The 72,089-nt window shown below is 39.9% G+C and overlaps 1 non-coding gene and 1 pseudogene across 1 annotated transcript; both read right to left on the bottom strand.

The window, feature by feature from the left end:
• Window positions 1-4,323: 4,323 nt before the first annotated feature.
• Window positions 4,324-4,777, bottom strand: LOC104655347 (annotated as a pseudogene).
• A 40,585-nt stretch (window positions 4,778-45,362) lies between these two features.
• Window positions 45,363-45,469, bottom strand: LOC115898844. Its single transcript, XR_004058508.1, has one exon. It is a non-coding gene; the product is annotated as a U6 spliceosomal RNA (small nuclear RNA).
• Between the last annotated feature and the right edge of the window lie 26,620 nt (window positions 45,470-72,089).

Here is a 72,089-nt window from a genome sequence, read left to right as displayed (position 1 = left end):
TGAAACTCCAAAGAAAACAGAACTCCCCAAAAGGGGTGAGTGGCACCTTTGTTCTGATTTATTTAAAGGGGTTCAACTCATTAGAAGCCTTCTCTAGATTTTTTGGTACTGAGGATGGCAAAGGCGGAAGGCGGTATAGGGTGGAAGAAAAGTAAACGAAAGAACATTTGTTGGTTTTTAAGACAGGAAGCAAATACAGAAACTAAGTGCATTTTTTCCCCCTCTTTTGCAGCTGCAAGGAGTTTTAGCCAAATTAGAGAGGATTTGTTACTCATAATTTGGAATTCTCACTCGGATTTGACCAAGTCAGGTAGAGTTAGTCAAATTTGATGGAAGAAAGACCGGAACAAACAACAAAAAAACCCCCAACAGTATGATCACTGAGCGCTCTAATGGTAAGGGGAAATTAAGACCAGCTGGTTGTTAAACTTTAGCCAAGACAAAACCCCAATTCTGCTACTTACCTAGGGATGGGTCTCAGTCTAAAGGCTGCTTTCTACCATCCTAGAAGCAGGAAAAAAAACCTCAAACTCGTCCTTCCTGCTAGGAGCAAGCTCAAACTCCATAAAGGAGTTACCTGCCTGCCATCATTATGGAAGTTGAAAAACTTGCCTTTCTTGTTGGAAGCAAGTAAAAGTCCAAAAAAAAGGGAGTTGTACAGCAAAATAAAATTTTGATTTCAACCAAATTTTGGGAGATCAGGGATTTTCTGGAGTAAGTGCTCCCAGACTTCAGCAAATTGTCCTATTGGTTTGAGCCATAAAGTTAGCTCATGCTGGTACTCAGCACTGATAGCAGATTTGTCAAAGGTCAGGGGCACCTCCACTCAGAATCCCCCCATGGTTACCCAAATGTGAAACCCGAATATCTGAGACAGGTCTCAGTTAATTTAGAAAGTGTATTTTGTCAAGGTTGAGGACATGCTCCTGTGACACAGCCGCAGAAGGTCCTGACGACATGTCCAAGGTGGTCAGAGCACAGTTTTGTTTCATACATTTTAGGGAGACATGAGACATCAGTCAACATATGTAAGATGAACATCAGTTCGGTCTGGAAGGGCGGGACAATTCTAAGCAAACGGGGGAACAACTCAAAGTGGGGAGGGAGCTTCCTGGCCATAGGTAGACAAGAGACAAATGGTTGCATTCTTTTGAGCTTCTGATTAGCCTCTTCAAAGGAGGCAATTAGATATGCATTTATAATAAAATGGGAGACAGGTTTTTCCCAGGTCCCAGCTTAACTTTTTCCTTTAGCATAGTGATTTTGGGGCCCCAAGATTTATTTTCCTTTCGCAATATGATTAGGTTAATAGTGATTTGTCTTATAACCTTTCAGGAACTCCTTTACTGAAAATGAGGATATTGTGAATAAATTATCATTTACATACCCCCATTGTGGAATGTGATCATAATTTTAGCAAAAGGCTTGCTGATTACTGGACTGAGAATCACCAAAGAAGTGAGATAGCATATGTGGAAGGGTTTGGAAGGCCTCTGCAAAGAGCAGGGAGAAGGGAGTGGGGAAAGATAAGGCAAAAGCACACAGAAATGAAAAAGATTATACAGTAGGTCCTCTGTACCTGAAGGTTCCATGTCAGCAGATTCAACCCACTGCAGATCAAAAGTATTTGAAAAAAATAATGAGAAATAAAAATAAAATCCTAAGACCCCCAACTGACTGAACAGACCTCCTCTTGGCTAAGGGGAACCCCAGAGAAACCTGAAAAGTGGAGTTCCTGGCCATGAAAGGATAAGAAGTAAGACATGCCTCAATAGGCCTTTTTCTTATTAATTTTTAACCCGAATTCTTTCCTAAGAAGTAAGCAGAAATCAGTAGTGGAAAATCAGAAATGGACGACTCATTCCTTTATCATCCTTAGCCAAGTATCTGGGGCGGTGACCAAATTCTCCTTCCCATTTGTGGTTTCAACACAGCAACTGACCAGCATTCCTTCCTGATAAGAGGCCACTAGTCATGGAGTGGTTCTGGCCGGTCTACATAGGATGTACAGTAAGGGTTTTCACGTCCTCTGCTTCACCTTTTGACATCAGAAGGCTAAGAACTCCACCCTCTGATCATGCTAACACACCATTTTTTGTACATGTGACCCATGAAGAGGCATGAAACTCAACTGGATATATGCATGCTTCTTTCATAAATATTCGTAAATCCTCCTATAGCTTATTAAATGTGTATACTTACACAACCCATCCAGCACAAATTCCTGTCTTATCCTTCCCTCCCTCAAAGTGCTTGCTCTCAGCTTTCACTGGAAGCTATGCATCCCAGCCTGTGGGAGGCCAGCCAGTAGGCTGCAACCCTTTATGAGAAATACAGTTCTCCTTTCCAAATTTATAAACCTTGTGCTTCTTCAGTTGACAATAACAATACAACAATAAAAAATAATCCAAATAAAAATATAGTATAACAATTATTTACATAGCATTTATATTGTATTAAGTGTTATAAGTAATCTAGAGATAATTCAAACTATATGGGAGGATGTGTGTAAGTTATATGTAAATATTGCACCATTTTATATAGAAGACTTGAGCATCCACAGATTTTGGTATTCTCTTGGAGTGCTGGAACCAATCCCCTGTGGAAATGGAGGGATGGGCAACTATATTATGAAGTGTGGGTATGACTGAGAACCAAATGACATTGCCTTAGTATCACTGGTCAGTTGCCTGAAGAGTTTTGGGCCCCTCAAGCTGAGCCAGTGGGAAGACCCATTTTCTGGGGCCTATGCCTGTTAAAACTGCTCTTTCCGACTAGATGGTTCTAGCAGAATCTTAGAGGCCCCAGCCTGTTTGGAAATGCCTGGAACTTTTTCAACAAAAGCAGAGACTCTTCCTTGATGGTAGAGAAGCACAAAGGGGAACCAGGAAAAAGCACACATCTTGCTCAAGAAGACTTTAGAGAAACAAAAACTGTAGAGAGAAAGTAAATGAACACTATAGAATCAAAACAAAAACAAAATCACTATTTATGAAGAAAAATTGGAAGGAAATAACAGTTAATACGGTGATGGGATTTGAGCTATCCTTTCTTTATTCCAAATTTTCTGTGATGTGATTATATTGTAAGTTTTTCATTCTAAGAGAAAGTAACTCCGGCAGTTAGCTGTGTGTGTGTGTGTGTGTGTGTGTGTGTGTGTGTGTGTGTGTGTAATGGGGTAGGGAGTGGTGACTACAAGTCCTGGACTTGTAGTCAGGGGCTATAGGTTAAACTTTAGCTCTGTTACCAGCTGCTCATTTCTGAGCTAGTTATTTAACCCCTCTCTGCCTTGGTTTCCTTATGTTGAAAGCTGAAATAACATAAATTCCTGTTCCTGTGTTTAACAATACTGAGACCAGGCATATGTTCCTGTTCTCATGTTAAAAAATACTGAGAGCAAACAAAAATAACTTAAGCTACTTGCTCTAGGAAATAATAGTTCCTAGAAGATAAGACTGTTAACTAACTAGAATAACTCACCTACGAAGACTAACAGCTTACTCATAAAGACTCGTTCAAGTCTTTTGCTGTGCCCACTGATCCAAAGCTAGTATGTCATAAACTCGGCCCAATCCTAGTTTTGCACCTTGTAAAACCCACCTTAAAATCACCCAGCTCAGGTCCTAAAACTGTATAAAGATACTTCCAACTTACCCCTTCTGAGACACTACTAAGACTGTCAAGATGGTGTTCTTCCTTACCGCAGTGAGTCTGATCAGGACACCCCTCAACTGCTTTGCATGGTACTGTAACAGGTTCTCCTGGCAGGTTTTTTGAGGACTTGACAATATGTAAAAGAGGATGGTTGGACTCTACACTCTCAGAAGTCCCTTGTGTTTCTCACTTTCTCAGATTCATGTTGGTGACATTTTCTTCTTCTTGGCTGTCTTTCTGACATGCATTCAGTCACTTTTACAAACTTTTTTTTCAGGCTTTATTGTTTTTCTTTTTCCTTCCTTAATTTGAAAGTGCAATCTAAGCTGGGCATTCCAGAGGAACAGCCACTGGTAGGTTCTAGCTGCAATTAAGAAGCTGAAAGATGGATAGTGGTGATGGTTGTGCAACAATGTGAATGTATTTAATGCTACAGAACTGTACAATTAAAATGGCAAAAATGAAAATTTTTATGGTATGTATATTTTACCATAATTTTTTTCTTGTTAACATAGTACTTATTTGTCTTTTCTCTCTCAATCTGTGGATGCTCAAGTCAAACCCTGAGCCAACCATGTTCCCCAGGCTGCCTGAGGAGGTTTAGGAAAAGGAACACACAGGGCCGACCAGACATGGGAGAAAGAACTATGGGAGGTGGAGATGGCTCCTTCACATGGCAAAGAGGATGAGAAAGGTTACCATCAAGCAAAAGCGCTCCATGGCCTCCCAGAGGGCAAAGCCCAGAATGGCGTAGGAGAAGAGCTGTTGCTTCAGAGAAGGGTTCCTGGCATAACCAATGATGAGGCTCCCAAATACAGTCCCAATCTCAGCCCCAGAGCCAGGCACCCCAACTGTGCCAGCCCTAGCTCCAATGAACTTGGCTGTTGTGTTGATGTCCCTTGAAATGGTGCTGGTTTGGAAGCTGTGGCTAGAGACAAGTGGGGTAAGGGGACGTGAGACTGCCAAGCTGCTGAGGCTCTCATCTGTCAGCATCTCTGGTTGTTACTGCAGCTAGAGGACGGCTCAGCAGCTGTGAGGTGCTCTTGACCAGCGAGGGAGAGGAGATGAACTTGGAGCAGGCGAACATTTTCAGGGGATGAGGGGCTGTGGCAGGAGAGCTGCTCCCACTGCGGAGGAGACAGTGCCAGAATTTTTTTTAAAAGAAGAAGCTAAAGGTAATTTCCTCTTTCCAATATTTATACTGGCACCATAGGATGCCAGCAAAGGGCTGCTGGAAACTGTTCCTCTTCTAGGTTAAAAGACATATACATGAAATGTACAGGTCTAGAGCTTGTTAGAGTAAGGAGGTGCTCAGTGTCCAGCCTTCTCCTCTTCCTCCTCCTTCTCCTCCTCTTCCTTTCTCCTTCTTCTTCTCCAGGGAAGAGTAGAAGAGGCAACACTTTCCTTCTTATTCCTATTTAGCTGGATTTCAAACCTAACAGTATAAAGACAGAGTAGGTAAATACCCGGAACCTGGTTCAGGAACATCTTGTTCAGTATACCCTTCTATTCTGACCCAATTTTTGCACTGGTGGATTGGGGTACAATGACAGGAAGGGTAACGTTATAGTTAGACCAATGTTAAGTTTAGGGAGAAGGTGGATGTAACTTGAGGAGAGGCAAATGTGGTCAGAAATGGCAGACACAAGCAGTATATTTGAGTATCAATTTTTCTTTGGCAGTGAAAGCATAAGGAATACACAGGTTATTTTATATACATATAAGCTCGATAAATCTGGCATTTCTAGCTCTCACCAAAAGGTCCATCCAGTGTCAGCTATATAATTTGTGGGGCCCAGTGCAAAATGAAAATGCAAGGTCCTTTGTTCAAAAAGCAGTGAAAAAAAATGCTGTTAAAGATACTTAAAATATAAAACTTTTCCCTTTCGTCCATGGTCTCGCCCTTTGGACTTCCATGGTGTTTTCTATCTGCTATTTAATGTAGTTCCAAGTGAAGAAAAATTAAACATTTAAATTACTAGCATGCATTTTACCATTCATTTTTGTGTGCAATGACAGTTTTAAATGCAAATATAAGAGTACTTAAGTCATACGTGGAATAATCAAATACGCGATTTGTCTTCTGTAGTTTGTACGTGTGTATGTGTTTCATTCTTATCAGAACAGTGGGAATGCTGCAGAAAAGGAACCATTTTTATTCTACTTCTTGATGCACACACATTCTACCAACACTCTCTACCTTCAGCTTACTGATGAATAAGGAAGAGTTGAAAGGAAAGGAAAAGGTTTGCAAAGATAGGGCAACCCTTTTCCTTTCCTTCTATGTTATCATTTTCTGTGGAAGTGGTTGGTTAACATGGAGAAGTAATATGAGTAAGAAAGTATATGATAGAGTTCCTTGGTCATTCGTGTTTCTGAGGATGTCCCTGCTTTCTTTCTGCGTTCAGAGCAAATTCTAGTTTGTATGGAAAACATGATCTCTCAGGACTGTCAGCAATCACACTTATTTACTCATGGATGTAACACACTTACCTTGTACTTGCTGTGGGTCTCAGTGAACTCTCATGCATTGCAGGCCCATTGGAATTCTGTGCTTATGGAGCATGACAAAAGCTATATCTGAATGGGGTGGCAAGAAATGGTGGACGCACATACAGTGTGTATTTCCTCTGCTCATGCTCCATTGAAATCCCATTGGACATCTACAAAACATAACCTCAAAGATAAAACGATTAAGAATTTCAAGATGGTGATAGCTGAGTATTAAACCAAACCTGTGGTCTTTCTGACTGTGGGGCTTGGTGGGACTGCACAGGTTTTGTGTTCACGAAGTGGGCCCTGGACCCATCAGAGTATATTACATCTGAAAAAAATACTAATCTGACTCCAAAAATATCCGTGAAAATCAACCTTGTTTTTACTGAAATTTTCTTGAGATTACTGAGGAGAGGGTGTCAAAGTACACCACCAGGTAAAATTTCCCACAAATCCTTTTAAGTTTCTCTCTCACCAAAGAGAGCTCTTTGAGGCAGCTGTTATGTTGGCAGTCTCTGGCCCCTGGAGTTCCAGGCATTGGGATGAATGTGGGGGAAGATGGCCTGGATTGGTTTATAGCTGGCCCCCCTTATTGACCATAAGCACTTGCTTCCCTAAAGAAGCCAGCTGTCTAAGGAGAACCAGTTGGGATGGATTGAAGGATTTATTTCTCTTTACTTTATCAGAATGGCTAGTCCATGGACATATAAGGCAACTGAATTAATTTTTGTAAGTTTTGAGATAAAAGGGTGGGGTGAGAAGGAAAACAAATTAATAATTCTTTAGTGCATGATGGACATGGCAGTTCATTAGTGGCTCAAAGTAAGTGCCTCCACTGGGATTTGAAACCGGCTCTCTCTGCCTCTAAAGCTGGGCTCTTTCCACTTGATTGTGCTGGGTCCCACAAAAGGGAAGGCAACTCTTGAGCACCCACTGTATGCCAGCCATGTGGAAGATGTTTTATGTGACAACTATGTGATGGAGGTATTGTGAGTTCCCATTTTCCTGATGAGGAGACTGAGGCTTGGTGAGACTAAGCACCTTGTCCAAGGTCACAGAGCAAGTAAGCGACAATGCCAACACCCTTGTCATTTCTGAGCCCAAAACTCAGGTTTCCTCAGTTTGCACGAGGCTAGGGAAGAACCTAGCTCTCCTAGCATCCCCTTCATTAGTCTGTTCAGAATATCAGGCTGCTTCCATCATTAAATCATTTTTGTGATTGATTGATAGACTCTAAAGGGCTGTACTTTGTCCAGGGGTATAGGACTTGATGTGGAGAAAGGAAGAGGGATTCCACCAATCACCTCTTTGATTTGATTTTTCAATGGTCAAGCCCCTTCTCCAGGGCCTGTTAATTTTCTCCACTTTGGTCCTTCCCAGAACAGTTTCTAGGTTAGTGGGGCATGGGGGAGGGGTGGGGTAAGGGTGGTCAGGAATGAAGAAAGCAGAGGACCATATTTATTCCTTTCCTTTTTGTCCTGCCCCAAGCCCTGTTGGGATATTTCTTCAAACATGTTCAGTGACCCACCACAGGGATTTGTTGAGTTAGTTCAGTGGAAAGAGTTTGAACTTACATGAGATTTTAATTTTGGCTTCTGACACTTTAACCCAGGCAGGTTAGAATTGCAGTGCTTGTAGCCAAAGGCTATCAAAAAACTTCTGGAACAAAAATCAGTTACTTTTTTTCAGAATACATTGTGAGATAAAAACAATGTACCACTTCTGGTTTTCAAATATAATTTGTAGCTAATGTTCAATGATCTGTAAATGATTTGTGGGACGTCTACCTTTCTTTCTTCATGTCTGGAGGAATGAATGAAGTGAGGGTGAGGAGATCTGTGAGGTGGCAGCATTCCTGGACCTCAGCCTCTGAGATTTGTCTGAGCATTTTGTGTTTTGTATTGATGGGTGACTCTCAACTGACTAGATTGGGAAGTTTCTCCCAAATAACATCCCACTGAAAGAAAAGGTAGTCATGGTGGTAGGGGCAATGGAGAGAGGGAAAATCAACCCTGAATGTTCTCTTCTAGACTCTTGGGCCTCTGAGGCATAAGGGCAGGAAAGAGCTTCTGTGCAATGTAAGAAAGCTTGGTCTCTCAGGTTCTTTGGGTTTATGGATCCCCAGTGACCATTCTGTGCTGTCTGAATTCCTGGGCATAGCCAGTGGCCTGCTGACTTTTAAATATGAGCACCTGTGAAATCTGCCTACAGGCTTTCTCTGGCTGCTGGTGCAAGCCAAAAATGCCAGAGAGTTAATTCCCCATGCTCTCCTTTTCCTCGGTAGCCCTCCACAATGACTGAAGTGAGTTGGTGGAGAAATTCCCCAGCTTCCTAGTCCCTTGGCAGGAGAAACTTCAAGATGTGTCCTGTCCAGTCTCATGGAGTTCTCTAACAGGATTGGGCTCCATTTATTGGCTGCCTTTCCTTCCCTGACTCATCCCCCCCTCCTTTACTGGTGTTTTCTGGGATCACCTCCCAAATAAACTTGAAGTCTTGTCCTGTTTCTGTGGGAGCCTAGCATAAAACAGACCCTGTGTAGCCAAAATGGCTTTCCTCTAAAGTGACAAGAAAGCTGCAGACACTACCCCATCTGCTGGGGTCAGTATGGGAATGCTTCTTTTTTGTTGAGCAGCTTAGAAAAAGCCAGTTGAATGGTATTGCCTACGTTTTCTTCTAGGGTTTTTATAGTTTTGGGTTCTACATTTAAGTATTTAGTCCATCTTGAGTTAATTTTTGTATAAGGTGTGAGGAAGGGGTCCAGTTTCAATTTTCTGCCTATGGATAGTCATTTCTGCACATGAATAGCCCAAAAGCAATTGCAACAAAATCAAAAATTGACAAATGGGATCTAATTAAACTAAACAGCTCTGCACAGCAAAAGCAACTATCATCAGAATGAATAAGCAACCTATGAAGTGGAAGAAAATTTTTGTAACCTGTCCATCTAACAAAGGTCTAATATCCAGAATCTACAAGGAACTCAGACAAATTTACAAGAAAGAAACCAAACAACCCCATTAAAAAGTGGGCAAAGGACATGAACAGACACTTCTCAAAAGAAAACATTCATGTAGCCAACAAACATATGAAAATAAGCTCAACATCACTGATCACTAGAGAAATGCAAATCAAAACCACAATGAGATACCATCTCATGCCAGTCAGATGGTGATTATTAAAAAGTCAAGAAACAGCAGATGCTGGCCAGGTTGTGGAGAAATAAGAATGCTTTTACACTGTTTGTGGGAATGTAAATTACTTCAACTATTGTGGAAGACAGTGTGGCAATTCCTCAAATACATAGAACCAGAAATACCATTTGACCCAGCAATCCCATCACTGGGTATATACCCAAAGGAATATAAATCATTCTATTATAAAGATACATGCACATGTATGTTCACAGAAGCACTCTTCACAATAGCAAAGACATGGAATCAACCCAAATGCCCATTAGTAATAGACTGGATAAAGAGAATGTGGTAAATGTACATCATGGAATACTATGCAGCCATAAAAAGGAACAGTATCATGTCCTTTGCAGGGACATGGATAGAGCTGGAAGTCGTTATCCTCAGCAAACTAATACAGGAACAGAAAATCAAACACTGCATGTTCTCACGTATAACTGGGAGCTGAACAATGAGAACACAGGGACACAGGGAGGGGAACAACACACTCCACCTGTCGGGGGGTGAGGTGAGGGGAGGGAGAGCATTAGGAAAAATAGCTAATGCATGCTGGGCTTAATACCTAGGTGATGGGTTGAAAGGCACAGCAAACCACCATGGCACACGTTTACCCTATCTAACAAACCTGCACATCCTGCACATGTACCCCAGAACTGAAAATTAAAATTAAAATAAAAAAAAAAAGAAAAAGCCAGTTGAATGAATGACTCACAGTTGGAGGGTATCTTGGTGTTCCAGGTGTGATGGAGCACTTGGGGTCTCAGCGCAGCCACAAGGAAATCAGCTCTCCTCAGCAGGGAGCTCTGGCAGGGCTATTTTCTGTCTGGGTTGGCCAAGTAAAAGGCAGAGCTGTTTGGAGTCTAGGGGAGTCCCCGGGTGCCTGAAGTTCTGTAAGCTTTCAGTGGTGCTTTCAATTTTAGCCCGAGGTCTTATGAGAGATACAAAGACAGCAGGTCTCAGCTATACCTTCTAGTAGTTTATAATCCCAAGGGGTAGGATGAGGCAGGTGTTCAAACACTTCCTATCCACGGTGGAAGGGAACAGGAGAAACAAGACTTTTCTGTAATGAATGTTGACAATCATGGATTTCGTCATGCATCTGAGCTGTTAACTTGAGGCAACTGGAAATAAACAGGGACACAAATTGCTTTCACTATATGGCACTGTTATAGGAAAAGCAACTTATCAATCATAGAAAATAATGAAGCCACAAAGGTTCATATCTAGAAGACCCACATAAAATTGCTGATAATGACTGAGTGGCAGAAAATGTAGATTGAGAAATACATCTTTTAATATAATATTCAAAAGGAGCTAATTTATTTTAGATGAGTAGGTCAAAGAAAGCTGTATTATTTTTAATTATTATATTATTCATAGCAATATTTTGAATTTGTCTAGCACCTTTCTTTTGAGGAGCTTGAGGCATTTCACATATATTATCTCATTTATCTTTTATAACATCCCAGTGGAAATATGTATTATTAACTCTCTATTGCCATTGGACTACATTTTTGCAAATTCTCTTTCCTGGGAATGAATGAAGCTGCATCATTACAGAAGCAGATGCTGGCTGGAAGTCACCTACAACTTGCTACTGAATGCAAGTTAATTATAATAGCTAAATATTCTGATTTTTCTTTGGGAAGCCATTTTGCCTCTCTCCACCTCAGTTTATAGGAAAACGAAGGAGCCTAGTTAATGAGAATAGTTATGAAATCAGCCCATAACCTTTGAAAAGAAAAAACCCTCATGCATAGTAGAAAAACGTCATGCAGAGTTAATTATTACATATGTAATTTGCTAGTTACAGCTAAATATTGATATAACATTTCAATAGAAAAAAGGTTATATAATGAACTTTTTCTGCCACCCACTTTTAAGTGGGGAAAACTCTACTTAACAGAAAGTGCCTGGTTTTGGTCCTAACTGAAAGGTAAATTTCTTTGTCAAGTTAGGGAACACTCTGTCCAATCATTACTGAATAACAGTGTTTAAATCCCACTTCTGCTATGCCCAAGAGGAAAATTTAGATACGGTTTTTCTCATTAACTTGAAGCACTACAAAGTTCATCCATGACTTCCTCTCTATAAATTACTCTCTAGTAAGGTTTGCCAGAAAAATTTTAAAAAAAATTATTTTTCCAAGTCATAACTAAGGAGTAGCGGGAGGTCTGTGAGCTGCTTTGTAGAACTCTGGGAGTCATTGTCATATCTGGGCTTGAGGATATGGATGCTAAAAATGGGCCACCTATGTTGTCTGGGGAGGAGGATTGCCCCTTCCTTTCCCCATGGTCTGCATGGCTTTCTGGCTTCAATCTGTGTTGAGGCCTTCAAGATATGGGTAAACACCTCATTAAACATACAAAAAAGAGGCTCTCATTCAAACGTTGTCAAAAATCTGGGTCAAGAGAAGTCTTTTAACCCTGAAATATTGTCAAGTTTTACAGTCTGAATTTAGGGTAATCCTTTTAAGAATTTAATTTTTGTATTTCTACTCTGCAGAAAGTTCCATAGGATTTACAAATCCCCCTTCTGTTGGAAAGGCATGCCAAGAGAACAGAAATGGTCACCCTGTGACACACAGCAGAGGAAGCTCTGCTCCCCCAGGGAAGCTCACAATTGCTCCATAGCCTGTTTGAACTGAATGAGGTCCTTTTGCTGATTTCAGCTCAGTTTCTTCCATGTCTGATTAATAGAGGTGCCCCACTTCCAATCTCCTGCCAGGGTTCATCCTACACGTGGTTAGAAAATTCTCCAGTGGTCATACTAGACCTCTTGGTAGGCTTTAAATAGATAACTTGATAAGCTTTTTATATTTTCTTTTCAGTAACCTCATAGTCATCTATAAGAACGATTACGCAAATCTGGCTTCTTTTAGTTCTTTTGATTCAACAGAGCTGTCTCCTGTTTATAAATCCCTTTCTGTAATCAAATCCTTCTGGCCATTCCTTGTAGTCTCTAGACTCCAAACAGCTACCAAAACTGTAAATAAAGGGCCGCTGGATACTTAAACAATCCCTTTCTGCTGTCAAGAAACATGTGCTTTATACAAACCATGAAAATGGAGAGTAAGAAGTAGGTGAAGTAGAAAGTAAGAGGGATTGATATGTCAGTGCTTGGAACATAGTAGGAATGCTCCAAATATGTAGTGATTGCAACCAAAATTAAAAATAGAGTCTTCCACATTGGTCAGGCGTTTTTTTAGTCCCCTGCTGTCAGAAGTAGAGGTTATAATATACTCAGGATGGTGGCAAATGGATCAGAAGTTCTAGTGACAATTTGTCGGCTGGTATGTTTTGGCAGCTTAAGTTTTCACGTGTGGTAAGAATTTTATTTATTTATTTATTATTTATTTAGTTTTATTTCTTCAGTTTTCACAACATCCCTGACAGCCCCAAGAGCTGCTTGGGTGCACATTGTGTACAGTGTGTGGCACACATTGCAGTGGGATCATGGGCAAGATATAGGACACAGGTATTATCCACCTGAAAGAGACACAGTATCATTTAATGGGATGGATTCACATTGTGAATCCTCATACCATTTCATTAGTATAATTATTTTTGAATAATGGGAAAAAGTAGGGGAGGCAGCAAGTCATTTGGAAATTATAAGCATTATCACTTGTTTACAGGTCTAAGAATTGTGACAGAAGTAAGCACACAGTGCTATGCAAACACAGAAAAGGGGAACTTGGTCCAGCCTAAAGATTTAGAGAAGGCTTCCTGGAGGATAAGATAGTCTAAGCTAGGTCTTGAAGGATGCACTGGAGTTAGCCACGCTCAGAAAGAGGGTGAGAGCAATATGGACAGGAAATTGAACATGAATAAACACACAAAGGTCTTCGCACGAGGAAATCTTGGTCTTTCAGTTTTACTAAAGAGTGGGAGGTGAGGTTGGAGAGCAGTCATAGAAGGCCTTAATTTATTCATTTACTTACTCATTCATTATTCAACAAATATTTGCTGAGTTTCTGCAAGGTGGCAGGCAGTGTTCTAGGAATTTTGGCTACAGAAATGAACAAGATAGACAAGGCCTGGTTCACAAGGAACTTACATTCTGGTGTCGGGAGGGGCTTGTAGGTTTCATGAAGTAACTAGGTCTTTATGCAACAGAATAGGCATCAGAGAACCACTGAAGAGTTTTAAGCAGCGAAATGACATGGTCAGATCTGTGTTTTAGACAGATTGCTTTAGTCTAGATAGATATAAGTGTGACTCTAGTACTTGGTGACTGTAATCGGAGTAGTTAAACCAATGCTGCCAGGAAAATTTTTGATGATTTGCCTATTTCAGAACAAAGGACATTTGGGTTTACATAAGAAAGAATTTATTGATGCTAAAACATTGAAATATGGAAGGGCTTATCATTCAAACTCAAGAATTATTCACGAAGAGAATGTCTGTACTTTATGAAGAAACAATGAACAAAATGTCTTGAATGGGTCAATTGTTCTCTTAAGTTAAGCAAGAAGGTTGAAAGGTTTAACAGATGCCCTTTTGGAGTTTCTTACGGCTTTATTACTTTGTGATTTATGAAGTGAAAATAACTACAGTATAAACTGTGTACTTAAAACTGGGAGTAAGGATGTGATCAAAGTTCTGGGGGCCTGGTCAGGGTAGGAGGTTTAATTTTTTTTCCCCCAATTTTACAGAGAAGTCATTTATAGAGAACTTCTCACAGAGTAGCTGGAACATGGAAGCCCTTGATATATTATATGATTTTTAGTTATCTCCTCTTCCTCACTATCCTTTTCCTCCTTCTTCAATCCCACTGTTTTCATTTGTCCTAGAGAGTTGAGATTCCTTTTACCATATTATTGTGTATGTTTTAGTTGAGTGAGTTTATTAGAAATGCCTGCTAAATGGACTTCATTTTTATTTACTGTGGATGACTGTAACATTGTTCCCAATAACGCAAGCTTGCCTTCCCTATAAGAAAATTATGTATCCTCACCTGTTTCCATGTAAACTTGCCATGGCTCCTTGAGGAGGACTGTATTTCCCTATCCTATTGTCAGTCTTGACTGTGTGATTTGCTTTGGCTAATGAAATATGAGCATAAGCTTTATGTGCATTTGCCGACTCTTATTCATTGTAAGGTCCCAGATAGGACCCAGGATAAAGGAGCAGACCCTAAAATGAAAACAGAGAGCTGGTGTCAACCCACAGCAGACAAAAATTTCTAAGTAAGAAATACCCTTTGTTGTTGTAAGCTACTAAGATTTTGAGATTATTTCGTACTGCAACACAATGTGGCAAAAACTGCCTGATACATATAATCAACAGATGTTAAATTCTATTACAGTGAAAGATAGTGGCATTGAAAGTACCTTTACTTTTAGATTTCCAAAGCTTGCACTAAACAATGTTTATGCAATGAAAGTTCAGTTTCTTACAACGTCAAAATTAGACCATTCCTTAGTATTCACTTGTTGAACCTTAAACTACGGTCCTTATTGGCATAACAAAGCCTGTCCTACTAAAGGATTTGAGGTTGTTAACTGGTACTGTGTTTTAATAAAAAAATGAACACTGAATTCTGTTGGAATGTGAGCTAGTGGTCCATAGTACTAATCTGAATTTCCTGTCACGTTTAGAAATGAAGTAGGAGTTGCAAAATGTTGTTTCAGCTCCTTATGTAACCCAAGACCAAGACATTCACTTGATTTAATAGTCTTCTGGCTTCTAAATTTTTTGACTTGTGAATGTGTCTATTTGTTGAAGCTGAAGATGTTTGACTAAGTTTTATTTTGTTTCTTTGTTTTAGCTAACTGAACTCCCTACTTTCATAGTGTGGCACTATTAGGACACTCTGGTGGGACTTTCTGTCTGCTTCTTCCTGTGCTGGCTTTCTGAAAGGGCCACTTTTTCACTTTGATCAGCTTCTCCTCCTGTTTTCTCTTCTACCTGATGGTACTTTAAACCCACTTGGTTTCTTTTTATTATCTTATGAGCTATCTATGCTGAACAAGCATTAGAGATTCTTTGATGAGAGCAAATATATACAAAGGTAAAACCTTCTCTTTTTATCCTATTAAAAATTGTGAATGAATATTGAACTGTCTCAATGAATGAGTGATATGATTGTCCTCAGGGATTTGAGTGGTGTAATAGAATTGGCTGCCAGAATAAAGAATACATTTGTGAGGAGGAACCCTATCCTTACCTTCATCCTAATTCAGTGTATCCAAGCGGACCCTATCATAGGCCACAAACCTTGCAGTCTACTCACTACTATTAGTTATAAGAGACAGAAGTTGACTTCAAGCTATACATATATATGTGTGCGTGTATATGTATATATGTTTATATGTACACATACACACATACATATCACATATATATGTACACATACATTATATAATATATAAAATGACTGCTTGCTATCTATATATTGTGGGAGAAAAACTTTTCCTTTACCAACTTATGTTCAAGTGGTGGGGGCCTGTGAATTATTTGACAACAAATACAATATGAGAAAAGTTTATTCCACATGCATGTGGGGACACTCAATAAAAGTTGGCATGCTGAACAGCCAGTGCTAAGGATTCATATACCGGCTTAACAAAAAAGGGGTTGTAGGGCTTCAATGGGAAGTTATGGAAGGTTCTATTGGGCTTATTCATCCCAAAGCTAACTGACAGTCTCCTTCCAGGTGGAACGCCCATCCCCTATCCCCCTGGGACAGGGGAAAGGAATTTGTGGCAGCTGAATTCATACCTCCTGGTGCTAAGGGTAAGTAATCTCCAGAACAGGAAACTCCCTTAGGGTTAATGGCAGCTGTATTTTCAGGAAGCTCTGCCTAAATTTAGATAAGGCTTCCTTCTGTGGCTGCTGTTTGTTCAGAGGTTTTCAGTTTAAAGTAATCTTCATGCCACTCTGTTGATCCCTTCTCTCTCTCTCTCTCTATCACACACACACACACACACACACACACACACACACCCCTATTTAAAATCTATTTAAAACATCTCTTTAAAATCAGAGGTAGAATAACCTGAGGGCACAGGGACTGAAAAGAGGTCATCAGGGTTTACCCTATCTTCCTTTCCGTCTTTCTGTCAGGCTCCCTTCATGTGGGAGGTTTAGTGGCTGACCACGACCAGCCCCAAGCTCATATCCTACCAGCTAGGCAGCTCCAGCAAAGAGAGCACCTTCCCATCATTGCTCTGGCAGCAAAGCTCCAGAGAGGATGCCACTTTACCTGATTGATTTCATGTGACCATTTTTGACTCAACTGTGGTCAAATGGAAGGGGTCCTCTGGGGTGCATGCTGTCTTATAGGCATGAGACCACATGGAATGGGTATTCCACAGAGTTCTGTTTCGAGAAGAGAGGAGACTCCAGGCAGGAAAAAACACACGTTCTCCCTCTACTATTCTGCCTGTCTCCTTTGCCCTTGAATCTCTACCTCTATTTTAAAGAACTCTAGTAAAATAACTAAATGTTTCTAAGGGAAATGGCATAAAATCAGTGAGATGGAATAACATCTGAAATCATGTTTAATGATTTGTTTTCCCCAAACCTAGTGATTCTTGTGTAAGTCTAAATCTTCTCTCTTGAGTTTTGTGCTGAGCTTTTGATTTTGATTTGATGCGGAGACATACGATAAGCCACTTCACCTTTCTACCTGCTAATTACACACCCTTAAATTAAGACAGTGATAACTTCACAGTGGTGTATGAGGTCTAATTAACGAAGGCCTGTAAAGTTCTTAAAGATCCTTGAATCGAAAGCACTTTACGAAAATACAAAATGGTAATATTATGGGTGAAGCTCATGACAATAAGCTTCAGAGTTTTTGGTTGTATTGAAATAGGTATCAAGTATCATTTGAAATATACAAGCTGGAACTAGGAAACCCATTTAGTATACAGAGAATATGTTGTATCATGATATATGAGTCTGTTCTCACACTGCTATAAAGAATACCACCTGAGACTGGGTAATTTATGAAGAAAAGAGGTTTAATTGACTCACAGTTCTGCATGGTGGGGAGGCCTCAGGAAACTTACATTCATGGTAGAAGGTAAAGAGGAGGCAAGGCACGTCTTTTTTTTTTTTTTTTTTTTTTAACTGAGAAAAATCATGGTTTAACTAAAGCACTGAAAAAAGCCCATAGGAGACTCAACAAATTGCTGTTGGTTAGTGTGACTAAATTCGTAGATAGAAAAATTCTATAGGCACAGTGTGTTTGGATTTTAGCAAGTCACCAGTCAAAGCATGTGAGAAAGAATGAAGGATAACAATGAAACAGTAGTAGAGAATGGATGGGTTCAAAAGTGGTAGGTGGACCATATCCATACCGTTGACTAGTGGGTTGACACAAATCCGAACCACTAACATTGCTTTGTGGTCACATCCCATACATACTTCTGCATTGTTCCAATTAGCAGAGTACTAATCTTAGATGTATAAGTTGGATTTGCATTATGAATCTTATAAGATTACAAGATTCATAATGCATCCATAAGATTACAAGATTAATAATGCAAATCCAACTTATAGGTAGAGATTATTCTGTTCTTTTTTTTTTTTAAATACTTTAAGTTTTGGGATACATGTGCAGAACGTGCAGGTTTGTTACATAGGTATACATGTGCCATAGTGGTTTGCTGCACCCATCAACTTATTATCTACATTAGGTATTTGTCCTAATGCTATCCCTCCACTAGCCCCCCCACCCTCCGACAGGCCCCAGTGTGTGATGCTCCCCTCCCTGTGTCCATGTGTTCTCATTGTTCAACTCCCACTTATGAGTGAGAATATGCGGTGTTTAGTTTTCTGTTCCTACGTTAGTTTGCGGAGTATGATGGTTTCCAGCTTCATCTATGTCCCTGCAAAGGACATGAACTCATTGGCAAGGCATGTCTTACATGGTGACAGCAGTGAGAGAGCAAGAGAGCATGAGGAAGTACCACACTTTTAAACCATCAAGATCTCGTGAGAACTACCTCACTATCACAAGAACAGCACAGGGAAAACCGCCTCCATGATCCAATCACCTCCCACCAGTTCTCTCCCTTGACATGTGGGGATTACAGTTCAAGATGAGATTTGGGTGGGGACACAGCCAAACCATATCATTCCGGCCCCAGCCCCTCCCAAATCTCATGTCCTCACATTTCAAAACACAATCATGCCTTCCTAACAGTCCCCCAAAATCTTAACTAATTCCAGCATTCACCCAAAAGTCCAAGTCTAAAGTCTCAGCTGAGACAATGCAAGTCCCTCCACCTGTGAACCTGTAAAATAAAAAATAATTTAGTTACTTTCAAGACATAATGAGGGTACAGGCATTGGGTAGATGTTCCCATTTCAAATGGGAGAAATTGGCCAAAACAAAGGGTTTACACCGTCCCATGCAAGTCCAAAACCCAGCAGGGCAGCCATTAAATCTTAAAACTCCAAAATGATCTCCTTTGACTCCATGTCTCACATCCAGGGCATGCTGATGCAAGGGGTGGGCTCCCGTGGTTTGGCAGCTCCAGCCCTGTGCCTTTGTGGGTACGCTCCCGCAGCTGCTTTCACAGGCTGGTGTTGAGTGCCTGTGGCTTTTCCAGGTGCTCGATGCAAGCTGTCAGTGGATCTACAGTTCTGGGGTCTGGAGGACAGTGGCCCTCTCTCAGAACTCCACTAGGCAGTACCCCAGTGGGGACTCTGTGTGGGGGCTCCAACCCCACATTTACCCTCTGCATTGCCATAGTAGAGGTTTTCCATGTGGGTTGTGCCCCTGCAGCAGACTTTTGCCTGAACATCCAGATGTTTCCATATATCCTCTGAAATCTAGGCAGAAGTTACTAAAGCTCAACTCTTGTCTTCTGTGCACCTGAAGACTCAACACCACATGGAAGCTGCCAAGGCTTAGAGATTGCACCCTCTGAAGCAACAGCCCAAGCTGTCTGTACCTTGGCGCCTTTTAGCCAAGGCTGGAGCTGGAGTGTCTGGGACACAGGACACCAAGTCCTGAGGTTGCACAGAGCATCAGCGCCCTGGACCTGGCCCATGAAACCATTTTTCCTTCCTGGGGCCTCTGGGACTTGTGATGGGAGGGGCTGCCTTGAAGATCTCTGACATGCCCCTGGAGACATTTTCCCCGTTGTCTTGGCTATTAACATTTGGCTCCTCATTAGTTATGAAAATTTCTGCAGCCAGCTTGTATTTCTCCCCAGAAAATATGTTTTTCTTTTATACCTCATGGTCAGGCTGCAAATTTTCCAAACTTTTATGCTCTACTTCCCTTTAAAATATAAGTTCCAATTTCCAATCATCTGTCAATGCATGTAACTGTACACTTTCAGGAAAAGCCAGATCACCTCTTGAATGCTTTGCTGCTTAGAAATTTCTTCTGCCAGATTCCCTAAATCATCTCTCCCAAGTTCAAAGTTCCACACATCTCTAGGGCAGTGGCAAAAGGCTGCCAGTCTCTTTGCTAAAGCATGAATAGCATGAATGACCTTTGCTCCAGTTCCCAATAAGTTCCTTATCTTCATCTGAGAACACCTCAGCCTGGACTTCATTGTCCATATTACTATCAGCATTTTGGTCAAAAACCATTCAACAAGTCTCTAGGGAGTTCCAAAACTTCCCACATCTTCTTGTCTTCTTTTGAGTCCTCCATGCTCTTCCAACCTCTGTCTGTTACCCAGTTCCAAAGTCACTTTCACATTTTTGGGTTATCTTTATAGCAGTGACCCAAACTCCCGGTACCAATTCTCTATATTAGTCCATTTTCACACTGCTATAAAGATACTACCTGAGACTGGGTAGTTTTTAAACAAAAGACGTTTAATTGACTCACAGTTCTGGCTGTCTTGGGAAGCCTCAGGAAACTTACAATTATAGTGGAAGTCAAAGGGGAAGCAGGCACCTTCTTCACAAGGTGGCAGGAGAGAGAGAAGAGAGATCAGATGAGGAAGTGCCACACTTTAAAACCACCAGCTGTTGTGAGAACTCACTCACTATCACGAGAACAGCATGGGGGAACCACTCCCCATGATCCAATCACCTCCCACCAGGTCCCTCCCTGGACACCTGGGGATTATAATTCAAAATAAGATTTAGGTGGGGATACAGAGCAAAACCACATCATATGGTTTGATTTGTATCAGTCTCCAAATAGTCGTGAAGTTCTCTTTGACAGGTGAACAACTGAGGTGGGCTACCTAATTTAACTGAAAATTAACATTGGCAGCTGTTCCTGCTAAAAAGATAATCTGTCTTTCAAATTGAGTAGAGCAGTGCTGACCCCTTTCCAGCTTCTTTCCCGTAATTGTGGACAAATGACAGTTTCCCTCCTGCAAACTCTAAACTCAGAGACATGCCGGGCCCTTTGTTCTAGGTCATGTCAAATGGGATCCATAGCTGCCCTCTATAGTAACAGCCACTGATAGCAGTCCTTGCCTCTGTTTAACGCTGTTTTCACCGTGGTACTCACTGAATGAGATAGATCAACACTGGCCTCTTATTTAGTCTTAATACCATCGAAAATCCTTCTGAAAATCTTTACTCCCAATGTAAAAAATTCTATTCACTCATGTTTGGAGTGCATGAATTCAGTTATATTTTTGGATTTTGGGAATTTTGGAAAATACCTTGGATAGTTTCCCTGAAAGCAGACACTGAGATGGAGACTTGCATGCAGGAGGTTTATTGAGTGGGGTGAGTGATGAGGGAATCAGCATTAGATAGAGGGAGATGCTGGGCTACAATGTAGTTGTAACAGCGGCCTCAGTGATGCCATTGGGAGCTCTGGAGTTAGGCTGGCCCCTCAGAGATGTCTCACATTAAGGAAAATGGGACAAACTAAAGGAAGTTGGATCCCTATATTGACTAGTGATTGCTTGAGGGTTGTCCCCAGGGAAGGGGAGTAACTTTGGATGGGACTGTTCTTTTCAGCAGAGAGCAAGACCTAAAGAGGCACTCAGCTGTGAGCCATCAGCAGCCAATACTCTCAGCAGTTAGGATAACATGTGCCTTGTCCTATAGAGAGATACAGGTGGTGCACTGAAGGTCATTACAATCCCAGAAAATACAGTGATGCCAAGAACTATTTCCCCTACACCGTTTTACCCAGAATAACCTCTGGTGACATTTTGACACATTTGAGTCCTGTCTTTCATCTATGTATATATTTAAAGATTACTCGAGTAGTATATGAGTGTAATCTCCTAAGAATTAGAATATTACAAATAAAGTTCCTTGGACTACCTCCTCTATCCTTGTTCCATCCCTGTAGCTCTGGTAGAACCAAAACTAGCATAAGGCAAGTGAAGCACTCGTCTCAGGTGCAAAATTTAAGAAAGCACCAAAACATTCAAGAATCAAGATACATGGTATCTGGGGAGATCATTATGTTAGTTGAGATAAGCCAGACACAGAAAGACAAATATCGCATGCTCTCACTCATATGTGGGAACTAAAAAATGTGGATCTCATGCAGATAGAGAGTAGATTGGTGGTTACCAGAGGCAGGGGTTGGGGGATGAAAAGAAATTGATTAATGAGTACAAATATACAGTTTTACAGAAGGAGTAAGACCTAGTGTTCAAAAGATCAGTAGGGTGTCTATAGTTTACAATAATTTATTGTTCATCTCAAAATGGCTAGAAGAGAATGATTTGAATGTTTCTAGCATCAGCAAAGGATGAATTTTTAAGGTGATGAATATCCCAAGTACACTGATTTAATCTTTACAATTTATATGAATGTATTCAGTTATCGCATGTACCCTGAAGGTAGGTACATCTACTATGCATCAATAAAAAATAAAAAAAGTTACATAGTATTTAATATAATATTTTAAAAAATCAAAATTGGTACAAAAATTCCTCAATGAACAAAATATCAAAACGTTAAATACAGGGTCAGCAACTGTGAGCCTGAGGCAAAATGAAAAATCAGCCATAGTGATATTGTCTTTATTTAACGTTTTGATATTTTGTCATACACTTTTTCATTAATTTTGATTTTAGAAATAATAATGCATTAACATATTATCTGTCTTGATAACTGAATATTTTGGCACCCTGTTAACTTCTGTGCCTGAGTTGAGTGCCTCACTTGCCTCACTCTGGCCCCAACCCAGAGATGTCGCTGCTCAGGGCATATACTTCTGACCATTCCATGCTTCTTTGCATAGATGTACACATAGTCATCAGAATCCTGTTGACTTTATTTCTAAGACAGATTTCCCGGTCCTTCTACATCTCTGCATCCCACCACTACCATCTCAGACCAAGTCACAATATTCTCTCACTGGAGATAATTGCATTAGCCTCCTAACATTTAAATTTTAATGAAATTCAAATTAATGAGTTTCTGTTATCTAAGTCATTGCAATACCCACACACCCAACATCGTCTAGAACTTCCCCTGTTATCTTCTAATAGTTTTATAGTTTTGCATTTGGTATCTAGGTCTATGGTCTATTTTCAGTTAACTTTTGTGAATCTTTTTAAAAAGCACTGTTCTCCTAACTTTTTTACTCAACCATGAATTTTTGAGATCTCACTCTCTCCCCTGACCCCCTGTGGATATATATATATATAGTTTCACATATGTCACCACTCTATTGTTTTCTATCACATGTATATGTCACTTTCTACTGACATGGTATATTAAGTGATAGGCATTTGGAGATTTTGCTTTTTTTTTTTTGAGACAGAGTCTCGCTCTGTCATCCAGGCTGGAGTGCAGTGGTGCAATCTCGGCTCACTGCAAGCTCCGCTTCCTGGGTTCACGCCATTCTCCTGCCTCAGCCTCCCGAGTAGCTGGGATTACAGGTGACTGCCACCACGCCCGGCTAATTTTTTGTATTTTTTTTAGTAGAGACGGGATTTCACCGTGTTGGCCAGGATGGTCTCGATCTCCTGACCTCGTGATCTGCCCGCCTTGGCCTCCCAAAGTGCTGGGATTACAGGCGTGAGCCACTGCGCCCAGCCAATTTTTTCCTTTTTCTGACAGTACAAGCAATGCTGCATCCTTGTCTACATCTTCTTGTGCATGCGTACAGGTGTTTCTCTAAGAGAGATGCGTGGAAGTGAAACTGCTGCTTCAGAGTGGATGCGCATTTTCAGTTTCAATAGATCCTGGCAGAGTACGGTCCAAAATGACTGAGCCAACTTGCTACCACAAGCAGAGGATAGAGTATGTATCTGTTTCCCCACAACCCAGTCAACATTTGATGTTATCTAACTTTGCCAATCTTAAGGTTGAAAAAAATGGTATCTCATAAAAATTATTTTCCCCTAATTATCAGTGAGAATGAACATATTTTTACATGTGTGTTGATTTTTTAAATATTTTATCTCCTGTTAAATAATCATTTCCTATTTTTTGGCCATTTTTTTCTATTGGGATGTTTTTCTTCTGGTGAATTTGAAGGAGTTCTTTACACTGCATATCAATATTTGACTGTAACATTTATTGCAAATACTTTCCCCCAGTCTCTTGTTGTATTTTAAAGTTGTTTATGGTATGTTTTGCCATACTCAAGTTTCCAATTCACCTGTAGGCAAATATGTTGATTTTATTCCCCTTATTGTTTTTTTTTTTTTTTTTTTTTTGAGACAAAGTCTCGCTCTTGTCCCCCAGGCTGGAGTGCAGTGCAGTGGCATGGTCTCGGCTCACTTGGCTCACTGCAACCTCCGCCTTCTGGGTTCAAGCGATTCTCCTGCCTCAGCCCCCCGAGTAGCTGGGATTACAGGTGCCTGCTGCCCGGCTAGTTTTGGTATTTTTAGTAGAGATGGGGGTTTCACCATGTTGGCCAGGCTGGTCTCAAACTCCTGATCTCAGGTGATCCACCCGCCTCGGCCTCCCAAAATGCTGGGATTACAGGCGCGAGCCACTGTGCCTTGCCTGTTTCCGTTTTTTAGGTCTTGCTTAAGATAACTTTTCTTACCTCTAGATTACAAAGTTATCACACTACATTTCCTAATAATAATTTTAAATATATATTTGCTTGTTGATTGATTTGTAGGTCTTTTGTTGACTTGGAATCTGTACTTCTGTATGATGTGAAGAATATAATTTTATTTTTTAAAATAATGAATTTCTAATTATTTGCTTATACTTCACACATCAACTTGTTTCTGTATGGAGTTTATCTTTGTGGGCTGTATCTTGGTGGGTATGAGGAGACAAGCATGGTATCTACAGAGTCTGATCTATTCCTTTCTGCAAACTATAAATACTTAGATTCTTAGTAGTCATTGGCTAATGAAAAGGATTCTACATCACTAAATGGTCAGGATGGGACCATCCACCATATCAGTGCAGGCTACCCAATGCCAGACAAATGTCCCTAGATCTAGATTGGAGAAAATATTCCTCAAAGTTCCTTAAGGGAGACAATGTAGTATATTGTTTTTGCAATCACCCAGAGCTGGGTTTGAATCTCAACTCTGCCATTTCCATCTGTGTGGCCCAGGGCAAGTTTGCTCATCTCTAAGACTCAGTTTCCTTATCCCTAAAAAGGAAATAATAATTCTTGTTTTGTGGGTTCATTGTGAAGATCTGAGACAATACAAAGTACTTGGCACAAGTTTAGTGTTCAGTCATGTTAACCATTGTTACTTCTGCTTATGATAATGACTTCTGCAAAGATGTGACTATTGGGGGCATGGGGTGCACAGAGGAGGAGTAAAAATTGAGAAATCACCACTGTTCTTGAAGAGCTGAGTGGGGAGATGTGTGAGGTTGTTGGTATCCCCAGAAAAGCCCAGGAGAGACATTGGAGCCAGCACCAAAACTGTCTAGTACTTGTGCTAGGCCAGCAGAAAAGCCCCCAGGGATCTAGACTCTCGCCTTGTTAAACAAAACCATGAGTCATGACCTCGGGAAAGAGTGTGGAAACCCAGAGAAACAATGTTTGAACAGATGGTCTATTGTTTGAGAGCAAATAAACTAGGGATATCTTCAGACAGGGGTAGAACAAGTTATCACGTGGCAATGACTTAATAGGTTCCAATAGAAAGCTGGCTAGGGCCAAAGCCAGAGTAACAAAGAGGAACTCAAAGGGATGCCGAAGCAGAGCATACCTGGAGAATCATTGAATTATATTATAATATATTATAATATAATTCAAAGATTATAACTATTATAACTATGTAATAGTTACAATGTTATTGCTATATAGTTATAATATTATAAGCCTCATTGGTTGGCACTGGGAAGCCCTGCACCATTCTCAAGGTAGGGCACAGTGGTTCTCATCTTGCTGGGGAGCTTGGGCTAAAGCAGTTCAGATGTGGTAGATGAAGACAAAGAGAAAGGAATGGGTTATGAAGAACGTGGTCATAGAGCAAGCCTTGGTTACCTGTTGGGAGCAGAGCTGTATAGACCCTTTGTACTCAAGGCAGAGTCCATAAACCAGTAGCATAGGCCTCATCTGGAAACTTATTAGAAATACAGACCCTTGGGTTCCACCCCAGACCCACTGAATTAGAATCTGTGTTTTATCAAATCCCCAGGTGATTTGAATACATTCTAAAGTTTGGAGAAGTGCACATCTAGGCCTGGGATAAAATAGGTTCAAGTGGAAGGAGGATTTCCTGGAAGATTTGTTTATTCACTTCTCAAAGTCAAAATGTTCAGCATAAAACATTTTTTAACCCAAGGATTTCAAATAATTCTATTCCAAATGTGTTGCATCTACTACTTGGGTCAGGTAAAAAATACTTTATTTTGGCATAATTATTAATACTCAAATAATAAAACCATTTTCTTACTTTAGATAAGATAGAAATACTACTTCAATTTTTCCACAGGGCAAAAGGCTTATCAGTATTAACAAGTACTATACTATCTTTAATTCTGTTCTTTGTCTCCAATGAGAATCATGCTTAATTATTGAACTGCTGAGTAAGAAAAAACAATGCCTATTAGATATTAACCGAGATAATTAAATCTACTCAATTGAAGAATTTTGCTCAACTGGGATCACCTCAAACATTAAACAGCCTTTGGAGTTTTATCTTCATCTTGGTGATTCCAGGGGAAGGTGCGTGGGTAAAAATTCATTTTGTTCCACTTGTCACACTTTTGAGTAAAATCAAAACATTACTTAGCTCATTACCTTCTAAGAAAGCATTTCCAAAGTGTAGTCCCTGGACCAGCATTATCAGTATCACCTGGGAACTTGTCAGAGATGCACATTCTCTGGCGCCACCCACGACATACTGAACCAGGGTCTCTGGGGGTGAGGCTCAGCAATCTATATTTTTAACAAACCTTCCAGGTGATTCTCATTCATGCTAATGTTTGAGAATACGTGTTCTAAGTCATGTGGTCCAGGAGACAAAAAGTCAAGTGCATAAACAATGGAAAGAATGTGGAAGTTGATCCAGAAGCTGTGGATTCCAGTCCCATCTGTGAAACTTTGTTGTGTGACCTTGGATAAAGCATCACGCTACTCTGGGCTTCAATTTCCTCATTTTTAAAATGGAAGAGTTGGAATCGATGATACTCAAGGTTCCTTAAGTTTCTAAGAGATTAGATGTGGCTACTGGAACAGAGTGAGTTTTCACTCAGGCACTTTCTCCTGGAATTACCAAAATAAAACGAAAAATCTAGGAAGATCTTTAATGTTAAGTAAAATGTAGATTTTGAGGTGACCCCAATTGAGAAAATTTCTTTTGAGTAAATTTAATAATTTCCCATTCATGTATCCAATGTCTGTTAGTGATAGATCATATTGCTAGTTATCTATCATATGGATATGTTTTGCTACAAGTTAAGCATGATACCTGATTCCTTGTATGGTAAACACTTATAAATTCTAACTTAAGAGAACTTATTTTCCTTCTGGAAATATTTCAGCTTTCACTTTGGAATTATACTAAATATATCCCCATGGGTATATAGTAGTCAGTGTAGTCAAGCCTATTTAATTTTTTTAGCACTTGATTATGTGGTTTTCTTGCACTTGAGTGATTAGAAGTACCTAACTCTATGGTGATACTGTCAACAAGAAGGGACTGCATTCTGGTATCAGAAAAAAGAGTGATGTCCTGCTGCACTGGCTTCCTTGCTGTCCCTTGAGTTCCTTCCCTAAGCAGACTTCCATCTTAGAACCTGTGCATTTGCTGTCCCATCTGCCTGGGAAACAGGTCGACACAGGTGTCATTGTGCCTAATTAAAATTGGCATTTGAAGATTGCTCACTGGAAGAGTTTTATTTACATGTATGCTCTGATTATCTTGAAGTCACAAGCAAAGCCATAAAGTTATTATTTGTGCACAACCTTCTTATGTAAACAGACATTCTCTGTATGGAAGTCAAAATACAGAAATAGATGAAATATAGAATTAAAGTGAAGGCCACATCTTTCTACTATTAAATTCGATAATGGTGATTTAGTTTTAGCAAAGCAACATAATCCATCATATTAAATTATGATGGATTAATGCTGATCATCTGAATTTATTGGCTCTGTAATTTTGTTTGCATTTAATTTATTAATTAGTTGTATAGTTGCATAAAGAGTGATAAGCATGAGGAGCTTATTTTTAGTGTGTGACTATTTAAGTAATATTATGATAGAAATAATGAGACAACACTGGAGTCTGCAAGCATAAGTCAAATTGGAAAAATACATTTTAGGTGATTACGTGATGATTGTCACAATAAAATTCTTCATAAGAGAGAAAACAAGGGGGAACGTGTGATAGGCTTAAGTATTTCAGACCAAAGTTAAAAAACAAGAAAAGCCTTGGCAGTACATTTAGCCAGTAATAAAGAGAACTACAGAAAAAAAAAAAAAAAAAAAAAACTGGTGAAACTGAAAAAAAAAATTATACTTCTTGGCTAAGGAATTATTAAACATTTAGAGCCAGGAAAGAAGTTTATATTAATTTTCCAGACACTTTCTACTTTCCATTCCTCCATTCCATTAGACACGCCCCAAAGAGAAAAAAAACAGAGACCTGAAGATGAAATTAAATAGCACAGAAAATATTGAGAGACTTTTTTCCCTAAAATAAAGCTAGATGTATTTGTGCCTTTTTGGCGTTGCAGGAAGCGGCTTTCATAAAGGGACATTTGAAAAGTTGGTGCCATTGTATCTGGTGTCTGTGAGACAAAACAAAAACACAAACACAAAGCACCTCTAAACTTAGTCTTCATTTAAAAAGGGAGATTTGGAAGGAATTTTGAAAATTTCCAGAGTTTCCTCATGATTTCACTCCCCTCAAATCTCTGACAGAATGAACAAGCTTTCTAAAACACAGTTAAAAATCATTGAACAGTTAGTTAAATTAGCTGTTTGGCATTATGGAGAAAGAAATCGCAGTAGGTAGGATTCTAAGATTCCCGCCCTACCTGGTATACCTGTACTTTCTCCCAGTTATTCCTCAAACACTAACCTAGGTGACACTGTGAAGGGATTTCGCAGATGCCATTAAAGTCCCAAATCATCTGACTTTAGGATTATCTGGATAGGCTTTGCCTAATCATGTGAACCCTTTAGAAGCAGAGAGTTTTCTTCCACTGATCACAGAAAAGAATCTTAGAGAGACACTTTGGCTAGCCCGGAAGAAAGCAAACACCCTAGTGAATTGCCTTTGGGCAGCTTCTGGAAGCTGAGAGTAGTCCCCAGTTAACAACAGGACAATGGGGACCTCAGTCTGACAATTACAAGGAACTGAATTCTGCCAAATACCCGTGAACCTGGAAGAGGACTCCAATCCTGAGAAAAGAACCACAGCCCTGGCTGACCTTTTGATGCCAGCCCAGTGAGAATGCTGAGCAGAGAATCCAGGCACTCTGTGCCCAGACTAACACCTACAGAACTGTGACATAATAAACATGTGTTGTTTTAAGTCAGTAAGTTTGTGGTAATTTATATAGCAATAGAAAACAAATACAGAAATACAGAAATTTCTCTTTTCAACCAATTGTAATCATATAGAAACTGTCAATGTTGCCTGTTGGAGCAAGGAAGGGTAGAATTAAAAATAGCTATTTATATTTACTCCATTGCCTTAAATGTAATTAAGTTAGGACTATGTCCTAAAAGTCTTCAGAATGTCAAAGAATAAAGAATAAATAATCAAAACCCAACAACAACAAGGGAAACGCAGGGTATAACATGGGGTGTTGAGTTCTTTCCACTACAGCCATGGACAACCAGCTGTGAGTCTTGACTTAGTCTTGAGGAACCTGTGATATGATGTATAGAATTACAGGTATATGCTCATTTCACAACGCCCCCAGGGATAAAGCTCATTACATAAAAGGAAGTCAGTTTTCAATGACAAAAACTGTGATAAATCAACACTATAAACTCTGCATACGAGGCAGACACTGGGCACCATGAAGGCAAAATTGTTGGCATATTCTCCTTGGTGGCAAAAAATACCTCTGAGCAATTAAATGTCTAAGGGTGTCTCTTCTCTTGCAGATTTATTCAGGCTGTCTACACCAGGAGCTGGCAAAGTTTTTCTGGAAAGGAGCAGATTTGAGGCTTTGCAGGCTGTTACAGTCTCTGTTGCAACCACTCAACTCTGCTGCTATGGTGTGAAATCAGCCATAGACAATATGCAAATTAATGAGCACAGCTTATTCCATAAAACTTTACTTACAAACATAGGTGGAGGGCTGAATTTGGTTCAAGGGCTGTGGTTTGCTAACCCTGATCCAGACAGATGAGGAGGGCCTGAATTGGTGGTGGCACCTGGGGGAATAGAAAGGAGAGTACAAATCTGAGAGGCATTGTGGAAACTGAGATCACAGGACCTGACAACTAATGGGCTTTGAGGGGAAAGAGAAGATTGAGAAGATGACTTCTTGACTTCAGACTTTCTAGTCTTGGAGGACATAGCACCATTATCTGAGTTGGGAACAAAGGTGGAAGAGACGGGGTGTGTGTGTGTGTGTGTGTGTGTGTGTGTGTGCACATGCGTTGGGAGGGTTCTGGGGAAAATGAATTGAGTGTTGAAGTAATGAATTTGAGATGTCTTAAGAATATTTATGTGGAAAGGTTTAGGAGGCAGTTAGAAGTCGAGAGAGAGAGAGAGGGAGAGAGAGATTTGTTGGGCAACTTGGGAGTTATCTCCATGCAGGTCATATGTCTTGAAGTCATGGATGTAGGTGAACTCATACATAGAAGGCTTGTAGAATGTGAGCTAATATATAGAAAAGTGCTCTTTAAACTGTGAGGCATTATACAAATGTAAAATATTCCTATTATTAAATGTGACAAACAGAAACATAAAAGGCAGTAACAACCGTTTTATGTCTCAGAATCCCTACTAGCTCCCAATTATTGTGTTTTCATCTTGTGACGGCCTTTGAACAACTCTTTTCTTTCCTCCCTCTGCGTACATCCTGACATTATAATGCATTAAACATTATTCATGTGACGGCATAATGCCTTTTTTCTTCCCCAAACACATACTCTCAAACCTCTTTTGGTAGACACAAATTTCTAAGAAGGCTGAGACAAAGACAGAGATGCCACTTTGATATTAGGGTCCAATGCTTGGAGTTTTATTTACATGAGGAATGAGGCAGCAGGTGTAGGGGTATCAATGTTTAATCGCTTAGATAGGACAAGAGAAACAGAATATAGGGGTGGAGTAGACCTAAGAGAAATTATCAACTTAGAATTGAGGTGACCTGAACCTTTGAAAAGTCTTTTCCATGGAGAATTGCTCTTTTTCCTAATTCAAGGAGAGCAGTGCTATCTCTTAAGTAGGCTTGACCTGAATTTCCAGGTGTTTTAGTTATCTATTTCTGCTGAACAGAAGATTCCCAAACATAGTAGCTTAAAACAACAACCATGTTGTTATATTTCATGATTTTGTGAATATGAAATTTGGATACAGTTTGGCTACATGATTCTTCTGTTCCTTTCAGTGTCAACGGAGGTCACTTGCTAGTATTTATCTGGTGGACGAACAGGTCTGACAGGTCTGAGATGGCTTCATTCACATGTTGTCCTAGTCTGTTCAGGCTACTATAACAAAATACCATTAACTGGATGCCTTAGAAACTACAGAAATGTATTGCTCTTGGTTCTTGAGCCTGGGAAGTCCAAGATCAAGGTGCTGGCAGATTTGGTGTCTGGTGAGGGCTAACTCTATTGTTTACTGATGGCACCTTCTCTCTATGTCCTCACATGGTAGAAGGGGCTATTTTTCTGGGGTCTCCTTTATAACAGCACCAATCCCATTCATGAGGGCAGAGCTTTCATGGCCTAATAACCTCCCAGAGGCCCTACTTTCTAATACTATCACATTGGGTATTAAGTTTCCATGTATCAATTTTGGGGAGGACACAAACATTCAGATTGTAACACATGTCCAGCACCTTGATCAAATGGCTGGAAGACTGGGCTCACCTGAGACTGGAGAACAGAGTACCTATACGTGGCCTCCCCAACATGGTGGCCTCAAGATAGTCAGATTTGGTGTGTAGTAGCTCAAGGTCTAGGAGCGAGTGATCCAGAAAACAAAGTACATGTTGCAAGCCTTTGTATGACCCAACCTTGAAGCCGCATTGTGTTACTTTTGCTATATTCTATTGGTCGAAGTGGTCATGAATCTGCCTAGACTCAAGGGGAATGAGTGGTCATAAACCATACCTATTTATGGGAGGAGTGTCAAATAATTTGTGGTTATGTTTTAAGACCACCACAGAAGCCGTCTGGCAGAAGGACATGCCTCCTTGGTGATAGCTCAGATGATACGAATGCTAGGAAGCCCTGTCCTCCCCAGACCTAGCATTTCTTGGAGTGATGGAGACTGTGACATTCCACGTGGGTTATAAATTGATGGGATGCGTTCTCTTACTCATAAAGAGCAGCTCCTGAGGACAGAACTTGGAGGCAGGTAGTTTCTTTAGGGAAGTGATCCCAGGGAAAAGAAACGGAGAACTGGAAAGAGTGAATCAGGGAAGGAAGGAAGGAGAGCCACTCCAAGGATGCATTGTTGAATTGGTCACTGCTGTGGGCTACTGGGGCTTAGACCAGTTGAGAGCATCTGAGGAGCTGTGTGGTTGTACCTCTGAATTGTCTTTCTGGGGAACAAAAGATAAACTCACCAATTCTTCTCCCCCATTGGTCAGGGGCTTCTCCATGGGAGGTCGGCTTCCTCTTACTTCCAGCTCTACTATGCATGAGTCATTTTATATTTTATTTTATTTTTGATTTAGGGGATATGTGTGCAGGTTTGTTACATGGGTATATTGTGTGATGCTGAGGGCTTCTAATGATGCCATTGCCCAAGTAGTGAAGGTAGTGCCCAATAAGTGGTTTTTCAACCATTGTGCTTTTCTCTTTCCTCCCTTTTGAATCTTCAGTGTTTATTTTTCTCATCTTTGTGTCCACGTGTACCCAATGTTTAGCTTCCACTTATAAGTGAGAGCAGCCATGCATAAGTCTTGAGGATAGCCCATACTGTAGCATCAGAAGGATCCTGGGTCAGAGAGCCAGACACACAGTGAGCTAAACTGAAGTGCTGTCAAGTTACATGTGCATAAAGCGGGTAGCCATGGCAATGGATAAGGTAAAATGTGGGCTGGGAGTATGTGAGATGGTCACAGAGGTATCTGATATGCATGCACATACATTTGAACTTCCCAACTAAGTCGAGGATACAGGCTTTGAAGCAAGGAGGTTATGCAACATTAACAGATGCAGTCTAGCTTGTCTCGGTTTTTTCCCTTCTCCAGGATTTTCTGCTGGGCTTGTGGCTACCAGAGATACTCTCCTCATGTGGGTCCTACCTGAGTTGGGAAAATAGCCAAATTCTTGATATAAAACTCTCCTTTTCTCCTCAAGATTCAAGTGAGCATTCTGGAAGTACTTACATTAATAATCACTGTACTTCTAATTAGGAAAAGCTTTGCAAAGATCAGACTTTCTTGGTTTGTGAGGAGGATAAGTCATAATCAATGACCAGTCCAGGTGTCCCCAAACCATGTCCTGCCCCCAGCTCTCTAGTGAACAGGAAAACCCATTCTTCACAGTGCAGATTAGTAACCATTTTCCACTCTTTAGTCTCTAAAGGGGAGTTGACACTGAGTGGCTGGTGATGTTTATCATTTTATCCGCTTGCTGGTATCAGAGGACATACCAGTGGTTGGAAACGAAAGGAGTGAGGAGATCAGTGTAGTCCCAGAGGCCAATTTCAAGGCTCCTGGTGAGGGAGACGATAAGCTCACCCCATTCTAAGTGAACCTACGTGTGAAATCCATATTTTTATATAATAGAAGGATGGTTCATCTCTTTACAAAAGGCATCTGCAGGGGACTAATCTGCCTATTGAGCTCTCCTGGGCCTTTTATTTGTGGTTTCATTTCTTGAAAGCAAAGGCCTGCCTGGCATGCTGTAACGGTTCTCAAAATGATTCTAGAGTGTGGATATGTTGTTTCAATGAAAGCGTTTATGAAAGTTCAATATGAGACTCAGAGGGAAAAGGGCTGCTCAGTTTCACTTTGGGGTTAGGGGCCTGTAATTGTAGATTCTTCTCTCTCTCTTCATCCCTCACCTTTCTTGACCCTTAAGGGACAGCAACATATTTTGTACAGCTCCTAAAATCACAGTTTGGTGGTCTCTGGTGGGACGCAGTACAAGTTAGCAACAGGTCCTGCTGCAAGTGAGAAAAATCTGACAACAGTGGCTTAAAGAAGCAGGAAGTTATTTTTCTTTGCTTATCAAGAAATCTGGAAGTGGGCGACTGCTTTTGTTTCAGCAACTTAGGCCTTTTCTCTATTTCTGCTATACTTAGTCTATTGACTTGTTGTCTTACGGTTGCAAAATAACTGCAGCATCCCTAGGGGTGACACCTGAGTTCAAGGCAAAAAGAAAGTTGAAAGGGATTTTTTTTTTTCTCTTCTGAGGTTCTGTATTTTTCTTGGGAAGGAGGGGAAATTACACATTACCAGAAGACTGTCCTTTAGATCTCATTGGACAGAAATAAGTCACAGGCCCATGGCAGACCAATACAGGCCAAAGGATATGAGAAGACCACTTAGTCCAATAATGATTTATTCTCTGGGGCTGGCAGAGGGCCTCTTCTTTTTTGAAATCACAGATTTTCCACCCGTGGTTTTCTTTTTTTAAAAAAAACAAATCAGGATTTTGTGAGCAGGGAAGTAGGAGATGGGGAAGGATAGAGGGATGGGCAATTGGATAGGCAACAAACTGTGTATGGCAGAACCAATGAGCCAAAAAACCTGATTATGAATTCTAACTTGGCCACTTAACTTATTGTGAAACACTGGACAAGCCACTTGACATGGCCTGGCTGCAGTGACTTTATGTATAAATTGAGAAAAGCAGAGGACAACCTGCGTGCCAAGTTTCCTTCTCGTGCCAACGTTCAGTGATTCTGTGCAATTCTAATAACTTCCTGAATGTTCGTGGCTAAACCAAAACTGGTTTGTAATTGGAACAGATGCCCTAATGGTGCTGTTCTGTTTCCAAGAACTGGCTGCTTGCACTTTCATGCAGTAAATTATGTGCTGCAGATTTCAAAGAAATTCTACCTCCCCACTGTTTTTTTTATCCTTTAAAGAAAAAATCAGCTCTTCATTTCCTCCTCTTCCCACATAGTAAAATTCTGTATTTGAATAGTACAGCTTTCTTCCATCTAATTCTTATTTAGTTTTTCTTAATAAAACAAGACAGAACAACCCTGCTGTTTGGCATAAAGCTCCTTCTAAATAACAGGAAATTATTATTAGCCCTCTGATCGATTGTCCGATATTAAATGAAAGTAGTTGTCTTTTAAAATATACAATTGCAATTAGTGTTTGGCTGTATGGTGTATACAGTCTTCACCAATTGCTAACAAAGGTAAAAAGTGAAGGTTCCAATCAGGTGAGGTACCTGTGGTTAGCACATTGCCTGGCTTTTGCTAATTACTCAGTAAATGTTTTTTGAATCAGTGAATTATAAGACGTAAATGAGCCAGAGTAGACTAGGGCAGAATTAATTCCTCAGAGTTAGATTTTCATAGTTTTAATATCCCTGATGTCATTAAGGAGGGCATGGGAAAAGACCTTACTTAAGATATTTGATTGATAGCTTATATTATTTGTACATTAGTGGATGTACAAAAGGATGTCAGAAACAGTGCGGCATGCCAGTTCATTCATTGACTATTAATTGAGTGCCCTCTTGGTGCCAAGTACTCTTCTAGGTAGTGCCATACTCCAGTGAACAAGAGAGACAATTGTTCCTGTTTCCCTGGAGCTCGCGCTGCAATGGAGGACACGGACAATAAACAAGTATGCAAAAAATATTTCAAATAAGTTCTACGAAGAAAATTAAATGGGGTAATGTGATAGTGAGTGGGTGGACAGAGAGCATTAGCTAAGGGCAGTCATAGAAGGCTTCTCTGAGGCTACTTTTATGACACTTGAGCTGAGACCAGAAGGGAGCTAGTCATGTGACAATCTGGTAGAACAGTGTTCTAGACAGCTAGAACAGTAAGTACAAATGCCCTTAAGTGGAAATAAGCATGGTGCATTTGAAGACAAATAAGAAAGCCAGTGTGGTGCAAGTTCAATAAACAAGTAGGGGGCAGTAGAAGGAGATTAGGTGGGAGAGGTGACCTGTGTAGAACCTTATAGAACAAGGGCATCATTATTCTAACTGCAATGGAAATGTATTTCAGATTTTAAGCTGAGGGAGGACATGATCTGCTTTAAATTTTTATAAGATCTTCCATTTGCTGGGTGGAGAATGGATTGGAAGCAGTAAAAGCAGAAACAAGGATATCAGTTTGAGGATCACTGCAGTAGTTCCAGTGCAAGAAGAAGAGGCCTTCTGAGCAGAGAGATGGGGAAAAGTGGTTGAATTTCATACCTATTTTGAAAGCAGGGGGATAGGACTTGCTAATGAATCATGTATGGGGGCTAAGGAGGGAGGGAAATCCAGAGGGAGGGCCTCTGGATTTTAGGCCAAAGCGACTGGGAGGAGGGAGATGACTGTTTTCTGATAATGGGAAGGTGGGGGTGGGCGATGGGGAGAAGCAGTTGGGGTGGAAATGGTGGCCAGAGTCAGAAGTTCTGATTTGGGAATATTAAATCTGAGCTACTTTGCAGACATCTGCAACTCAAAGGTCTTTGAAGCAGAGGTTTCATAAAGGAGTCTTCTTAGGATTGCAGTGGTTAAAGACAGAGGAAAAAGGAGTAATCCTTTCCAATGCCTCCATAACAGAATCTCAACAATGCTGTACCTCTTGCAACCTCTCTTCTTAAGGAGACAGAGATAACTCTTCCAATGTAATCTCCCAGATCAAGAAAAGAATTGAGAACACACATGCTTAAAACCTTTAATATGGACCTCCCTAATCCCCTCTTCACCTTTTTGATCAGCCCAAGCAGTTACATCAGCAGAAAATCTAAGCGAACAGAGGTAACGCTGTAGAGAAATGAATTGTGGGGAAGTCTGCTAGGATTACCAAGATGAATGCAAAAGAACACAACAGTCCTCAAATAAGCAGAAGATAAAATGCCAGAATAATGCAAGGGAAAATAATCATCCGGGGTTATGCTTTCATTTTAATAAAGTGGAAATATGTAGGCAGAAAATCATTTAAAAGTTTTTCACTTGGTGAAGCTGTTCAAATAGAAGCTGTACCCTTTTAATTATAAATTGAACAGAAAGGATTTCTAGTGTCTCTGAATTTGGGATCTGAGTTATGCTGTTGATGTGGTAGGAGATGTGAGTGGCAGAGTGGACCAGGTTTGAGCTCCTACAGGCCCCTATAAGTTGTCTTAAGGTGGTATTAAGCACGGTGAATTTGAGAATAAAGTGTACCTATGATATTCTGGTCATAGGAAAACAGGAGGTTTTCCCAGAATCTCTTAGTCTTTTGGTGCGTTGCTAGGAATTCTGTTACTGTACACTTTGTTTAAGGCAAATAGATTGCTTCTCTCTTTTCTTGCCCTCCTCATGGCTAGATTCTCTCTTAGTGCACCCTTGAGTAGGGGCTATCCACTGGGTTACTTGCTCAGGTTTTAGCTCTCTCTTCCTCCTTCCTCTGGCAGGTGAAGGGTTGCAGTGTATGTAGGCAGATATTCAGACTGGCAGTTGCTTGACTTTGATGGACATACCTAGAAGGGTCTTGAAAATTTTTGCAAAGTCTCACCTTAATGTGACTATATAGGTTTTTCTGTGTAGTAGTGTTTTTAAAACTATGTTGGTGGTACTGACCAAGATATTTGACCATTGCTTTTAAGGGCAAAAATGCAATAACTTTGCACCAACCTAATATTAAAAAGAAAAATAAGACAAATAGAATAAAAATATTTTGCATAGTAGACGTTAAGTATTATTTTGTGAAACTCCATTTACAGATATACTTGTATATCCTGGGTCATGATGTATTAAAGAAAATAAGCTTGAGGAACACAGCTGTAGAGAGTAGGGGCTGAGAATTCAGTCTCGGCAGGTAGGAGGCTCAGAGGGAAGAATCTCAGCTCCAGTAATTACCAGCCACATGATTGTGGGTGAGTTTCATAACCTCTTCAGTTCTCAGATCCTCATCTGTAGAGTGAGGATAAGGATGAATCCTGTGTCATAGGGTTATGTTTGTTGAGAGGGTTGGAGCCTTGACTACAATGCCGGATGCACAATGTGTCCAGTAAATGGCAACTATTGTAATTATTTGTGAAAATTGTTTTTTCATCTGTTGTGGGTATGTGGGGCAGGAGAGTTGTGATTAAAATGAGTCATATGGGCCTGTTTCCAGTGTGGAACATGGGTGTGGTCTCACTGAGTCCTCCTTAAACTCTAATATTTACTACTGGTCTTATGCCTGGAAGGACATCTGATACTTTATTTCAAAACACTTGTTTGAAAACCAAGACTCCCTCAATAGGCACGCAATTCTTAGGATTTTCAGAATAGTGTAAATTGTAATTTGCTCTCCCCTCTCCTTTTGGAAAAGTATAAGATTGGGAGTAGTGGATGCAGCAATGGGATATGGTTGCACCCTCCTCAAAGCCTCCTGGGATGGGAAGCACAAGACTGTGCTCCTCTTGTTCTCTGTGGGGTCTCTTCATTTGTTGGAGTGAAGCTTCTGTCTCTAGGAATTAATTCCTTTCCTTTAGGCTCTGCTTTTGGTAAATTCATCCACAGTGCTGTTCTGGTGACTTAATATGATTAATAGTAATTTCTTTAGGGGTAGCCTTTTTATTATCATAGTTTCATTTAATTTTTTAAACAGCTTTATTAAGGCATAATTTATATGCCATAAGTTCCCCCATTTTAAATGTACAATTCAATGATTCTTAGTGAGTTTATGAAGTTGAGCAGCTATCACCACAATCCAGTTTTAAAACACTTCTATCACCTCAAAAGAGAAATCCCTCATGCTTATTTGCAACTCTTTCTTTTACCCCCAGCCTCAGGCAATGACTAATCTACTATCTATTTTTGCAGATTTACCTTTTCTAGACATTTCATACAAATGGGATCATACAATATGTAGTCTTTTGGGTCTGGCTCCTTTCACTCAGCATAATGTTTTTGAAGTTCATCCATATTCTAGCATATATTAGTACTTAATTCTTTTTGATTGCCTGACAATATGCTACTGTATGGATTTACATTTGTTTCTTATTTCTCAGTTGATAGATATTTGATTGTTTCTACTTTTTGACTTTTATGAATAATGATGCTATGAACACCCACATACAAGTCTTCATGTGGACATAAGGTTTTATTTCTCTTGGGTAGATATCTAGGAGTGGAGTTGATGGATCGTCTGGTAAAATTATGTTCAAATTTTGAGGAAATCACCAAATTGTCTTCCGAAGTGGTTGGACCACTTTACATTCTCACCATCAAAGTATCTGGGTTTTAGTTTCTGTATATCCTTGCCAATGCTTATTGGTTTCTGTCTTTTTGATGATAGCAATTCTAGTGGGAGTGAAGTGGCAGTTCATTGTGGTTATGATTTGAATTTCACTAATAAACAATGAGATTGAGCATCTTTTCATGTATTTATTATCCATTTAGGTATTTTCTTTGGTGAAGCATCTATTCAAATCTTTAGCCAAAATTTTGACAGGGTTGTTTGTCTTCTTACTGTTGAATTGGAAGAGTTTTTTATATATTTATCAGATATATGATTTGTAAATATTTGTTTTCCTTATTTGGCTCATTTTTAAATTTTTGTAAAGGTGCTTTTGGAAGAGCAAAGTTTTAAAATTTTGGTAAAGTTCAATTTATTAAGTATTTTTAAATGGATTTTGCTTTTGACATGGTATCTAAAAACTCTGTCTGACTCAAGGTCGCAAAGGTTTTCTTAGGAAAGTTTTATACTTTTAGCTTTTAAATTTAGATTTACAATGCGCTGAGTTATTCTCTTTTTGTGAATAGTGTGAAGAAAGTGTTTAAATTTTTTTGCATGTGTCGTTTGTTAAAAATTGTCTCTGTTGTTCGTTGAAGAAGATTGTTGTTTCTGTATCATATTGCACTGACACCTTTGTAAACAATCAATTAACCATAAATGTAGCGGTTTATTTCTAGAATCTCAATTCTGTTCCATTGATCTATATGTCTATCCTTATGCTAGTACTGCATTGTCTTCATTACTATAGCTTTATAGTAAGTTTTGAAGTCAGGAAGTACAAGTCCTCTGACTTTGTTCTTGTTTTTCAAGATTATTTTGACTATTCTGGGGCCTTTGCATTTCCATATAAATTTTAGGATAGTCCCTCAGTTTCTGTAAAAATGACAGCTAGGGCTTTGATAGGAACTGCACTGAATTTATACACCAATTTTGGGAAAATCGCCATCTTAATAATATTGAATCTCCCAATCTGTGAAAATAAAATCTCTTACCATTTATTCATATTTTCTTTAATTTCTTGACACAGTGTTTTATAGTTTTTAGTGTAAAGCAATAGACTTCTTTCATTGCACTCATTTCTGAGTATTTTATTCTTTTAGGTGCTGTTATGAATAGAACTGTTTCTTAATTTCATTTTCCAATAATTTATAATAAGCACCTAGAAATACAATGGATTTTTTGTCTATTGCTCTTATATCATACAATTTTGTTGATCTTGTTTATTAGTGCTAATAGGTTTTCAGTGGATATTTTGGGACTTTCCATATACAAGATCATGTCATCTGTGAATAGAAAATGAAATCGCTGAAAATGGACTAGGAAACTCTAGAAGTCTGCCTCTTCATAAAAGCAGTGAAAAAAGTGGCAAAAACTGTCAGAATCAACTTTTTTAGAAGTTTGAAAATTAACCAAAAGCTTGCAGCAACTCAGAGAGTGCTTATTCAAGAAAAATGGCTGATTATCGGCAAGAACAGAGCATTGTAGCATTTTAACTCACCGTGGTTTTATCTACCACTCCCCAGCTTAGTTATAGTCTTGGAAATAATATCCTGCATTCCAATAGCTGTACTAGATGGGGCAGAAGGACCTCATTTGCAAGGAATTGCCTTTAGTTGATCTGTCTGGCGGCCCTCTGGAATAGCTGGTCAAATAGTATGTCTTTATCTTGCCTAGCTCCAAACTCACCCAGTCCTAAGGTCACTACCTGGGGGCATATTTGTTGAAATATTTACAGGCAAATATTTTATTTATTACTGCCTAAGGCAATGGATAATGGTTGAGACAAACAATAGACTAACCAAAAAGCTTGGGAAGAAAGTCTAAGATGTGTAGGGGAATAAGGGCTTTGAACATTTCCAACGTGTTTCTGGGAATGTAGAAGGCTGCATGCAAGTCCAAGGCTGTGTGCATGCTCAGAAAAGACCTGAGAAGGCCTTAAGCTCACCTCTCTGGTCAACCTTGAGGCCCTGCACAAACTAGAAGTAAAGACCAAGGTAGTATTGTAGACTGCCTGTCTGATTGTTGAAGATATGTATCAGCATGCACAGAGAACCCCTCTGCAAACAGTGGGAGAATTTTTGGTTCCAGGCTTGAAGGAAATCTCTGTTCAATTGTTGGCTAATCACCAGGCTGACCAGAGTCCTCAGTGACCAAACATAAGAAAGAGAATAGACTTTACAGAACTATATCAGTAAATTATATCAGTAAAGTTGTTAGAGAAACAACAACAAGCAGTAACATCGACAAGCTCTGGGGATGAGGGAATATCTGATTTCCAGAGTTGCCATATTATGATATTCAAAATATCCAGCTTTCAACAAAAATTTATGAGGCAAGCAAAGAAACAAGAAAATATGGCCCATACAGAGCAGAAAAAAATGACAATCAACAGAAACTGTCCCTGAGGAATCCCAGATGTTGGACTTTGTAGATTAAAACTTTAAAATACGTATTTGAACATTTTAAATATGTTCAAAGAGCTAATGAAAACCATGTCTAAAAAGTGAAAGTAGGAAAACAACGTATGACCATATAAAGAATAAGAATATAAAGATAGAAATTACAGGCACACCTCATTTGACAGCACTTCACTTTATTGTGCTTTGCAGATACTGCATTTTTTACAAATGGAAGGTTTTTGGCAAACCTGCATTGAGTACGTCTATCAGCACCATTTTTCCAACAGCATGTGCTCACTTTGTGTCTCTCTGCCAATATTTTTAAAGCAATAAAGTATTTTTAAATTAAGTTATGTGCATTTTTTAGACATAATGCTATTGCACACAATAAACTACAGTTAGTGTAAACATAACTTTTATATGCACCAGGAAACCAAAAATTAATATGACTTGCTTTATCATGATATTTGCTTTATTATCATGATCTAGAACTAAACCTGCAATATCTCTGAGGTATGCATTTATAAAAAAGAACCAAACAAAAATTCTGGAGTTGAAAAGTAAAATAACTGAAGTGAAAAATTCACGAATGGGGCTTAACAGCGGATTTGAGCTGGCAGAAGAAAAAATGAGAAAACTTGAAGATAGGTCAGTTGTGATTATTCAGTCTGAGGAACAGAAAGAAAAAAGAATGAATAAGAATGAACAGACTCTCAGCAACCTGTGTACTAACATACACATAATGGGAGTCCAAAAGGAGAGGAGAGAAAGAAAGGGGAAGAAAGAATATTTGAAGAAATAATGAAAAATATAAATCTACACATCCAAGAAGCTCCATGAACTCCTAGTAGGATAAACTCAGTAAACTTGAAATAGAAATAGTTTTACTTCTTTCTTTCAAACCTGGATGCCTCTTTTTGTTTGTTTCTTGCCTGATTGCACTAGCTAGGACTTCCATTACAATGTTAGATGGAACTGATGAGAGTGAACATCCTTGCCTTATTCCTAGTCTTAGAAAGAAAACATTCAGTCTTTCACCATTAAGTATGATTTTATCTATAGATCTTTCATAGATGATAGGCTGTTGAGAGTTTTTATGATGAATGGATATTAGATATTGTCAAACACTTTTTCTGAATTTGTTGAGATGATCATGTGGTTTTTGTCCTTCATCTTATTAATATATTACATTAATTTTCAGATGTTAAATTAACCTTGCATTCCCGGGATTAAAAGAATCTCTTGGTATGATGTTTAATATTTTTCACATATTTCTGGTATTTTAGCTTACTTAAATTTTATTAACATTTTCGCATCTATATTCAAGAAGTATATTTATCTGTAGTGTTCCTTTCATGTCATGTTTTTATCTGGCATTGGCATCAGGGTAATATTGGTCTCAGAAAATTAATTGGGAAGAGTTTCCTCCTCCCCTATTTTCTGGAAGAATTTATGAAAGATTGATTTAAGTTCTCTAAATGTTTGATTGAATTCCTCCGTAAAGCCATCTTAGCCTAGACTTTTCTTTGTGGGAAGATTTAAAATTACTAATTCAATTTCTTGTTATAGGTCTAGTCATATTTTTTATTTCTTCTTGCGTTAGTTCAGGTGATTTGTATCTTTCTAAGAATACGTCCATTTCATTTAAATTGTTGAATTTTCTGGTATACAGTTGTTCATAGTATTCCCATTTAATCCTTCTAATTTCTATAAGGTCAATAGTGATGTCTCCTCTTTCATGTTTGAATTTGGTGGTTTATATCTTCTCCTTTTTTCTTGATCAGTTTATCTAAATTTTTGTCAATTTTGTTGATTGTTGCAAAGAACCAATTTTTGGTATCATTGACTCTGTCTATTGTTTTTCTGTTTTCTACTTCATTGATTTTCACTGTGATCTTTATTATTTCCTCTTTTTGCTTGCTTTGGGTTTAGGTTTCTCTTCTTTTTTTACTTATTAAGGTAAAAGGTTAGGCAATTCATTGGAGATCTTTCTTTTTTTAAATATAGGCATTTGAAGATATAAAAGTCTTTCTAAACATTGTTTTGTCTCTCTGTCATAAAGTTTGATATATTGTGATTCTGTTTTCCTTCTGTTCCTTTCTAATTTCCCTTGCAATTTTTTCTATCACCCATTGGTTATTTAGAAGTGTGTTGTTTAATTTCCAAGTATTTATTGACTTCACAAATTTCCTTTTATTGATTTATAATTTGATTCCAATGTGGTTGGAGGACATATTTTGTATTGTTTTAATCCTTTTATGCTTATTAAGTGTTTTGTGACCAAGTGTCTTAATCCATTCTCTGCTGTGACAACAGAATACCTGAGACTCGATAATTTATAAAGAAATGAGGTTTATTTGACTCATAGTTCTGGAGGCTGGGAAGTTCAAGATTGGGTGGCTGCATCTGGTTGGCTTCCAGTGAGGACCATGTGTTGCATCATAACATGGTGGAGAAGCAGAAGGGGAAGCAGCATGTGCAAAGAAATCAAACACGAGAGGCAGCCTTACTTTATAATAACCTTCTCTCATGGTAACTAATACAGTCCCATGAGAGTGAGAACTCACTCCCATGAGAAAGGCATTAACCCCTCTTAGTGACCCACTCATTTCTTAAAGGTGCCAGCTCCCAGCATCACCACACTGAGGACCAAGCCTCAACATGAGTTTTGGTGGGGACACACAATATTCAAGCCATGGCACCTGGCATATGGTCTATCCTCAAGAATATTCCTTGTGCACTTCAAAAGAATATATATTTTGCTATTGTTGGATGGGGTGTACTATAGATATCAGTTAGGCCCAGTTGGTTGATAATGTTGCTCAATTCTTCTATGTCTCTGCTGATTTTATGTCTAGTTGTTTTATCCATTCTATAGAGTGGACTATAGAAGTCTTCAACTATTACTGTGGAATTTTTTATTTCTTCAATTCTGTAAGTTTCTGCCTCATGTATTCTGGAACTCTGTTGTCAGGTATGTGTATACTTTGTAATTGTTATATCTTCCTGATTAACTAGTGCTTTATAATTATAAAATGTTCTTCTTTGTCTGTAGTAATATTTTTTATCTTAATTTTGTCTGTTACTAGTACAGAGACTTTATCTCTCTTATGGTTGCTATTTGCATAATATAATTTTTGTACATTTACTTTCGACTTTTACTATTTGTGTCTTTGAATCTATGTGTGTCTCTTGTAGATAGCATATAGCTGGGTCTTGTTTTCTATCCAGTATAACTGTGTCTGCCTTTTAATTTGGATGTCTAATCCTTTTACATTTTTAATTAAAATTTTTATTGAGATAAGCGTATATTCATGTATAGTACTAAGAAATAACCCAGAACAGTCCCTGGTACATTTTCCCTAGTTTTCTCCAACAACAGTAACATTTTGCAAAACTATAGTATAATATTACAATTTGGATATTGTCAGTGGTATAATCTGTAGCTCTTATTTCTATTTCCCCAGCTTCATTTGTAATCGTTTGTGTGTGTGTGTGTGTGTGTGTGTGTGTCTGTGGGTGAGGGGGTTTATTAAGTTCTATGTAATGTTATCACCTGTGTAGGATAGTGTATCCACCACCACAGTCAAGGTACTGAACAGTTCCAACAACACAAGTATCACTCATGTTTCCCTTTCACAACTATATCCATATCCCTGCCACCCCCACTGCTGCCGCATCCCTAATCTGTGGAAACCACTAATCTGACCTCTACTTTTAAAATTTTGTCATTTCAAAAATTTTATATAAAAAGGACTATGCATTATGTAACCCTTTGGGATTAGCCTTTTTTTTAAAACTCAGAAGTATGTGGAACACTTCATGAATTTACATGTCATTCTTGCACAGAAGTCATGCTAATCTTCTTTGCATCATTGATATTTTAGTGTATGTGCTGCTGAAGTGAGCACAATCATTTGATTTGTAATGTGGTGATTGATATATTTGTATTTAATCTCATATTTTCAATTTGTTTTCTATTTGTCTCATGCCCTTTTGCTCCTCTATGCCTTCTTTACTGCTGTTTTTGTCCTAAATACTTTTTTGTGTGTGTTATTTAAATTCCTTTGTAAATAATTTTTAATTATATTTTTGGGAATACTTTTTTTAGTTGTTCTTCTGGAGGAAGTACAGTATGTTTCTAAACTAAAAACGATGTATTTCAGGTAATACTAACTTAATTCCAGTGAAATACAGAAATTTTGCTTCAGTATAGTTCTATTCTATCCCTCCTCCTATGTGATATTATTATTTATAAATATTACTTCTCTGTATGACATATTTCCAACAGGAAAATTTTTATAATTATTCTTTTGTACAATTGTCTTCTAAATAAATTAAGAGAAGAGAGAAACTACCTTTCTAAAGTTTCTTATATTTAAATACATAGTTACTTTTACTCGTGCTCTGTAATTTTTGTGTGAATTTGAATTACTGTCTAGTGTTATTTTCTTTCATCCTGAGGAATTTCATTTAGTATTCTTTGTAAGAGAGATCATGTTTATCTGGAAATGTCTTTGTTTTGCCTTCAGTTTTGAAATATAGTTTTGCTAGATATGGGATTCTTGGTTGACAGTTTTTTTTCTTTCAACACTTTGAATATGTCATTCCACTGCATTCTGAGCCTCCATTATTTCTGAAGAGAAATCAGTTGCTAATCAATCAAGCTCTCCTTTCCACTTGTCTGTGATGAATTGCTTTTCTCTTTCTACTTTCAAGATTTTCTCTGTCTTTGCCTTTCAACATCTTGGCTATGATGTGTCTCTGTAAATGTCTTCTAGTTCATCTTACTCGGAATTAATTATGCTTCTTGGGTGTGTGGATTAATGTTTTTAATCCATTTGAGGAAGTTTGGGTCATTATGTCTTCATTTTTTTGCCTCTTTCTCTTTTCTTCTTTTTGAACTCCCAGTACACATATGTTGGAATACTTAATTGTATCTCACAGGTCTCTCAGGCTCTGCTAATATTTCTTCATTAGTTTTTCTTTCCATTCTTCAGGTGAGACAATTTCTCGTGATTTACCTTCAAATTTGCTGATTCCTTCTTTTGCCACTCAAATCTCTTGTTGAGCCCCTTTGTGTATGTTTTATTTCTGTTATCATTCTTCTTAACTCTAGATTTTTAAGAATGGTCATTTAAAAATAATTTCTCTTTGATATTCTGTATTTGATGAGTCATTGTTATATTTTCTTTTTTGTCTTTTACATTTCTATTGTTATATAATAATTGTACATATTTATGGGGTACCTGTGATATTTTGATACAAGCATACAATGTGTAATGGTCAAATCAGTGTAACTGGGATATCTCTCACTTCAAACATTTTTATTTTTTCTTAGGAACCATATTTTCTTTTGATTCTTTAAAGGGGGTTTCCTTTGTATTTTTGGGACATGTTAATAACACCTACTTTGAAGTCTTCGTCTGGTAAGTCCATCACCTGGGGTCTTTCAGAGAGTTTCTATTGCCTGCTCTTTTTTGTTCTTGTGTATGAGTCACATTGTCCTGTTTTTGTTTTTATTTTTTGCATGCCTCATAACTTTTTATTGAAAGCTGGACAGTTTTGATAATATATTGTAGCAACTCTGGACTCTGATTCCTCTCTCCCCGGGTTTTGTTGTTGCTATTTTTGTTATTTATTTGTTATTTGCTATTATTGTTATTTATTTACTGAAATAACTATATACTGCCTGTCTCTCCGGCAGTGTGCAGCCACTGATGTCTCCACTCAATTAAACAAAATCTTGATCTTATTTTTAAGCCTGTGTTTTTTGGAGTCATGTCTGGGTCAGTATAGCACAGAGGTCAGCCAAAGATTTAAACTCCTTGAGCCAATAAGGCTTTTACTGTATGCTGATGGATCTGTGTATGGTTTGGAAAATGGCATTCAAAGTTTAGGCAGTTTGCAAGTCTGTCAGTCTTTACTTTCTGTGCTTTTAGAGTCTCACATTCATTCAGCGACAAGTAGCTCACTAAGACCCTCTTCAGTCTTTCCTGAGCATAAGCACAGCCATGGTATACATGCAGACTTCCAGATACCTAGGGTTATGTGGGAGGTTACCGAGGCCCACTCTGGCTGTCTTGATCTCTGGATCTTGCTGATAAATTTCTTGCTCTTCTGCTGATATGATTGCCTACTGGCCCAGTCAGTAGGGCAATTCCAGGCTAGTTATGATTTTGTTTTTTTCTGATTGTTTATCCCCAAGATTGCTATTGTTTTCAACCATGGGTTTTTCCATCCTCCATTCCATATCACATTAGCCCTTCCAGCCATGGAGCTGCTGGTTCTCAAGGCCTGCCCTGCCCTGGTAGAACCACAGTGGCATGAAGCTGGGTGGAACAGCATGAAACAGTCTTGGACAAAAATAACAATCCCTCTCTATTCTTACCAAGATTCAATCATTTTTCATGAATAAATGCTTCTCATTTTTTTGTTTTGTTTTTGGTCAATTTCCGGATTCCTGAAATGGTTATTTTTGACAATTTTATCCAGTTTTATTTTTGCTTTTTGGGATGAGGATTTGGTGAACTTCTTGCTCAGCTATTCTGGAAGTCCTGCCCTAGTAATGGCCGTCTGAGGCTGTGTTTGCCATACACAACACCCAAATGGAATGCTTCTTAGAACATAGTTGTTCATATCCAGAGTAGTGTCTGCACATTGTGGGCAGGGCAAGGGTGGAACAAGTTCCAGTGATATGCCTCCATAATATCTCATCAGCTTTCAAAAGGAGACTTACAAAGAGATTGAGCATCCTGTATTCAGAGAGAAGATAAGCAATCAATGCCCAAGAAATTTGCCATTCCATGTGGCAGTAAATGTGAAGGCTGGTGTGTATGGAAGCTCCACACATCCAATTGAGGAATGGTCTTTAGGATGGGAAATAGAGAAGAAGGGGGGAACATTTTCCTTCCTAAAACATTAACTGTGGGAAATGAGAGGATGGAAAACCACCTGCGAGGGACATTTCCAGTTTAAAACAATTACTAAGGAATATGTTTCTCATCCTCTTTATATGCTTGTATATCTAAAAATACTTCTGTGTCTCTTTGTCCATTGTTCAACTCAGTGGTCTCTCTGGGTCAGGCTGTAAATATATCAATGAAGCTGGACATCCTTCATAGTTGGAAGGAATGATGGCTCTTGTAGCATCGTGAGAGGTCTCTATGTATCTGTGTGTGTTCAATAGGAAACCCCTTCCCACACAAAGCTTCTCAGAGTACTAGAGCTGCTATATGCAAATGAAGCTCTTTGATGTGTATTTTCAATTAATCACTGACTCTTGCACAGGATAAATGAAGTTTTTTTTTCCCCGTTACCAGCTTTAATTCATAGGTTATAATGCTAATGAAGGTTGGCTTATTTTTTTGATGTTGCTTCTATTTTTCTCATTGTCTTTTCCTTATTTTACTAATTACCTGTGCAATGACATGGTATCTAAATTGATCTAAAGGCATCATTCTAAATTTTAAAAACCAACATTAAAAAAAAAGTAATCCCCACAAGTGTCTTATGAATGAGGGTGAGCATTTAATTAATTACCATGCAGAAACCACATGTCAATTGCCGAACAATTGCCTGAAGGGAGCAGCAACTCACATAACCCCATTTTGGAAAAGTAGATCTGTTTTTATTTTATCTTTCTCAGTTTTAGCTGGTGTTTTAAAGAGATGTGATTTTGCAGCTTTGGGGATCACTCGTCTATTTCAGGAAATTGTCAGAACCAAGAACTGGAGGAATTCAGGAAGAGGGCTCTAGAGCTCTGTTCTAAAAAATATTGTAGAAGCAGAGTCTTTGGTTTTTAATGGTCAAGCTCTGTCCATTTTGTGAGCAAATGTCACAGTAAAAGACAGAAATACAGCTCAGAGAATAGCTTCAGAAGACAAATGGCGGGGGAGGTCCAGGTAGCTATAACTTAGTGCTTTAGTCATCTTTAATGGAAATGGAGCCTCTAGCCAAGCCTAATATATAATGTATCATAAAACATATGTCTGTCAGTCTCCCAGGTACAATAAATAGGGAAAACACAGACCTCAAAGGGAGGCTATGGCATGCCTTGCAGAGGGGCTCAAATTACTTGGCTTGTTGTTGGGGGTTGAGTCTGTGGGGGACGAATGATGTAATGTATATTTTTAGTGTTTCTAAGAAATGACTGTCTCCAGCCCTGTTCCGGTGGGCTGTGGGAGAGGGAATGGAAAGGGAGGGGCTGGGTTTATAGACCTGCATGGGAAAATTGAGTTGAATGCCCGTTTTACAGGTGATTAATCTCTTTCTTTTTTCTTTGGAGTGTAGTATAGCAAAGAAGAGATGGGACACATTCAACTTATGGCATTTTCCAGAATGCCCACCAACTTCTTTTCATTTCACTGTTGCTTTTTCCCTGGTGAAACAGCAGCCCAAAGCACCCTAGTAAGGACCAGCTGTCTGATCCTGTGCTGAAGAGCTCTGGTTACTCTCCCTCAGCAGGGGCTCAGCCACTGTCTGAATTTCCTGTGGTCCCAGTATGTTCTGCCTCTGAGATGGACAATCCTTCTGGGTAGATTCTTATCTTTTTCCACTACTGAGCCTACTTCTTTGAGTACCAGTTCTTCATATGAGCTGCAAAATCTTGGGTGTAACCTCTATGACTCTCAGTTTTCTAATTTGTGTAATGGGAAGAATAAGCTATCTCTCTGGGACTCAAATACAGGTCTGCTTATTTCAACTCTAAAGCATGTTCTACGGCTTGCCATAGCTCCCCATGCTCAAAATGTCATCTCTGCTGTGTTTTTCTAGATTATGTCCTGCCTTTCCTTAGAAAAGCCTGCTGAAGTCCTCTCAAAATGAATTAAACCAGCTCCATTCATTCTGTTTATGCCAGGAATTCTCAATACTTCTTGATCTTTCTATTGTCCTACCTCTCCTGTGTCTCAGCACACAGGTAAGTATGTGCTTAAGCATAAGCATGTGCACACACACGTGCACATACACACTCATGCTCATACACAGCCCTACACAGTGTCAAGAGAGTGGCTCTTTGTGTGATGTGATTGGAAGTTATATTGAGATCAGATCTGATTTTTTGCCCTAAAATGTGAGGAAACCAGCCCTTTATTCAAATTTGAAAGCCTCATTCTTTTGATTCATGATGGTTTTTCCATGCAAGTTCTGCTAGAAATGACTAAATTATCCCCTCATACTTTGCATGCATGGGCATAGGTGAGATCCTTGGAGAATAGGGGTGGGTTGCTGTCAGAGGAGTGGGTGGGTACCTAAGTCCAACCTGACTCACTTGTCAATGCCAGTGTTTCTCAGGATCAGCCCAGTCTACACAGCTGCGTCTGGTTTGTTGATGTTATTGTCACTTATGAGCATTTAAGCATGTTCACACTTGCGCAGTTTCTCAGTGATTTTAAAGCTCTCTTCAGAGCTTGAGCCCTCATTTTTTCCTTTGGCTATCTCTTCTAATACTGTTTATATGGAAATTTATTTGGTAGATTGACTTTAACTTTTTGACTGTGACCCAGTGTAAGAAATACATTTTACACACAAGCATGCATACAAATATATCGATGACTGAAACAAGGCTTTTCCAAAACTATACTAACCTTTCCTATATTCCAGGTCAAATGAATCTTGGCTTATTCTATTCTATTCCATTTAAAAATGATGTCCTTGACTACTGTGGCAAAATTATTTACCAAACTGATTTCTTCATCTGTGTATACAGCTAGACTACAATTTCTAGCATCCCTCGTGGTTTGATGTGGTTAAGGCACTGAGTTCTCACTAATAAAACGTGATCAGGAATGACCTGTGCATCTTTCAGGTTTGACTCATAATTCCATGTGGAATCCACCAAGCCTTTTTCCAATTCACTGGCTTGATACAGACAAACATGGTGGATATAGGCAGAACATTTGTGTCCTCCCAATTAATATGTTGAAATACTAACCCACTATGTAATGGTATTAAGAGGTGGGGGCTTTTGGGAAGTGGTTAGGTCACAAGAGTGGAGCGCTTTTAAATGGGATTAGTGCACTTACAAAAGAGACCCCAGAGAAGTCTCTTCCCTCTTTTAGCCATGTGAGGATGCAATGAGAAGTTGGCCATCTGCAACCTAGAAGAGGGCCCTCCCCAGAACCTGAGCATGCTGACACCCTGATGTCTGACTTCCAGTCTCCAGAACTGTGAGAAATAAATGTATAATTTTATAAGCCACCTAGTCTATGGTAATTTGTTATAGTGGCCCAAATTAAGACATGTGGAACTCTTGGAAGCTACTTGTTAAAGATGGCGGTGCCTCAAGATGAAGGGAGCCTTAACCTCAGCCTGTGAATATCTGCCTAGAATACACATTTTATTGTTTTGTATCACTATTCATTTGGTTCTTTATTATACCAGCTAACATTATCCTAACGAATTTACTGTCAATAGATTCATCAATTGACTCTGTTTTTACAACTACACATATCATCTTGGCTATTTTTTGAGAGATAAAAGTTTACATTTATTTACTGATATTTGTAGAAATTGTGTAAGTATACAAGAGTAATGATTATAATCACATATGAAGGTAGGGTGACCACATAATTTGTTATTCAAGTGCAACCATTTCTAGAGTGAAAGGGATTATTAATCATGGCTCTAGGACAATAGATGGAAAATGACATTGTCCTCAACAAACTGGAACATATGATCAACCATTATAAAGGGTACAGAGTGGGAGGAAGAATGGGGACTTTTTAAATTATATTTTTAAAAGTATTGGTCTATGGTGAATTGGAAACAAAAACAGTTACTTCTTTACCACAGGTAGTTTAAAAGCTGCCTTAAAGACTGAAGAATGGCAAACCACAGATGTGAGACACAGAACTTGGCGAAAATGCTTTCAGGGATGCTCAAGAGACTCACTCCCTTGGAGCTGTTGGCCAATCCAAAGTCCAGGCATGGGAGCCAGAGCCTGTAAGAGAGGTCTGGACGGACCTCAGATATGAGCAGTGGAGCTCCATGTCACTCAATCCTGAGGACAGAGCTGGCTCCTCCGTCTTTTTTAGTTTAAAGTTTTCCAAATAGTGACTTTCCTTAGCACCTGCCACCACTCTTTGATCCCTCTGAATCCACCAGACCCACAAGCAGCACTTTGCTATTGAAGAAACCAAAGCACTGTACTAAACAGATTGTTGGAGTACAGTTGTCAGAATATGTCTATGTCAAGTATTTGGGCCTACATCTGCAGGCCACTGATACTTCACCTAATCATCTTGTGCTCACAGCCCAGCATTTCTAAAAATAGCAACTGTGGGTTGTGATAGTGAGAGGTTAAACTTGATTAGTGTGGAGACTTCTTATTATAGAACTTTGAATGAAGCAAAATTCCCTGCCTGGGATTTAGAACAAGTAAAGGGACTTCCTTAAGAATGGTCAAAGTATACTCCGCCCTTCCCATTACTGATGCTTTCAGGGATTTTTAGAGTTTTGAGGTCCCTGATTATTGTTCTTAAACTCTGGATAAACTCACAGTGTAGAATTAGCCTGAACAGGAGACAGGCTTCCTGGCAAGTTACGAATACCTTCATCCCTGGGGGGAAAATCAATAGAAGAATCCATGGGATTGCCATTCTTCTATTTCGTCCCTGTAGCCCTTCAGTCTTCCTCTCCCAAAGGCCTGGCATTGCTAAAGTTCCTTTGCTGGACTTCTTACACAGTGCTGACTTGAGATGAGTGACTTATGTTTTTCATCTGTCACCTTCTTTCCCATCCTGCTAGGGGGGATACTAATAACACCTTTACTCTGTAAGCCCTAAAACTCCCCAGGCTGTTCCAGTGTGCAGCCAGGGCTGAGAACCACCTTTGGACCCTGCAGGCAGATCAGTGCTTCTCAAGCTCTCTGTCCATATCAATCACCGGGAGATCTTGTTAAAATACAGATTCTGTCTCACTAGATCTGGGATGGTCCCAAGATTCAGCACTTCTAACATGCTACCAGGTGATGTCTTTTGCCGCTGGTCCTCAGACCACATGTTGAGTAGCAAGGAGGCAGGTGATCTGGTGAGACTGCTATTCATTATCAGATGCTGCAGGCTCTCTTCTGGTAGAATTAGAGTCAGGCATCATTTTTCATGCCTCTTATATTTATTGGGTTATGTAGCTCTATTCCACAAGATAGGCCCCATGAGGATTAGCATCCATCTCCAGACAAGGTGGGATACTTTTACCAGACTCTGATAGTCTGGGAACCTTGATGTTTGGATAATCAGGTTACTTGCGGTCTTATTGCATTTGCGCTACTGTAAAAAAATATCACAGACTGGGTAATTTAGAAACAATAGAAATGTATTTCTCACAGTTTTAGAGACTGGGAAGTCCAAGATCAAGGCACTAGCAGGATTGGTGTCTGGTGAGGGCTGCTTTCTGCTTTCAAGATAGTGCCTTCTTTCTGCATCCTCTGGAGGAGATGAATGCTGTGTTCTCACATGGCAGAAGGGACAGAAGTGCAAGAGAGGGCTCTCTTCAACCTCAATCCCTTTTATAAAGGTGCTAATCCCATTTGTGAGGGCTCTGCCCTCATGACCTAATCATCTCCCAAAGGCCACATCTATACCTCTTAATATTGTTGCATTGGGGATTAAGTTTCAAAACATAAGGAGGGGACATCATCACTCAAACTACAGAACCTAGTGATAATTTTTAGATTCTTTGCTCAGGTAGAATTCACTGTTAATGTAGCCATCCTTAAACCTTTCCGAAGTTTTTAGTTTGAAAATTTCTCTAACAAATAACCTACCCTACTAAATACTTTACACCATACATTCACAGAAGGAATCATACTATATTGGCACCCAAAGAGTCTTGGAACCCAGCTCACCCACCACTCTGCATTTGTGGAGACTGGAGAAACTGCAGACTCATCCTTAGTATTGAAATATAATTTTCAAAATGTTAAGAACAGGACTTTTACACAAATATGGAATGAATGCTGTCAAAGATTTTATCCATCTCATTAATTAATGAGAGAGTCAACAAGATAGTAAGGTTGTCTCAAAGGACAGATATTTATGTATAGTCAGTCAAAGGAATGATGAAATAAATTTGCCACTAGATACAAAACTGGCAAATGTCTTATGGGACCATAAAACTGTAGCTAGTGGGGTCGTCTTCTCTACTGGACAAAAATATACAAATTCACAACTAAATTCAGTGTCTGGGCTCCAATTAGATAGAAATAGCAAAACCAAACATAAGTGCATTCTCCTGTGCAATCAAATAATTCTTGGGTGAGCCTGCTTAAAATGGCATTGAAGGGACATGCAGTCATTTTCTTGCATTAGTTCCCAGTTTGGGATATATATATATATATATATTTAACACTGGGCAGAACTTGAACCAGCATCAGGATCCCGGTGCACTTTTAAACTTCCCTGCTCTTGTGTATCAGTAATAACATCATGTTTGGCAGCTGTTTTGAAGCATTTCCCCACCAAAACAATGATATCAGTTGACAGTAACATGTGTGATACACTCCCCTGGGCTTGCCTGTGGTTATATGGGATCTCTAACCCAACCCTTTTTTCTCCTACTAGAGAAAGCATATGTAAATGTGTGACCTTGTTATTACTATAATATATATATGTATATCACTATTACTACTTATATGATATATATATTATATATATTTGCTTTTTACTTAAGAAACTATTCTTAAACTTTGCTACTTAAACTATTATTTTAAAAAAGGCTTTCTTCACAGCTTACACCATAGCTGACCTCAACATATTAGCGTGACATGACATGGCTTTAGGAAAGATAAAGTATGAGATGCAAAGCTCCCATGTTTTACAAAATCCCATTCTGCCTTACTTCAATTTGTTTCTGTTTCTTTGTGACTGGCCTTGCCTTGTGCTGTGGAATCTCAAATTCCATGCACTTGGCCTGACAGCAAGAAGTGCTGGTACATATGTTGTTTGAGACATATTGAGTAATCCTTAACCATTTACTCCCCACCCAACAATGATGGCCTTGTGGTCACAGGGGACATTTGGCAAGCTTCGCTAATGCCTGATGAACTCTAGTTCATCACATAGCATCTGCCAAGCCTAAATTTCAACTATTCAACAGTGATGAGGATGCATTTTAAAAATCATCTGGGTCACATGTCTCAGTGGTTTTCCTCTGCTGAGATGATGTTCAGGCTCGTGGTGGCTTCAGGATTATTGTAAGCACCCTTTGTCTGGACATGTCCTGAAACTCGGCAGAGGCCTTCTCTGAACATGTCCTGTACCCTGTGACCTTGTCCCTCTGTCTATGACTGATTGATGAGTGAAAGAGAGTAGAAACCCAACTCCATTGAGATTGGTGAGGCTCTCTCTCTTGAAAATTTGGACCTTGGAACAGAGAGAGACAGCACTTGGAGAGGTGTTGGCACTGAGTCCTTGCTGAACATAGCTTTTTGCTAATTTGTTTTTAGTTTTCATGCTGTAGTTAAGTACAAAGACCTTTCCAACACGTCATCTAAAGATCATTTCACCCACTGCTGGGTTTGGCCAGCATTCTCTTGTCTTTCTCTTCAGCAATGGTGAAGTGGATACCTTTTCACTGAGGAAGACAAATCTGTGGTTTGTTGCCTTTGCTAATAACAAAAATGTTGGAAAGCCAGGTGGCAAAGCTGTTGCCATTGGCATGTTTCACCTGAACCACATTAAAACAACCAGAATGTCTTTCTCTCTAAGTCACACCATTTCTTCCCAGGCTAGTACCTACATGATCAGAAGCGCTTGAGTAAATATACTATAGAAATGATCCCTGAAAGTACAGTAGTTCCCTTTATCTGTGGTTTCCCTTTCTGGGGGTCTTGAACATATCCCTGTGGATAAGGGAGAGACTAGTGTATAGTCTTCAGTCACAGCTCTTTAGAAATTCAGTGAATGCCACCTAAGGGCCCTGGAACTGCCTGAGGCTCACCTCATCTGGTAAGCTAACAATTCCTTTGACTCTGAGATATGTTGAGGGTTTTTCTACTAAATTTCCCTCCATCTTTTGTTGTTGTTGTTGTTATTAATTTTGTAAAAGTTGGTTTCAGTTGTTTAAAAGTGAGAACACATTAACAGAGACCGCTACAAAGTAATAGAGTAGATGGAGGCTGGACTGACTTGAGTTAAGGAAACTTTGGTTCTAGCCCTAACTGTGTCACTCATGTGGTGTGACTGTGAATAAGCCATGTGCATTCTCCAAACCTTTATTTCCTCTACCATAATAAAAGGGGGTAAACCAGAAGAGCTTTAAGTTGATGCCGTTTTTTCAAGTGACTCCAAAACTGTTTGACATCCTTCCATTGAGACATGGGGCTATGTTTCCTCTTTTTGAATCTAGGTGGGCTTGTGACTGTTTCAACCAATAGAGAGTGGCAGAAGTGATACTGTGTGACTTCTGAGCCTGGGTCCTATAAGGCAATGCAGCTTCTGCCTTGTTTGCTGAGACCCTTGTGCTGCAGCCCTAAGCCACCATGTAAGAAGTTTGGCTACACTATGGTAGCCTCACCGTGATGAAGCCCAAGCCACATCCAGGGACCACATGTTGGTGTTATAGTTGAGTCTCAGCTAAGTTCTTTGCCAACAGCCATTATCAACTGTTAACTATGTGAATGGCCATCTTGGATGTCCAGTCCAAGCTAGCCTTCAGATGACATCTGCCTACAATCACACGACAGATCCCATCGTGAGAACAGTCCAGACAAACCTTTCCAAAATTCTTGGCCCAAATTCTCCTTATAGCTCCATCTGACTCTAATAAAATGGTTGTTTTATAGCAATAAATTTGGAGGTTGTTTATTACACAGCCAGAATCATGGAAACTGTTACTCTCTGGCCTTGTTACTCTTGTTACTACTTTACACTCTTCCTCCCTTCTTCTCTCTGTCCATCCAGCCAGCACTTTTAAAGGTATGACTGTACATGGCACTGGGACCTCAAAGATGAATCAACAACTGTTCATGGCTTTGCAGAGCTTCCAGAGTACATGGGAAGGAGAGGACCAGCATGAATTAAACCAGCTCAAACCACAGGATGTATTACAAAAGAGTAGCATGACAGCATGGGGAGCAAGCACTGGAAACTTTGTATTTGGAATGGTTAAATCTGACTGGTAAGCAAGATTCCTAAGGTCTTGGATCTCATGAGGGGCTATTGTAATAGAAGAGACAATCAATAAATTACTAAACAAGGGAATACATTAGCAATGGGGAGGATGGAGTGAGGTGAGTGAGGCTGAAGCATGGGAAGTCAATTATGAGGCTGAGGTAAAGTGCAGGTGAGCAAGGAACAGAAGGGAACAGGGTGAGTGAAATGGAAGAAGGCTGGCAGGAAAGCCAATCAGCAAGGGGCACTAGACTGGGCTTGGCAATTGATTGAAGTGTCTAGTCTGGGTTGGCTGCCTCACATCATTTCTAGGCTCATCCACCCTCTTGGTTGGAGGGTGCATTGCCCTTCCAAGGGGCTGTCCTTGGACTCTACTGAAAACCTCCATCTCAAATCCTGCCTTTGTGAAAGACTGTGAAAACGTCATTCACATGAAGGTGTTAGTGACCAATAGTAAGATTTAATGTGTTATATTTTCCTAGGACATCAGTAGTCTAACATGTTAAACTAAAGGAATGAAACCCTAAGAATCAGAATGTCTGTAATTGACAAGAGGGGACTGTATATTACTCAAGTCAGCCTGAGTCAAAAGGGGGTAAATGCAGCAGGGCTGTATGAGGGACCATTCAATCCCTTTCTCTTTATCCCCTAGCTTTCTATGTATCTTCTCTTTCATTCTCTCTGTGGCTCTGCATCATTCTCTCTTTCAGGTTGAATGGCTTTTTTTTCCTGCTTCTCTGAACACGTGGGCCAAACACGGGAGCCCCAAATGGTGCCCTTGGCCCTGAAGTTTGCATTGTCTTACAAGTCCATCACCTGTAGTTAACTACTGACCCAGTTCAGTCCCGCTTCCAAAGAGGGACTGAGCAAGAGACCATAGCCCAGCTTGGATCCAAGTCTTCCCCATTACACTGAGCTGTGAGCAGGCTTGTGGGGCTCCATGGCAAGTCAGGAGCAGGTTGTGTGGCAGAAGGTTGCCTGAGCAGAGCCCTGCATGAGGAGGAGACAGTGGTCACCTCTGTTGCACTAGAGGGAGCTTTTGGTGAAGGGCACCCCAAGATGCATATTCCATCTGATGTATGATTACTCATAAGGCATAATTTGTCCTCAGTATTTATTCTGGAGACTATTGGCAGCTATTGCTAGAAACATTCTTCCCCTAGCTACACTGTTCCAAAAGGAGATGGAAAAGATCAGTGACAGCTGGTGGCTTGTTTCAATTCTTTTAAGTTTTAGATGACTGTAGTTTTCTGTTAATTAGCCTCCAGGAAAGCCCTCCTTTACTTTGTTTCCTGTGATGGAGCAATGGGCATTTCATTCTAGACATGGTGGCACTTTCTCTGCAATTTTGCTTGCCTTGTTTTCCCAGAAATTAAGGTGGATGCATTCCCTGTTGACCCAGTTGCTACAATAAAGAAGAGAGTCTAGTGCTTCTGAGAAAATCCTGCCCACTCAAACCTCAGGGGGCAGGGAGCAAGGCACTAGCCATCATTGAGTTCCTATAGTGTGCCAGGCACTGTGCCAGGAACAGTCCCACCAACGTCCTCCACTGATCTTACAGCAACGATGTGATGCTCAGCAAGGAGAACTCCCATGTGGTGGATGGGTTTGTAACCACAACCACACGGTTTCTTATTTAGATTTTTTTTTTCTATACATGGCATCATAATGGTTGTTTTTTGGAACATGGAGTTATAGGGTTATTAGATACCTTGTTTGAAGTAACGCAGCATAACTGTATTAGGAAATAACCTTCCCCTTGAATCTTCTGATACTTCTAAGTGGGGATGGTATGTGTCTATGGAGGATTTGCTAGGAAGGGAGGATCTTCATTTTTGGAGGATGAAGGAACCACAAGAAGTGGAACCTCAAATGGAAGGTCTAAATTTCCTTTGTTTGAACTTAGATTTTCTTCTAAGAGAGCTTTAACATTTGAAAATCTTGCTTCTTGGAATGGAATAACTCCTTTAATAGGCTTCAAACAGAAAATTGCACAGTAGTGTGCACCTTCTTGGGTTGACTAATCATTGTTTAATGGCTATAATGGAATTGCTGGCCACTTTTGAACCTTCTAGCATTAATCGCCGGTTTCCTACACTGGAGAACTTCTCAGGAGGAAGGTAAGCAGGAAATACTAATGTTGGTATTTAACTCAAAAGCTGTAAATAGCTGGAAATTCTGTAGCCATAAAAGATTGCTGAAATCTATTGAATACATCAATCACACAATATACTTTATTTATTTTTCACAATTATCTTAACTGTAAGCAGTGTTATTCCAGTTTAGAAAGGAGGGAATTTTAGGTTCAGAAGCTAAGTAACTTTCTCTGGAGAAGCATAAGAGGGTAGAGCTTAATAAAAATAGATTCAAATGCTGACTTATTGCTTGTTAGATAAAGGATCTTTGCCTCAGTTTTCTCATCTATAAAATGGTGATCAGAGTCTCATCTGTAAAATCATGATCAGAGTCATCTATTTCACAAGGTTTGAGTGAAGATGAAATAAGTTTCTATATGCTTGGCTCCCGCTCTGACTACTCCGCAAGGCCACACAGTTCATAAGGGGCAAAACTTAGACTTGAACCCAGGGCCACTGGATTCACATTGCCTTCCTTGGTGAGATTTTGATTTTAAAATGAGGATAGACTGGTCAAGGAAAAGGTCTGTGGCTCAGAGTCGGCCCCCACATTTAACTGATGGGTGACAACCATCCCTCTTCCCCATACCTACATACACACATGCATAATTCTTTAAGAACATGCGGCTGGGCGCGGTGTCTTACGCCTGTAATTCCAGCACTTTGGGAGGCCGAGGCGGGTGGATCACGAGGTCAGGAGATCGAGGCCATCCTGTCTAACACGGTGAAACACCGTCTCTACTAAAAATACAAAAAAAAAATTAGCCGGGCGTGGTGGCGAGCGCCTGTAATCCCAGCCACTGGGAGGCTGAGGCAGGAGAATGGCGTGAACCCAAGAGGCGGAGCTTGCAATGAGCCCAGATCGCACCACTGGACTCCTGCCTGGGCAACAGGGTGAGACTCCGTCTCAAAAAAAAAAAAAAAAAAAAAAAAAAAAAAAAAAAAAAAAAAAGAACATGCGTGTATGGATTTAAGGAGAGTTATATTAGGGTAGAGCAAGACAAATCATGCAATGATGTGCAATGTATACTTATTGACAGATGTTAGTTCTGCTAGGCAATCCTTTTGTTGTTACTTGTTTTTATTCATAAATCAACTTCATTGAAGTATAATTTATATACAATAAAATGAACCTATTTTTTTGATAAGTTTTGACAAATGTATACATCTGTGAAACCACCATGACAATCAACTGATGAAGCAATCTCATTGTACCAGGAAGTTCTCTCATGCCCTTTGTAGTAAATTCCCCCACCCTTGGCCGTAGGTAATCACAAATCTGTTATCCCGATAGTTTCTATCTCTCTGAATTTCATCAAAAGGAAGTCACATATTTGTACTTTTTTTCTGCTTTCTTTTACTCAACGTAGTGTCTGAACTTCATCCATCTTGTTTTGTTGATGAGTAGTTTATTCCTTTTTATTGCTGTATAGTATTTCATTGTGTTTATATGCACATGTGTTTCTCCATTCATCCTGGCCAGCAATTATTCAGCAAGGGTTAGAGCCAGATAGTACCACCTTAGACCTGGGCAACTGGAACCCATCTCTGGGCCCTGTGCTTCAGATGACTTCACTCTGGCCCTCTTGCAAACACGTTCTTCCCCATGAGTTAGAATGATTGTCAGGCCAAGGGGATGTGACCACCTGGAACCCTTGCCTGGTTACACAGAACCAGAGAATCCCCTGCTTAAATGGCCATGAGTCTGCTTCCAGGGCCTGCATAGGCCATTCCCCTGGATTAGTCCTCCCGAGGGTAGACAGTGATATACCCCCAAGCCTGAAGCAGGGTGGTCAGCAGTGGAAAAGGGGACTGTAAGGGGTTGAGGGAATAGAGAGAGTACACAGATCTTGGATATGCAGGTTGAGCTGCTCATGTTTATGCATGCAAGTTTTCTCATGGGAAGAGAAGACAGAGTCTGCTGTATGCTGGGGGCCCTTATTTCTATTAATTCCCCAGCCCACAAGTGATAGAGGCAGGCATGTAGCCATAGGAGTAGGAGCAGAAGGAAGGAAGAAACTCCAAGGCAGAGATAAAACTATAAAAAGACAGAAAAGCAATTTTAGAGGTCACAGAACAGAGGGTTTTAGAATTAGAAATGATTTTAGATTCCATGTTCTCTCATTCTTTAATTGCACAGATGAGAAAGCTGAAGCCCAGAGAGGTTAAGTAATTTCTATAAGGTCACACAGCTAGTTAGTGACAGAGCTAAGATAAGAAGTGAGATTTTCTAATCTTAGGCCAGAGTTCTTTCAATACACACAAGAGCAGTGGTCATCAAACTCTTTTGTTTGCATATCCCCTAAAATATTTTTGTTAAACCATGAATCCTTTCCATGTATTTTGAGGTTAACTTCTACAATATTTTTAATTAGAAAAGTTAAACGGTTGCAAAGGATATAATTTCTAGCATATGGAAAAGATTGTCATTTTAAAATAAAACTGTCTTGTCACTCTTGGAAGCAAAATCTAAATGCCATAGTCATCTGCTATCCATCAACATTCTTTTTTTAAACTTTTAAGTTCAGGGGTAAATGTGCAGGTTTGTTACATAGGTAAACTTGTCTCATAGGGGTTTGCTGGACAGAGTATTTAATAACCCAGGTATTAAGCCTAGTACCCATTAGTTATTTTTCCTAATCCTCTCCCTTCTTCCACCCTCTATCCCCAGGTAGGCCCCAGTGTGTGTGGTTCCTCTCTGTGTGTCCATGTGTTTTCATCACTGAGCTGCCACTTGAAAGTGAGAACATGCAGTATTTGCTTTTCTATTCCTGCATTAGTTTGCTGAGGAGAAAGACCTCCAGCTCCATCCATGTCCCTGCAAAGGACATGATCCCATTCTTTTTTATGGCTGCATAGTATTCCATGGTGTATATGTACCACATTTTCTTTATCCAGTCTACCGTTGAAGGGCATTTAGGTTGATTCCATGTCTTTGCTATTGTGAATAGTGCTGCGGTGAACATACACATGCGTATGTCTTTATGTTAGAATGATTTATATTCCTTTGGGTATATACCCAGTTGTGGGATTGCTGGATTGAATGGTATTTCTGTTTTTAGTTTTATAAGGAATCACCATACTGCTTTCCACAATTGTGGAACTAATTTACACTCCCACCAACAGTGTATAAGCATTCCTTTTTTCTCCGAAATCTCGCCAGCATCTGTTATTTTTTGACTTTTTAATAATAGTCATTCTGACTGGTGTGAGATGGTATCTCACGATTTTTATTTGCATTTCTCTGGTGATCAGTGATGTTGAGTTTTCTTACATGTGCATATAGGTCGGATGTATGTTTTCTTTTGAAAAGTGTCTGTTCATGTCCTTTGCCCACATGTTAATGGAGTGTTTTTTTCTTTTGCTTGTACATTTGTTTAACTTCCTTATAGATGCTGGGTATTAGACCTTCGTCAGATACATAGTTTGTAAATAAATTCTCCCACTCTGTAGGTTGTCTGTTTACTCTATTGATAGTTTCTTTTGCTGTGTGGAAGCTGTTTAGTTTAATTAAATCCCTTTTGTCAAATTATACTCTTCTTGTAATTGCTTTTGGCATCTTCATCATGAAATTTTTGCCCGTTCCTATGTCCAGAGTGGTATTGCCTAGGTTGTCTTCCTGGGTGTTCATAGTTTGGGGTTTTACACTTAAGTCTTTAATCCATCTTGAGTTGATTTTTGTATATGGTATAAGGAAGGGGTCCAGTTTCAATTTCTGCTTGTGGCTGGCCAGTTATCCCAGCACCATTTATTGAATAGAGAGTCCTTTCACCATTGCTTATTTTTGTCTGGTTTATTGAAGGTCACATGGTTACAGGTGTGCAGCTTTATTTCTGAGCTTCGTATTCTTTTCCATTGGTCTATGTGTCTGTTTTTGTACCAGTGCCATGCTGTTGTCGTTACTTAAACCTGTGGTATAGTTTGAAGTCAGCTAGTGTGATGCCTCCAGTTTTGTTCTTTTTGCTTAGAATTATCTTGGCTATTCAGGCTTTCTTTTTTTTTTTATTCTATACGAATTTTAAAAGTTTTTTCTAGTTCTGTGATGAATGTCATTGGTAGTTTGATAGGAATAGCATTGAATCTATAAATTGCTTCGGGCGGTATGGCCATTTTACCAATATTGATTCTTCCTATCCATGAGCATGGAATGTTTTTCCATTTGTTTGTGTCATTTCTGGTTTCTTTCAGCAGTGTTTTGTAATTCTCATTGTAGTGATCTTTCACCTCCCTGGTTAGCTGTATTCCTAAGTATTTCATTCTTTTTGTGGTAATTGTGAATGGTATTGCATTACTAATTTGGCTATTGTATTGGCTGTTGGTGGTGTATAAAATGCTAGTGATTTCTGTACATTGCTTTTGTGTCCTGAAATTTTGCTAAAGTTGTTTATCAGTTCAAGGAACTTTGGGGCCAGGACTATGGGGTTTTCTAGATACAGAATCATGTCATTTGCAAACAGAATTAGTTTGACTTCTTCTCTTTCTATTTAGATGTGCTTTATTTCTTTCTTTTGCCTGATTGCTCTGGCCAGGACTTCCAATATTATGTTGAATAGGAATGGTGAGAGACGGCATTCTTGTTTTGTGCCAGTTTTCAAGGAGAACGTTTCCAGCTTTTGCCCATTCAGTATGATGTTGGTTGTGGGTTTGTCATAGATGGCTCTTACCATTTTGATGTATGTTCCTTCAATACCCAGTTTATGAGAGTTCTTAACAAGAAACAGTGTTAAATTTTATTGAAACCTTTTCTGGATCTCTTGAGATAATTATGTGAGTTTTTTCTTTAGTTCTGTTTATGTGATGAATTATATTTATTGATTTGCATGTGTTGAATGAAATGTGCATCCCAGGGATAAAGCCTGCTTGATTGTGGTGGATAAGCTTTTTGATGTGCTGCTGGATTTGGTTTGCCAGTATTTTCTTGAGGATTTTTGCACTGATGTTCATCAAGGATGTTCGCCTGAAGTTTTCTCTCTTTTTTTGTTGTGTCTCTGCCAGGTTTTGGTACCAGGATGATGCTGGCATCATAGAATGAGTTAGGGAGGAGTCCCTCCTCCTCATTTTTGGGGGAATAATTCCAGTAGAAATAGTAGTACCAGCTATTCTTTGTACATCTGGTAGAATTTGGCTGTGAATCTGTCTGATCCTGGTTTTTTTTGTTTCTTTGTTTGTTTGTTTGTTTTTGTTGGTAGGCTATTTATTACTGATTCAATTTTGGAGCTCATTATTAATCTGTTCAGAGATTCAATTTCTTCCCAGTTCAGTGTTGGGATGGTGTATCTGTCTAGGAATTTATCAATTCCTTCTAGATTTTCTAGTTTGTGTGCATAGAGGTGTTCATAATATTCTCTGATGGTTATTTGTATGTCTGTGGGGTCAGTGGTAATACCCCCTTTGTCATTTATAATGGTGTTCATTTGCATCTTCATTCTTTTCTTCTTTATTAGTCTAGCTAGCAATCTATCCGTTTTCTCTCTCTCTCTCTCTTTTTTTTTTCTAAAAACCAAATCCTGGGTTTTTTGATCTTTTGAATTTTTTTTGTGTGTGTCTCAATATCTTTCAGTTCAACTCTGATTTTGATTATTCGTCTTCTGCTAGCTTTGGGGTTGGTTTGCTCTTGGTTCTGCAGTTTTTTTTTTTTTTTTTTTTTTTTTGAGACGGAGTCTCCCTCTGCCGCCCAGGCTGGAGTGCGGTGGCGGGATCTCAGCTCACTGCAAGCTCCGCCTCCTGGGTTTATGCCATTCTCCTGCCTCAGCCTCCCGAGTAGCTGGGACTACAGGCACCTGCCACGTCGCCCGGCTAGTTTTTTGTATTTTTTAGTAGAGACGGGGCTTCACCGTGTTAGCCAGGATGGTCTCGATCTCCTGACCTCGTGATCCGCCCGTCTCGGCCTCCCAAAGTGCTGGGATTACAGGCTTGAGCCACCGCGCCCAGCCGGTTCTGCAGTTTTTTTAATTGTGATGTTAGGTTGTTAACTTGAAATCTTTCTAACGTTTTGATGTGGGCATTTAGTGCTATAAATTTCCCTCTTAACACTGCCTTAGCTGTGTCCCAGAGTTTCTGGTATGTTGTATCTTGGTTCTCATTAGTTTCAAAGAACTTCTTGATTTCTTCTTTGATTTAATTATTTACCCTAAAGTCATTCAGAAGCAGGTTATTCAATTTCCATGTAATTGTATGGTTTTGTGCAATTTTCTTAGACTTGATTTCTAATTTTATTGAGCTGTGATCTGAGAGAGTGGTTGGTATGATTTTAGTTCTTTTGCATTTATGAGGATTGTTTTACATCCCATTGTATGGTTGGTTTTAAAGTATGTGCCATGTGGTGATGAGAAGAATGTATACTCTGTTGTTTTTGGGTGGAGAGTTCTGTAGATGTCTAGCAGATCCATTTGATCCAGTGCTGAGTTCAGGTCCTGAATATCTTTGCTAATTTTCTGCTTCAGTGATCTCTCTGTAAGTGGGGTGTTGAAGACTCTCGCTATTATTGTGTGGGAGTCTAAGTCTCTTTGAAAGCCTCTACAAACTTGCTTTTTGAATCTTGGTGCTCCTGTGTTGGGTGCATATACATTTATGATAATTAGATCTCCATGTTGAACTGAACCCTGTACCATTATGTAATGTCCTTCTTTGTCTTTTTTAAATCTTTGTTGGTTTAAAGTCTGTTTTGTCTGAAATTAGGATTGCAACCCCTGCTTTTTTCTGTTTTGATTTGCTTGGTAGATTTGTCTCCATCCCTTTATATTGAACCTATGGGTGTCCTTGCATGTGAGATGGGTCTCTTGAAGACAGCACACCATTGGGTTGTTTTGCTTCTTTATCCAGCTTGCCACTTTGTTCTTTTTAATTGGGGCATTTAGCCTGTTTACATTCAAGGTTAGTATTGCTATGTGTGCATTTGATCCTGTCATCATGATGTTTGCTGGTTATTATGCAGACTTGCTTGTGTGGTTGCTTTATAGTGTCACTGGTCTGTGTACTTAAATGTATTTTTGTAGTGGCTGACAATGGTCTTTCCTTTCTGTATTTAGTGCTTCTTTCAAGAGCTCTTGTGAAGCAGGTCTGGTGGTAATGAATTGCTTCAGCATTTGCTTGTCTGGAAAGGACCTTATTTTTGCTTTGCTTATGAAGCTTAGTTTGGCTGGATATAAAATTCTTGGTTGGGATTCTTTTCTTTAAGAATCTTCTTAAAGATTCTTCTACTAGCTTTGAATATAGGCCCCCAATTTCTTCTGGCTTGGTACGGTTTCTGCTGAGAGGTCTGCTGTTGGTGTGATGGGCTTCCCTTTGTAGGTGATCTGCCCTTTCTCTCTAGCTATCTTTAACATTTTTGTTTTTCATTTCAACCTTGGAGAATCTGAAGATTATGTGTGTTGGGGATGATCTTCCTATGAAGTATCTTTCTGGGGGTTCTCTGCATTTCCTTAATTTGATTGTTGGCCTCTCTAGCTAAGTTGTGGAAGTCTCACAAATGATAGTCTGAAATATGTTTTCAAGTTGTTTCCATTTTTCCCATCTCTTTCAGGGACACCAAAGAGTCGTAGGTTTGTCCTCTTTACATAATCCTATATTTCTTGGAGGTTATGTTCATTCCTTTTTATTCTTTTTTCCCTATTTTTGTATGACTGTCTTATTTCAGAAAGCCAGTCTTCAAGCTCTGAGATCCTTTCCCTCACTTGGTCTATTCTGCTATTAATACTTGTGATTGTAATTATGCAATTCTTACAATATGTTTTTCAGCTCTATCAGGTTAGTTACATTATTTTCTCTACTGACTCTTTTATTCTGTCAGCTCCTATATCATTTTATTGTGATTCATAGCTTTTTTGGATTGGGTTTCAACATACTCCTGCATCTTGATGATATTTGTTCCTATCCATATTCTGAATTCTATTCCTGTCATTTTAGCCATCTCAGCCCTGTTAAGAACCATTGCTGGAGAAGTAGTGCAGTTTTTTGGAGGAAGGAAGGCACTCTGGCTTTTTGAGTTGTCAGAGTTCTTGTGCTGATTCTTTCTCATTTTTGTGTGTTTATGTTCCTTCAATCTTTGAGGTTGCTGCCCTTCAGATGGTTTTTTTTTTCCCCCTTTAATCCTGTCTGATAACCTTAAGGATTTTGTTGTGGTATAAGATGGATTCAGTCAACTGGCTTCATTTCTGGAAGATTTTAGGGGGCCAAGGCTCAGATCAGGACTCCTTGACTGCATGCTCTAACTCTGGGGTACTGGTATTGGGCCCCAGCTTCATTCTCTGGCTCCTCAAGGTTAGGAACCTAATAAGCTGGAGGGGCCCAGGTGCTTCTGGACCATTGGTCACAACACTCCAATGGGTTGTGTCAGCCAAAATGTTTTATAGGGCAGTGGGATCTATCCTCATTTGCATGTGTCAGCTGCAGTGGCAGCAGCAGCAGCACGGTGGGGTGCATGCTTATCAGCTGTAGCAGGGTGCTAGTGGGTGCTAGGGTGCCAGCCTCTGGGCAGGTGTTCACAGCAGCAGCAGTGACAGCACCACTTAGAGTTGGGGACAAAGGGGGCCCCTGCTGGTGACTGTGTATGTGGTCATGGTGGTGGTGGTGTTAGTGTGGGGGCAGGGCACTGGTGGGCACAGGACTGTGTATGCCCTCTGTGCACTTTCATGCAGGTGGAAGTGGTGCTCAGGGACTGGCAGGTCTGCTGTTCTCCATGCCTATCTTCATTCAGCGGCAGTGTTGGTGCAGGAATAATGTGCTGGTAGGGGCGGAGCTGGCAGGCCCTGTGCCTGCCAAGGCCCCAACTGCAATGGCAGTATGGCCAGGGCATGAGGTGGAGTGCACTCGTGCTAGCAGCAGTGGCAGGGCAGGGTGCATGTGCATATGTGTGATGGCTGGGAAAGAAAGGCAAGATCCCTCCATGCCCAGACATGCAGGCAAAGCAATGTGGGGGATGACTGTGGGCATGGGGGAAACTGCTGTGGTGGGAGGGAGCAGGCACACTGGTGCATGTCTGCAGGGGCTGTTGTGTTGGAGCTCTCTGCTGGCCAGGCACAGTCCTCCAGCACAGGAGGTATAATACAGGCCCCCAGGGTGCCCAAGGCTGTATTGCAAGCAGGTGTGGCCAGGTTGGGGCCCCGGGAGAGGCCAACAGACCAAGGGGTGCTCAGGTTGTTGGACTGATCCCATCTGATGGGAAAGAGCACCCTGCAGGCTTCAGGTTCAAAAGTTCTGCTAGGGCTGAAGTCTTCTATAGGAGCAAGTCCTACCTAGGGAGTTGGGCATCACTGGCTATGCTGGACTACAGACACTCCCACACCAAACCCTCTGGGCTCTGCACAGGCTGGAGTACTTCTCCTAACACTTCTCTAGGCAGCTCTCCCTGCCAGCTCCAGTGTCTGTGGTGGTCAAGGGGTGTCCTTCTGCTGGGATTCCAGAGGCCTGTGGCAAGAGCAGGTTGCTCATTGCCAGTTCAACTCACCCTTTTCCCTGGAGTCATTGGGGGACAGGAATGAGACCTGGTGCACAATACCCCCATGCAGTCTTCCCAGCTTCCTCCAACTTCAACCCAGCTTCTGTGTCTTCCCTGCATCCACATTCAGTGTTTTTCCTCTGAAGATCTGTTAGGAGTGTGCCAGTGGTCCCAGTTCCTCAGTGGCAGCTGTTCCACCTGGCTGCATCTAGTTAGCCATCTTGCCACCAACCTCCAACATTCATTTAAAAGAACACATGAACAAGCTCATCCTTAATAGATACAAATTTTGTATCATTCCTTTTTTTCTCTGAAGTTGAATGTTCTTTCTATTCTCCCCAAGAAATTGTCTTGACATACTTTATGTTTGAAACATTTTTATTCATCTTATTATAATTTTCTACATACATCTATGTCTATCTACCCCCTCCACACACCTACACATGCATATACATATATGCATATTTATACACTGAAATTAAATATTGCCGTTTTCTGTGGTCTTTCGTTTATTAAACAAATATTTGTTGAATGCTTATTATGTGCCAGACATCGTCCTAATAAATGAAACAGACAAAATTCCCCGCCCTCATTGAACTTACTTTATATTGTGAAAGATAGTCAATAATATATAAGATAAATAAGCAAAATATATATAGTTTTAGATATTAAAAAGTTCTGATAAGAGAGACAAAGCAGAAAAAGTAGACATATAATGTCAGGTATCAGGCGGTGTTGACATTTCAGATGAGGTGGCCTCTCTGAAAAGGTGACTTTTATATACAGATATGAAAGAATTAGAGGACCTAGTTATGTGTACATGAGGGAAGAGCATATCAGATAAAGGGAAAAGCCAGTGCAAACACCTCAAGGCTAGAGCATGCCTGTCATGTTTGAAGAAGGGCAATAAGGCCGATGTGGCTGGAGTCAGAAGGAAGATGGGAGCTCTGGAGATGAGCTCAGAGGTTAAGGGAATCTAGATTATGTAGGGCCTTGGAAGATATTTTAAGGATTTTTGGCTTCTACTCAGAGTGATTATGGAGGATTTTCAGCAAAAAAATAAAAAAATAAAAAAAATTATGTCATCTGACTTGAGCTTTAACAAAGGATTTTTGGATGCTGTGTTGAAAATTGACTGTGACAGGGTGTGAACCAAGACAGGGAGAGCTGTTAGTCAGTGTAATGATTTATTTTATGTGTCAACTTGACTGGGCTAACGGATGCCCAGATAGCTGGTAATACATTATCTCTGGGTGTGTACATGAGAGTGTTTCTCGGAGAGATTAACATGTGAGTTAGTAGACTGAGTGAAAAAGATCTACACCCAGAAATGTGGGTGGGCATCATCCAGTCCATTGAGGGCCTAGATGGAACAGAGAAAAGATTAATTCATTCTCTCTGTTTGAGCTGGGACATTCATCTTCTCCTGCCCTTGGACGTTGGCATTCCTGGTTCTTAGGCCTTTGGACTCAGACTGAATTACACCACTGGCTTTCCTGGGTCTCCAGCTTTCAGACAACAGATTGTGGGACTTCTCAGCCTCCATAATTGTGTGGGCCAATTTGTGTATGCGTATGTGTATGTGTGTGTGTGTGTGTGTGTGTGTGTGTGTGTGTTTCCTATTGGTTCTGTTTCTTTGGAGAACCCTGACTAATATGCGAGCTGCTAAACATCTTTTCTGATCTACTTTCCACCCTTTCCCACCCTACTCTGTATCATGGGAGGCTGACCTACATGGACTACATCAGTGGGCAGCATGGCCTCCGGCTTCCAGTGGGTTCAACCAATGGGGACCAGTAGAAGATGAGAGGTAGAGAGAAGAATGAGCAGACATTTATTCCATTTATTCCTCTGACTTCCTCTCTAGCAAGAGTCACTGCAGGTTGGCTGTGTCCCTCTACCTAAGGCCATAACCCCTTTCAGGTAGTCCTACCCCTATAACTACCCTTTCAGGATTCTAGTAACTGTTGTCTTCTATTTCTCCTTTAGGCCTAGAGGTAGACATGGCAGCCCCCTGATGTGAGTCCCTGGTGCTTCACGATTCCTTGTTAGTTTCCATAATCCTGGCCGTACTTTTGTAAACTAGTCCCTTAATTAGACTCTCTTCACTTACCTCTTCAGTATGCCATCTGTTTTCTGTTGGGACCTTGACTCTTGATTATTTATTGTTATACAAAAGAAATACCCCAAAACTGAATGGCTTAAAACAACCACAATCATTTATTTATTCATGATTTTGCAATTTAGGCAAGGCTTGGCGGGGATAGTTCATCTTTGTCTTATGTAGTATCAGCTAGGGTAGCTGGGACTGGAGGGTCCATTTCCAAGATGGCTCACTCACATGACTGATAAGTTGGCTGTCATCTGGGAGCTCAGCTGGGGCTGTTGGCCAGAGGCTTTGATTCTCCTCCAAGTGGGCTGTTAGTACTTACAGTATAAAGGCTGGCTTCCAAGAGGCAGGAAGCAGAAGCTGCTAGTCTTCTTAAAGCCTAGGTCTCGAGCTGGCACAGTATCACTTCTACATGCAATTGGCGAAAGCAATGAGAGGGCAAGCCCAGACACAAGGGAGTAGAGAGGAGCACAATGAATTTATGGCCTTTTTTAATGTACCACACTGACTGATACAGAAGGCTGTTGCCATAATTCCGGTGAGAAATGATGATGGCTTGAACCAGATTGATGATAGTGAGAAGTGGTTGGATCCTGGTTAAACAGTTGACCCTTGAACAATGTGGAAGTTAGGGGCACTGAGCCCCCAACACAGTCAAAAATCCTTGTGCAACTTTAACTCCCCCTAAATTTAACTAATAATAGCCTACTGTTGAGCAGAAACCTTACAGATAATATA

This window comes from Rhinopithecus roxellana, chromosome 7, assembly GCF_007565055.1.
Source record: "Rhinopithecus roxellana isolate Shanxi Qingling chromosome 7, ASM756505v1, whole genome shotgun sequence".
NCBI classification, from domain to species: domain Eukaryota; kingdom Metazoa; phylum Chordata; class Mammalia; order Primates; family Cercopithecidae; genus Rhinopithecus; species Rhinopithecus roxellana.
The sequence above is the reverse complement of the archived record's forward strand: the minus strand, read 5'-3'. Positions and strand labels throughout refer to the sequence as shown.